The following is a 62,572-nucleotide window of genomic DNA, read 5'->3' as shown; positions in this document are numbered from 1 at the left end:
CATTACATCCCATTTCGTATTTCTATTTGCAAATAAGTTTTATCCAACTGTGCTTGATCGCTTCACATAAATATGCGAAACCTTCCTATTCATAGCTTTACAGATTGTAAATTAAAAATAAATTTTTTAAAATATTTATATTATTGATTGATTGACTTGGCCTTTTCAAATCACCCATATTGCTATCTGTGCTTAGTTCTAGGCAAAATGTTGCAATCTCAGCCATTCCTGGACCTCACCAAAAACAAAGCTACATATGGACAATACCAAAAAAATTATCTAATGACCTCTGCCTCCTCACAGGCAGAATCTGCAGAACTGGAGGAAGATTTGTATCCTCCATATCTATAACATTCTTTAGTTGCAAGAATTCTGTATAGTATTTAAATTGAAAAATTCGAAGTTTTGAATGCCGCGTTTGTTTTGCGTATCAATCAAACCATGTGCCATGAAATGGGACATCGAAAATCTCTTCCCAGACATTTTGCAATTATATTGCACAGCTGCATTTTTTGGCCTTAAATGAATTGGTATAGGTTTTTATTTTATCACCACTTTCTTTAACCATTTATGTTCCTTTAATAACCAGGCCACACACCAAGTCCATACTCTTTTTACTGCTACTTGCCTCTTTCACATTTTGATGAATGCTGCAATTAATTGTTGTAATTTTGGTTAGTGCAGAACATCATATTGTCTGTTAGCGCATGTGTGACATAACTCCACCAGTCCTATTACTGATTCCATTCACAAAATATATACTTTTTTTTTTAAATTCTTCGAAATAGTTTTTTAATCAATTAGTATATCTTGAATTAACATTTGTATTATATTTGTTCGTCCTCATGTGGAATTAAACTAAAATGACACTTTTAGGCCTTGTTTAAAATGGATGATGTTGAGAGATAGATGGGAGGGGTAAACAAACAAGATAAACAATGTAAAGCATACGGGATCTGTAAAATGTATATAGGTTCGGAACTTTTGTGAAATAGCACAGTTACAAATAGAAATCAAACTGGATGGACATCAGAAATAGAACAAACAAGAGAGAACTATTGTAAAGTAGACTGTGTCTGTAAAATGTGTATAAGATGTATAAATTGAAGGTAAAAGCAGAAGTGTTTATTAGTTTACTCCAATTGGGGGATCGGTGGTAGGGTTTGCGGGGAATAATAATAAAGGTATATTCTTTWAAAAAGTATGTATGTCTATATACAGTAGGCATGTGTATATATGTGTATATGTATGCATGCGTGTATGGATATATATACAGTATTTACCCAAAAAATATGGGGGATTGGAAATGATGCAGACAATTACATTGGAAACAACATTCTTTCCGCAATATTAAGCTGATCCACCCCTTAAAAAAAAAAAAAGATTCTGTCAAAATTAGAAATGTGTAATAACTGAAAATGTAGCTAGCTAGTCTATCTTACCCGTATAGATGGAATGGATGCTTCTCCCTGTCACGGATGCCACGGTTGCCCTTACTTAGTTTGAATATRTAATCCGGAGACAGGTGTTTTCTCCATCTCTTTAGCTATCATACTCTAATTCTACTGATTTCAAAACTCGGTCCTCCAGAAAGTGGAGAGCAACACTTATGCAGTTCTACTACACGATATACCTGCGTTAGACAGGATTACCTACACATACTGACCAGCTCAAATAGACAGAAGCTGCTACATGGCAGACCAATCCGAACTCATCTCTCGGCATGTCCAGCCCACTCATTATCTCAGCCAATCATGGCTAGTGGGAAGGTTGCCCCCCCCCCCTTTTCTGTGGCTAAACCAACTAGGCTCGTAATTGAACAATTGTATTTGTATATCAAATCAAATTGTATTAGTCACATGGGCCGAATACAGTGAAATGCTTACTTACGAGCCCCTAACTAACAATRCAGTTTTAAAAAATACGGATAAGAATAAGAAATAAAAGTAACAAGTAATTAAAGAGCAGCAGTAAAATAACAATAGCCCATTTACAGATGGCATACAAGTTTGTTATTAAGGCACATGAAAGTTCACATGTTCAAGAAGGCATTTCTGCCAAAAAACGCATTTTGATAAAAATGTAAAAGTTTATGTTCTCCTGTGAAGTAGTGACGCCCGACATACGCCTAGTTTCCTGGAACAAGTCACATATGTGTTCGTGTGTGTCTGTATGTGTGTTTGTGTGTTGAAGGCGTGGACGATATGGGCCGCAGACAGAGGACCCTCAGACTTTAGGAATGACACACACCTCCACCACCCAAAGCCTTCCCCTGCCGCCTCTCCTCRTGCTCCGCAGACACACCCTCTGCTACCGGTTACCTCGGAAACGACCCCCGGAGCACCTGAGTTGCCCCATGAAGGGCAGAGCAAAGACTTCATGAACACTCACCCTGACAGTAAAGACTACTGACTATCTTCATCATTGTCTGTGTTGCAACCTTCTTTGTGTTTAATAGATGGCAGTCCAGTGAACCGTTTCACWGGACTGCCATCCAGTGAGGGGTTGTTCAATGGAAGTTTCAATGGAAATTCAATGGAAGTTACAAAATAGTTTTGGGCTGTGGGCCTAAATCCTTAATGTGGATGTGATCTGCCTCTCTGTGTGGCTATCATGACTACAGGGTTTACTGTAAACACATGTCACTGTGCCTTTTGCTTTGTGTGTTATGTGTTGAAAATGAACACATACTGGCAGAGTGAAATGGGTCATCAGGGTCACAAACATAGACAGTAAAATCTGTCTTCATTTTGGAATGTGGAAGGTCATCATTTTCAAAGTCACCATAGTCATCATTTTGGAATGTGGAAGGTATGTGGGTACTTAGCCTACTGGACAGACCATACCTCTGCTCAGACCCGCCCTTACCTATGTTTTTTTCATACTTTCAAAAGAAGAGGTTATTTAGTTCAGTCCCCACAACACCAGTCCAGTTATGGCCGAGAAAACTGAACAGACTGACGCCCCTTCTCCAGATAAAGACCTAACCTTACCGGCCATGTTTCCCGAACTGCAAACCGAAGTTGAGGATGGTGCTACTACCTTCTCATCGTCGACATGCAACCCCAACCTGTGGAAGATGTTGCATGCAGCCGAGACCAGATGGAGCGAGCAGTCTCAACCATCCAACGGAAACGGGGCCGAGGTGTCCGTTGGGGCGGGAGAGACAGTGATCGAAGCGCTAAATATGGAGAGGGTGAGGATAAATCAATTACCTAGACTCGTGTCTTRTCCTACTTTTACTGTGGGGGGTTGGGTTTTAACTTCAGTAGGCTACTACATGTGCTAGAACGCGCATTCAACAGTTTGAGTTGGTCAATCAATGCAACTTTAGTTGGATAGTATCCTACCATCTTGACTGTGACAGCGAATCAATGTGTGATAGGCTACACGTCAAGGTTTGAAAGATGAAGGCAGTATCTGCTCAGATCTCAATTGCGACGTTTAAAAGCATTATCAAAACAAATTCGTCTGCGCCAAGACATGCGCCAACGTTAAACACCACCACGGCATATACTGTTGATCAAAAMAAATGTCGCGACCGCATGTTTCTACAATGAGGCGCGCAGATCCGAACGGAGCGTCTGTAAATCTTGATGATACTGTGACCGAAGCACATAGAACGATAAATGTAAATGAGAACCGCGTTTAATATGTAGGGGGTTAGTTAGGCTATTGCTGGGACTAGAATACAAGGCTGTATACCTGRAGTTTCTAAAGTTATGACCCAAAAGGAACCAATCCACCTTGTGAAATATAGCTTGCAACCTGGTCTCACCGAATTTAATATTTTTCTGTACAAAAATCCGAGATACTCCAGWATGATATTATACGTATCGTATTGGTATGTATTATTTTGTGGATTTTCATCACCACCATTTCGTATGATGTTTTACGAATGACAATTTGTATTATATTTTACGAATTTGCAAAACGTATAAATATGTTACAAATTAGCAAAACATACAATATGTTACACATTTTCTAAACTATATATTATGAATTCTAGCTATGCCACTAATGTTAGCTAGCTCTATAATGGAAGCTAGGCTAGGGGTTAGAGTTTGGGGTTAGGGTTAAGGTTAGGGTTACATTTAGGAGTTAGATTAAAGGGTTAGGGAAGGGTTAGCTAACATGGTAAGTAGTTGCAAAGTAACTAAAAAGTAGCAAGTAGTTGAAAAGTTGCTAATTAGCTTAAAGTTGTCTGTGATGAGATTCAAACTCACAACCTTTGGGTTGCTAGACATTTGTGTCATAAACCCATCTATCTAACCCGACCAGACCTAATTTAGTTTTTAACCATCTGTCTTATGTAACCTTATCATACTAAATGGAGAATCTCGGATTTATGTACAGAATAATATGAAATGCTCAGAGACCAGGTTGGTGTCAAGAACATTATGAATGGGGTGGCCAAGGTSGGGCACAGAACCAGTTTAGGGGGCCCATAACATTTGGAACCTTAATCGATGCAAGGTGGATTTGTTCAATATATACTGAACAAAAATATAAATACACCATGCAAATAATTTCAAAGATTTTACTGAGTTACAGTTCATATAAGGAAATCAGTCAATAGAAATAAATGAATTAGGCCCTAATCTATGGATATCACATGACTGGGAATACAGATATGCATCGGTTGGTCACAGATACCTTTAAAAAAAAAGGTAGGGGCGTGGATCAGAAAACCAGTCAATATCTGGTTTGATCACCATTTGCCTCATGCAGCGTGACACATCTCCTTCGGATGGAGTTGATCAGGCTGTTGTTTGTGGCCTGTGGAATATTGTCCAGCTCCTCTTCAATGGCTGTGKGAAGTTTCTGGATATTGGTGGRAACTGGAACACGCTGTCAAACACGTTGATCCAGAGCATCCCAAACATGCTCAATGGGTGACMTAACTAGTGAGTTTGCAGGCCATGGAAGAACTGGGACATTTTCAGCTTCCAGAAATTGTGTACAGATCCTTGCGACATGGGTCTGTGCATTACCATGCTGAAACATGAGGTGATGGCAGCGGATKAATGGCACGACAATGGGTCTCAGGATCTCGTCACGGTGTCTCTGTGCATTCAAATGGCCATCAATAAAATACAATTGTGTTTGTTGTCAATAACTTATGCCTTCCCATACCATAAGCCTACCGCAACCATGGGGCACTCTGTTCACAACGTTGACATCAGCAAACCGCTCGCCCACAAGACGGCATACACATGGTCTGTAGTTGTGAGGCCGGTTGGACGTACTGCCAAATTCTCTAAAACGATGTTGGAGGCAGCTTATGGTAGAGAAATGAACATTAAATTCTCTGGCAACTGCTCAGGTGGACATTCCTGCAGTCAGCAAACTATCCCTCAAAACCTGAAACATCTGTGGCATTGTGTTCTGTGACAAAACTGCACATTTTAGGGTGCCCTTTTATTGTCCCCAGCACATGGGGCACCCTTGTAATAATCATGCTGTTTAACCCGCTATGGTCGATGTCCGCTCCCCTGGGGAAATCTAATTTGCATAATAATAAAATCCGCATAAAAATCTGTTCATTTTAGCTAGAGATATGTCTTTTTTGCGTTGGATACATCTTAATCCACTGCATCCGCCTGTGTCGCACTTATGCATCTGTGGTGAAAGGTAACAGAATTAGAGTGGTGTTTGTCAGACCATGAGACATTCCGAAAATCGGTCTTCTCTCAAAATCGTCTGTAGCGTCAGAACAGTTTGAGCTACACACTAATATGACCCCTCTATGGAAAGGGTAGACACTCACGAACACGTACATGTCGGTTTTGCTCACATTACTCGTCTGAAGGTCCCACTGTACAAATGGAAAAAATCTATGGAAGTATATACTGTATTCTGACCCCTTCACTTTTTTCATATTTTGTTACGTTACAGCCTTATCCTAAAATTTATTAAATTGTTTTTCCCCTTGTCAGTCTACACACAATACCCCATAATGACTTAAGCAAACAGAGGTTTTTAGATTTTTTTTTACAAATGTATTAAATAGAAAAAATATATATATTATATTTACATAACTATTCAGACTACTTTGATGAAGCACCTTTGGCAGCCATTACAGCCTCGAGTCTTCTTGGGTATGATGCTACAAGCTTGGCACACCTGTATTTGGGGAGTTTCTCCCATTCTTCTTTGCAGATCCTCACAAACTCTGTCAGGTTGAATGGGGAGCGTTCTTGGGGACCTTCAATGCTGCAGAAATGTTTTGGTACCCTTCCTCAAATCTGTGCCTTACTAACACTATCCTGTCTCTGAGTTCTACGAACACTTCCTTTGACCTCATGGCTTGGTTTTTGCTCTGACATACACTGTCAACTGTGGGACCTTATATAGAAAGGTGTGTACCTTTCCAAATCATGTCCAATCAATTGAATRTACCACAAGTGGACTCCGATCAAATTGTAGAAACATCTCAAGGATGATCAATGGAAACAGGATGCACCTGAGCTCAATTTAGAGTCTCATAGCAAAGATTCTGAATAATTATGTAAAGAAGGTATTTCTGTTTTAAATTTTTAATACATTTTTAATACATGTTTTCGCTTTGTCGCTATGGGGTATTGTGTGGAGATAGCTTAGAATTGTTATTTATTTAATCCTTTTTTTAATAAGGCTGTACCGTAACAAAATGTGGAAAAAGTCAAGGKGTCTGAATACTTTCCGAAGGCACTGTATATAGAGACTGTTTAGTGCCAAAAATAAGGGGTTAAATACACGTACATAAAAAATAACAAACGTTTCCTGAGCTTTCTTATATCGCTCAGATATAGGACAGACACTTCAGGACAAACTTCCTTTACATTTTGGGGGGGGGACTATCTGTTCCATGTAGAGAATCTGTTATTCAATGCGTTTAAATGGGCTAATAGCAGTAAGGCCAAAAATACTTTTTCATCAATTCATTTTTTATATATATTTTTTATACTTCAAGGGGTCTTCAAATTCCAAATCAAATAGCAAAATATCCATCGGGGTGACCTTCTTAAAACAATTCCATATAGTTTAGTAGAACCCCCAGGTTTAGACAGGGCTTAGACTCTTATAGGTAACAGTTTATTGATATGCCACACCTGTCAGGTGGATGGATTATCTTGGCAACGGAGAAACGCTCACTAACAGGGATGTAAACAGAGGTCAAACGTTTCTGTAAGTCTTCACAAGGTTTTCACACACTGTTGCTGGTATTTTGGCCCATTCCTCCATGCAGATCTCCTCTAGAGCAGTGATGTTTTGGGGCTGTTGCTGGGCAACACGGACTTTCAACTCCCTCCAAAGATTTTCTATGGGGTTGAGACTGGAGACTGGCTAGGCCACTCCAGGACCTTGAAACGCTTCTTACGAAGCCACTCCTTTTGTGCCCGGCGGTGTGTTTGGGATCATTGTCATGCTGAAAGACCCAGCCACGTTTCATCTTCAATGCCCTTGCTGATGGAAGGAGGTTTTCACTCAAAATCTCACGATACATGGCCCCATTCATTCTTTCCTTTACACGGATCAGTCGTCCTGGTCCCTTTGCAGAAAAACAGCCCCAAAGCATGATGTTCCACCCCCATGCTTCACAGTAGGTATGGTGTTCTTTGGATGCAACTCAGCATTCTTGTCCTCCAAACACGACGAGTTGAGTTTTACCAAAAAGTTCTATTTTGGTTTCATCTGACCATATGACATTCTCCCAATCTTCTTCTGGGTCATCCAAATGCTCTCTAGCAAACTTCAGACGGGCCTGGACATGTACTGGCTTAAGCAGGGGACACGTCTGGCACTGCAGGATTTGAGTCCCTGGCGCGTAGTGTGTACTGATGGTAGGCTTTGTACTTTGGTCCCAGCTCTCTGCAGGTCATTCACTAGGTCCCCCCGTGTGGTTCTGGATTTTTGCTCACTGTTCTTGTGATCATTTTGACCCCACGGGGTGAGATCTTGCGTGGAGCCCCAGATCGAGGGAGATATATCAGTGGTCTTGTATGTCTCCATTTCCTAATAATTGCTCCCACAGTTGATTTCTTCAAACCAAGCTGCTTACCTATTGCAGATTCAGTCTTCCCAGCCTGGTGCAGGTCTACAATTTTGTTTCTGGTGTCCTTTGACAGCTCTTTGGTCTTGGCCATAGTGGAGTTTGGAGTGTCACTGTTTGAGGTTGTGGACAGGTGTCTTTTATACTGATAACAAGTTCAAACAGGTGCCATTAATACAGGTAACGAGTGGAGGACAGAGGAGCCTCTTAAAGAAGAAGTTACAGGTCTGTGAGAGCCAGAAATCTTGCTTGTGTTGAGGTGACCAAATACTTATTTTCCACCATAATTTGCAAATAAATTCATAAAAAATCCTACAATGTGATTTTCTGGATTTTTTTTCTCATTTTGTCTGTCATAGTTGAAGTGTACCTATGATGAAAATTACAGGCCTCTCTCATCTTTTTAAGTGGGAGAACTTGCACAATTGGTGGCTGACTAAATACTTTTTTGCCCCACTGTACATTTTTAAGGCTATATTCATTAAAAGCCTTCAATGAGAGGCAAGGTGATGTTGCACAGAGAATATTCATAAACTGGCATAGAAAGGTTGTTTAACGGTTGTGAACCTGTACTAGGTCCGTTTGGTGACATTCAGAGGRTGCCAGAGTGACCAACTTCATGAGGTAAACACACCACACCCACACTTCATTAGGTAAGCTATACTGAGAGTCTGGGCCTTCAGAAAAACAGGTTCACTCTGAAACCTTTGAAGGTCAGAGTGTGCAGCTATCGTCACCTACACCTTATTTATATAGGCTTTATTTGTGTGCGTGTTCAGGTCAGTTACAGTTTCTCCATCTACTAAGCTCTACCAAAATAAAGTGTGCTGCAGTTCTTCACACTGACATGAGTTTCTCAACCTGTCCTGAGCACTCTCTCTACTGGATCAGTCCCACACTGGTAGCAGGCGTGCATCTGCATTAGTGGAGGCTGCTGAGGGGAGGACGGCTCATAATAATGGCTGGAACAGAGCAAATGGAATGGCATCAAACCATAGCTGTGTTCGAATACTCATACTAACCTTACTAACCGTACTATTTGTGACGTAAATTGAGTAAATAGTATGCTTATTGGTCAAAGTATGGATATAGTTAGTATGGCAAAAGTTCCCAGATGTTGTACTGCATTAGTCAAAATACGAAGTATACGAGCAGCACTATTTCCGTGCTTTTAGGGCCCATAATGCAATTCTTCAGAAAGTGGGCGTGGCTTCATATCCATTTCAGATTTTGAAGAAAATGGCAGAAAATATGCAGCCGAAGTCCAATGAGAGTGGATACAAATTCATTGCTTTAACTAATTATGACAAATGTTAAGAAAATGTTGAGCAATGTAATAAAGTAATGACTTTTCAAGTAAGTTACCTTACAAGTTATATTGGCTGACAATTTGTTAGCTATGCTATCCTTACRAACTACATAGCATATCATTACASCAGTATGTACCAGTATGTTAGCTAGCTACCTAATGTTAGTTGGCTACTAATACATCAAACTTGCCAGTATATTAAATAYAGTGGCAAGTAAAAGTAAGGGAACCCTTTGGATTTACCTGGATTTCAGCATAAATTGGTCATCAAATTTGATCTGCTTAAACTAATGAMACAGAAATTMTTGTATTTKTCTTGTCTATATTGAATACATAATTTAAACATTCACACTGTAGGTGGGAAAAAGTATGTGAACCCCTAGGCTAATAACTTCTCCAAAAGCTCATTGGAGTCAAGAGTCAGCTAACCTGGAGTCCAATCAATGAGACAAGATTGGAGATGTTGGTTAGAGCTGCCCTGCCCTATAAAAAACTCACAAAATTTGAGTTTGCTATTCACAAGAACCATTGCCTGATGTGAACCATGCCTCAAACAAAAGAGATCTCAGAAGATGATTATGATTATGATTATATGATTAATAATTTAAGACTTGTATAAAGCTGGAATGGGTAACAAAAGTATCTCTAAAAGCCTTGATGTTCATCAGTAAGACAAATTGTCTATAAATGGAGAAGGTTCAGCACTGTTGCTACTCTCCCTAGGAGTGGCCGTCCTGCAAAGATGACTGCAAGAGCACRGTGCGGAATGCTCAATGAGGTTAAGAAGAATCCTAGTGTCAGCTAAAGACTTACAGAAATCTCTGGAACATGCTAACATCTCTGTTGATGAGTCTACGATACGTAAAACACTAAACAAGAATGGTGTTCATGGGAGGACACCACGGAAGAAGCAACTTGGCTGTCCTAAAAAACATTCGCTGCACATCTGAGTTTGCAATGACCTGGATGTTCCACAGCGCAACTGGCAAAATAATATTCGGTGGACAGATAACTACAGTTGGAGTTGTTTTGGGGAAGGGAGAACACAAATCTATGTGTTGGAGAAAAAGGCACAATCACACCCCACATTCAAAACCTCATGCAACTGTAAGAGTTATGCGGAGGAGCTGCATGTCTGGAGCTGCTGCGCCTCCAAGCCGCCTGGACGCCTGCTTCAGTCCTTGATGGAAACATTTCCACCGTTTATTCAAAAACATTCTTGCCGCGAGATCCGTAAGGCGCTCTCTGTCTGCCCAATTGAAACTCAACCAGAAGTTGGGTGATGCATCAGGACAACGACACCAAAACACAGAAGTAACATCAATCAACAGAATGTCTTTCAACAGCACGAAATACGCCTTCTGAGTCGGCCCAGTGCAGAATCCTGGACACCTCAACCTGATTTGGAGAGCAGTGGCATGACCTCAAGAGAGCAGTTCACACCAGACATCCCAAGAATATTGCTGAACTGAAACAGTTTTGTAAAGAGGAATGGTCCAAAATTCCTCCTAACTGTTGTGCAGGTCTGATCCGCAACTACAGAAAAAGTTCATTTKAAGTTATTGCTTCCGAAGGAGGGTCAACCAGTTATTAAATCCAAGGGTTCACATACTTTTCCCACCCTGCACTGTGAATGTTTACACGGTGTGTTCAATAAAGACATGAAAATGTCTAATTGTTTGTGTGTTATTTGTTTAAGCAGACTGTGTTTGTCTATTGTTGTGACCTAGATGAAGATCAGATCAAATTTTATGAMCAATCTATGCAGAAATCCAGGTATTTCCAAAGGGTTCAAATACTTTTTCTTGCCACTCTATATGCTATCTATCTAACTATCCAATGTTTATTGACCTGATTAACCCTGTAATTCTTAGTTTATCTAAGTGGWWTAGTCGTTGTGCGTTCTYAATGGACATTCTGGTGCTTTCGTAAATTCGCTMTGGCTATCTACTCCGATTTCAGAGCACTCTCGTCTGAGTGTACCAGAGCGCAGAATAACTGATGAATTTACGAACGCTCAACGCCAGTTGAATATGGCCGGTGTCAGTAATCATCAGCATAATAAAGTAATTCAATTGTTGCCAGCAGCACAGTTACAGTCACCAACGCTCTGGATAACATGAAAACAGCCTAATCATCTCTGCTAGGGCGAGTAAAATGGTCAGAGTGAGGTGTTCTCTTATTTGTGTCTGGAAGTAGCTAGGCAACGTTAGCTTGGGTGCTTGACTGCCGTTGTGAGGCCAGAATGTCCAGTGTGTGCTCTGAACGCTCCGAGAGCGAAACGCTCTGAATTTACAAACAGACAATCTGACAAAAATCTGACAATGCTCTGAATTTACGAATGCCTAGAGGGCCTTCTGGTACTCCAGATTAAGAACACACCCAAAATCATAAAATGTCTAGCTAGTAATTGGTTATTCTAAAAAGCTAGCAAGAGGTTTCATAGCAACAGCATCAACTTCTGGTAGACAGGCGAAGCTCTAGTACGCTCAACTGAAAGGATACCAGTGTTGTTTACAGTATACTAAAAGGTTAACTAATAGTATATATTATCACCTCCCTTATCTCACCTCAACTTGCTCACATTCATATAGACTTATTGTTTTTTGCACTTCGTTATCATTGACTATATGTTTGTTTTACGTCCATGTGTAACTAACATTGTGTTGTTGTATTGTGTCGAACTGCTTTGCTTTACTTGCCCCCAGTCGCATTGTAAAGAGAACTGGTTCTCCAATTTGCCTTACCCTGGTTAAATAAAGGTTTAAATAAATAAACAAAATAAAAGTAAATAAAAAAATATATGCTAGTATATTCTCATTAAGTATGTAGTATACAGAATGTTAGTATTGGTATTTGAACACAGCTCTACTGTTTGATGTATTTGATACCATTCCACTGATTCCGCTCCAGCCTTTACCACGAGCCCGTCCTCCCCAATTAAGGTGCCACCAACCTCCTGTGATCTGCATACCCTTATTCTGTTCATCATCGCCCTGTCAGTAGCCAGTGTTGTATATATACCAGGTTGTACCTTTCATACCGCCTGGCTTACTTTAGTTGTATGCACAAAACATCATGGGAGTTTTGTGTTTAAATTATCAGGTTCATATAAATGGTTGAACTGAATTCCGCTTTCCCGTCTCATCATTATTGAATTGTTATAAAGACGTGGCTATGAAACCCACAAGACATAACAAAAGATTGGCGACGAGTAAGTCTGAACCGACAGTGACTATTCTGTCCAGAAGAAGTCGGTTTTAACATGTTTAAAACTATTATTTTATGTGGTACAGTCTAGGCTAGTGGTAGCACCGTGTATCGCTAGCAGATGCAAGTTCATGCATAATCAAGCTAGCTAAGAGAGAGAGTTAGCATCGTCAGGGACGGCAGAAAATCATTTGAGACGAGCGTTGGAGCGGGAAAACAAYGTGCTTAAAAAGGGAGGAATATACAGTGGGTAAAGGAAAGGACATTTATTCAACTTTGAAGATGAACTTTGTAATTAAAAACTGCWTAACAARCAAACTTGAGGAGGAAACGTCAGTGAGTGAAGTGAATGCATATCACGTGACTGAGGAAAATGTTGCCGTGGCAGAACAGAACGTTGCCGTGGTTGAGGACAATATTAAAATGAGTGACAATCAGGAGATAGGAGCCTATTGAAAAACAAAAAATGGCTGGAATTGTTGGAAACATTGTACTGTTGGATGAAAGCATTGAACACTGGAACTTATATAAAGAACGGTTGGAATATTTTGTTCTTGCAAATKACATTGATGAGGACAAAATTGTGCCACATTTGTTTWGTGTAATGGGGTCGAAGGCATTTAATTTATTACGCAGCCTGCTACAGACAGGCCACGTAATAAGACATATGGGGACATTGTAGAAATACTGAAAGGACACTTTTCACCAAAACCACTAGTTATTGCTGAAAGGTTAAGGTTCCACAGAATAAATCAGGAAGAGGGAAAATCAGTGACAATGTTTGCTGACAGAGCACTGTGAGTTTAATGATGTTCTAAATGACACCATTAGAGACAGACTAGTATGTAGGCTACGCAGTGAAGTTACACAAAAGAGACTATTGACTGAAAGTAATCTGACCTTGGCAAAGGTCATTGAATTCAGTGTGTGCAAAGGGCATTGAATTCAGTGCCTTCAGAAAGTATTCATACCCCTTGACTTATTCCACATGTTGTTGAGTTACAGCTTGATTTCAAAATAGGTAAAAAAAGACAACAATTATCCAGCTATACACATTACCCCATAATGACAAAGTCATGTTTTTAAAATTTTAGAAAATGTATTGAAAATGAAATACAGAAATATCTAATTTACATAAGCGTTCACACCGCTGATTCAATACTTTGTAGAAGCACCTTTGGTGGTTATTACAGATTTGAGTTGTTTTGGGGATTTTCTCCCATTCTTCCTAGATTTTCTCAAACCCTGTTAAATTAGATGGGAAGTGGCGGTGAACAGCAATCTTCAAGTCTTTCCACAGATTTTCAATGGGATTCAAGTCTGGGCTTTGGCTGGGCCACTCAAGGACTTTAACATTCTTGTTCTGAAGCCATTCCAGCATTGCTTTGGCTGTATGCTTMGGGTCGTTTTCCTGTTGGAACATAAATCTTCACCCCCACTCTGAAGCAGGTTCTCATAAAGGATTTGCATGTATTTGGTTCCATTCATTGTTCCTCTATCCTTGCCAGTCTCCCAGTCCTTGCCGCTGAAAAGCATCCCCATAGCATGATGCTCCACCGCCCTGTTTCACGTTAGGGATAGTGTTAGATGGGTGATTAGCTGTGCCTGGTTTTCTCCAGACAGCGCTTTGCATTCAGGCCAAAGAGTTTAATTTTGTCTCATCAGACCACAGAATATTTTGCCTTATGTTCAGGGCCCTCGGTCTGAAACCCTCCCTGTGCAACTGGGTCCTGGACTTCCTGACAGGCCAACCCCAAGTGGTGAATRTAGGCAACAACATCTCCGCCACGCTGATCCTCGCCACGCMCCCTCCTGTACTCCCTGTTCACCCATGACTGCGTGTCCACGTACGTTTCCAACTCAATCATCAAGTTTGCTGACGACACAGCAGTGGTAGGCCTGATAACCAACAATAACGAGACAGCCTACAGGGAGGAGGTGAGAGCCGTGGCAGAGTGGTGCCAGGAAAATAGCCTCTCCCTCAATGTCAACACAATGAAGGAGCTGATCGTGGACTACAGGAGACAGCAGAGATAGCACACCCCCATCCACATTGAAGGGTCGCAGTAGAGAGGGTCAAAAGCTTCAAGTTCCTTGGCGTGCACATCACTGACGACCTGAAATGGTCCCTTCATACAGACAGTGAGGTGAAGAAGGTGCAACAGCCCCTCTTCAACCTCAGGAGGCTGAAGAAATTTGTCTTGGGTCTTAAGGCCCTCACAAACTTCTACAGATGCACCATTGAGAGCATCCTGTCGGTCTATATCACCACCTGGTACGGCAATTGCACCTTCTGCAACTGTAGGGCTCTCCAGCGAGTAGTGCGGTTAGCCCAACCCATCATCAGGGGCAGTCAGCACAACGCATCATCAGGAGCATACTGCCTGCCCTCACAGGAAGATCAGGAAGATCMTCAATGACCTCAACCACCCGAGCCATGGCCTGTTCACCCCGCTACCATCTAGAAGGAGGAGACAGTACAGGTGCATCAAAGCTGGGACCGAGAGAATGATAAACAGCTTTTATCTCCAGGCCATCAGACTGTTAAAAAGTCCCCAATAGCCAGCTTCCACCCAGTACCCTGCCCTGCACATTAGAGATGGCTTTACCCTATGTACAGAGTCATTGAACACTGGTCACTTTAATTATGTTTACATACTGCTTTACCCACTTTATATGTACTGAGTATTCGGAAAGTATTCAGATTTTGTAACGTTACAGCCTTATTCTAAAATGGATTAAATTGTTTTTTTCCTCATCAATCTACGCACAATAACCCATAATGACAAAGCAAAAAAACGTTTTTTAGAAATGTTTGCAAATGTACTAATAATAAAACTGAAATATCACATTTACATAAGTTTTCAGACACATTACTCAGTACTTTGTTGGCAGCGATTACAGCCTTGAGTCTTTTTGGGGCGGGCAGGTTTAGGGTGATTATATATGAAGGGCGGGTTGAATAAAGAGAAAACAATACTTTAAAAATCCATAAATGTAGCCTRTCATTCTTGTGCAATTTATATCGATAGGTCACATTGAAGTTTTTTGTTAAATTATTTTAGGCTATCTGGCATTAGTGTGTAAACCTAAGCTTTAGGGCCTAACTGTAAGTGTGCCAAATAGCTACACGCAAATCGCCAAATGATTTTTGGAAGGGCCAGAAAAAGTTAACGTCTATCCATGGAGCCAAAAATGCCAATGTCAGAGTTTAATTCAATAAGAGAAAAGCTGCGAAATGGAGAGTTGAAAATAAAGAGAAGGGAGGGCTAGAAAAGTAATGTTTGGGAAAGATTTGGTGAAGTGGTAAAAGAGGATGATAGCAGTGTTATGTGTGATGATTGTGAGGCGCTCTASGCCCACAAATTCGCCAGTCGCATTTCTTGCTGTAAAGGGAAATACCAAATGTAGGCAAAATTTTGACTTTGGAACAGGAGTGAAGAAATATGATTTATTTTTTTCCGCATCTTGAGAGAATTCGAATGCGCAGTTAGATACCGTCTGTAGAGGTCCTATCTTTATTAGCATCATAAAAGCTRATACTAGGCTATTTCAAMCACAAAAATATTAAATCTTATCAGAAACTTGTTGGGTCGTTTTCACAGCTTTCGTTTTCACAGCTTTCAGCAAAATGAACCTCTGCCAAGCTTATTTTTGCACAGAAAATCGTTCCTTTTTTTTTTGTTGCCCGTTCYGTAAAAGTCTTTGCTTCACGAGAGAAGCAGAGATGACAGGGAAAACTTTACCGATGTCAACTAGATGGAAGCATTAATTCTATCGATTTATGTCATTCTGATGAGCAAGGGTTTAGCCTATTTAGTCTTCTAGGGCAACATGTAGGCCTAMTGACAGAAGAGAAGCTGCTTGTATCTAATTATAGACTAGTTGACTAACAAATAGCCTACCAAAATGTCTGAAATTATATGCAGATAAATATATAAATCAGGCCAAAAAAATCTTGCACCCCCTGTCAAATCATTCTACYGTCCCCGACTAGCCTACAGCGCATTTTCTGTATTAGCGGGTTAAAGTCGAGTGCAGGCCTCAGATTTTCACTTTATCACATATAGGCATAGTAAATAGTTGTGGGTGGGTTATTAGCAATTCCGGGCGGTTGCGGGTGTACAAACAGCTGACCCACACACCACTAATCTCTTGTGTAAGACACAGTCTACAAACATAGACTGAAACACCTACTTCAGCCAGTACACATCGTGTTAAAGACTTACACAGGTGAATCTGWCACTGTGAGAGGCATCACTGATGTCAYAGTTCAGTTAAATGGACAAACTGAAAAGCTGCCACTATGTTGTGAAAGGAGACTATCCATCACTACTGGGACATTTGTGGCTGGAGAAAAATCTCACTAAACTGGCCATCAGTGCGTACAATGACATATGGAGACACAGGCCTACCCGTCAAGAAACATGGAGATGTATTTAATGGAGTGCTGGGTAGCATGAAGGACATTACAGTGAAGCAAACTAACATTTCTGAAAGCACGACTCGTACCTTATGCTATCGGACCAAAAGTCGAGGCTGACTTKGACACTTTAGTCAAGAACAAAGTCCTGGAGCCCATCAGCATGGTTGAATGGGCAACACTCATCGTACGAAGGATATCAGGATATGTGGAGACTTTAATTACACAGTTAACCCTGTGTTGTCCGCTGAGCAGTATCTTCTACCACACATCAATKACCTTTTCCCGGGTTTAGCTGGGGGTCAAAGTTCAGCAAAATCAACCTCTGTCAAATCTACTTGCAGATGTATGTGGATGAAAAGTCAAATGAGTATAATGCTACCTTAATGACATCCTCATTACTGGAAAGGACGAAGAGGACCATCTCCTGAACTTGGATGTGACCTTACAGAGACTTAAGGACTATGGACTGCGAGTTCGTAAGGACAAATGTGCATTCTTCTAATCATCGGTTGAATACCTCGGACACGGCATCGACACCACAGGCCTTCACACGGCTCTGTCCAAGGTCAAGGCTATCTTGGACGCCCCAGCTCCACAGAACATGAGCCAACTACCTTTTTTCCTGGGGTTACTGATTTTCAACGGATGCTTTATCCCAAGCTTAGCAACAAAGCTGAAGCTGCTGCATCAGTTGCTTTGTCAGAACAAAACATGGAAATCAACAGAACAATGTGAGGAAGAATTTTTGAAAACCAAGGAAACTCCTAAAATCTGAGCCACTGACGCACTTTGAACCATCATTGCCCATCCAACTACCTTGTGATRCTAGTCCATATGGTGTAGGTGCAATCGTGTGTCATATCATGCCTTCCGGTGAAGAGATACCGACCGCTTTCGCATCATGGACATTGAACAAAGGAGAAAGTATCTAAGCACAGATAGATTGGAAAGTCCTAGACATTGTTTTTGTAGTGCGTAAAATTCGCCCGTATCTGTACGGAAGGAAGTTCACCCTTTTTCCAGATCATCGTCTGCTGACGAGCATCTTTGGACTGCATACTATGATTCCGTCACTTGCTGCAAGCAGAATGCAAAGTTCCTCATGTCAGAAGGTTCCCAATGTACCTCAACTTGCACCTCTTTATCCGTGGGATTGGCCGGAGGAGGCATGGCAACGCATACACGTCAATTTTTGCAGGTCCATTCGAAGACAGAATGTTTCTTGTGGTTGTGGATGTACATAGCAAGAGTCCAGAGGTTGAGGATCGCCACTCCAACTCGTTAGTGACAACGGTCCGCAGCTTGTGCCACAAGAAATGGCCACGTTCCTAAAGGTGAAAGGCGTACAGCACATCAGGTCCCAGCAGATTTCCCCGTGGGGCCCACAGTCACCTTCTCAGGACTGTTGTTCATAATGGGGAAAATTAATGTAAGAGGAGAAGAGATGTACATTAAGGTTAAACCTTTCGCACCTCCTTACTTACCTTAGTTGTATGAGCAAAGCATCATGGAAATTATGTGTGTTGATGGTTGAATTCTTGGGAGAGAGAGTTTTGAGTTWAAAAAAACTTTATTGGGTCTGGGAACCCACAACACAATAAACACTCAAACGAACAAAAACATGGTTAAACATCAATTAAACACACAACACCAAATCTTCCTCTACAGTAACTAAACACAACAGCCTCTGAATACCCCATATACTCATAAACAACCCAATGTTATTAACCATTTTGTAATAGGCGAACTCAACCCTCAGTCTCACTGCCAACATCCCCTCCAGCATTCCCACCACATCCACAGACCCCTGTCTCCGAATACTGTTCTTTCGTGTCTTCCAAATTGCTAATTTAACTGCCCCTGACACAAAGTTAAGCAAGAGAACTATACCCCTTTGACTAAACCTGTACTTTGGCCCAAATATAAACAATTGGGAAGAGAAAACTTCTCCCAGAGCTGAGAACCAACTAGTGATCAGGTCAATCATCCCAACCAACCTGGGACACTCTAAGAATAGATGTGCCAGAGTTTCAGACTCAGCACAGAATGGACACCCCTCCCCAACAGTAGGATCCAGGTGTACCAGATGAATATTGGTGGCTATAGCTCCATGTATTATCCTCAATTGGAGGTCAGCTGTCCTCTTATCAATAGGCAGTTTATATAAAGACCGCCAACAGCCTTTTGGGGAGGCACCTGGACAAACACACTCATAGATTTTACCCCTTCCAGGGAAGAAGCACAGGACACTTTTACCCATTATGTACATGGCCTTCTTTCCCACTGCGTTGAACTCTCCCAACTCCAGGATATTGAAGGAAAGCAGCATCCCCACGTCCTCTTCTAATGCCCCCGCAGCAGCACTAACATTCAGCACAGGGAACACATAATCCAGACCCTCCGTCCACCGATCAGAATTGTAAGTATCAGTCACATAGTGCCGATGAAGTACTGGCAAGGAATTGCAGGCCTCAGCTACGACCATCCTCAGTAGCCGAGATGATTGGATCCCCGCTCTTTCTCCCAGCTCTTCCAACGATCTGCTCCTGCTCCGTATCAGACGACCCAGCTTGGTACACCCCACACCTAACAGGCATGAACGTAGGCTGGCTGAACCCATAGCACAGGACTGGATGACAGTGTTATAAAAAATAGGCTCTTCATAAAGCCACATCCCTGGTGGGGCTCGGCCTGACGAGAGCTGCATAACTGCAGTGGACAGCTCCTGCAGAGTAATGTCAGAGTCCAAAGCAGCTCTCTGCTCAGGGTCCAATTGAGGAAGTCCATGTAACAACTCTTCAGCACACAGAGGATCACAATCCTCTGACTTATAGAGGTCAGAGTAGAAATCCACGGCATGTTGCCGCATCTCACCGTTGTCCGTGGTCACCTTGCCATCAGGGAGACGAAGGCAGACCATCTGTTTGCGTTGCAATGTTGACTGTCCTAGTGGTTAAAAGAAAAGTCCTAGCAGCATCCATATCCTTGAGGGTAGCAAAGCGAGACCTAATCAAGACACCCTTCACTCTTTCATGTAAAAACGACCTCAGTTCATGTCTCTTGTCCTGTAAGTTAATGACTAGTCCGGGGTCATTCTGAGTGAGCAACTTCAATTCAGTAGATTCTATGTCCTGTTCAAGGGCCCTGGTAGTCTCTTTAACTTCARTACTAGACAGAGCAGTATACTGTTGACAAAACACACATATTTGGGCCTTCCCAACCTCCCACCATTGTCTCAAGGACTCAAAATTCAATGTAATAACCCTCCATTTTTCCCAAAACATCAAACACTTTTCACAAGACTTGGCATCATGTAATAACTTAACATGAAAATATCAATAAGGTGATGACCTTCGTGGACAGGACAATATCAACAGTAACAATATAAGGTGATCAAAAAAAMMCACAGGAGTAATGTCACACCTTACTACCCTACCACAGTACTGCTCAGATACATACAACCTGTCTAACCTTGCTGCACTGACACAACCTTCATTAACTTTTAGCCATGTGTACTGCCTAACTTTTGTATGTCTTACTCTCCACACATCAGAAAGCTCAAACTCAGTTAGTAGACCAGACAGACAAATTGCTGACCGCAGGTGAAGTTCTTCAGCAGTGCGATCAACAGTAAAATCTACAGTACAGTTCCAGTCCCCCCCTAAAACCATACACCTCTCTTGGTCACACTGKCTTAACCTCTACTTCATCACCATCCCTGATCCGGGAGCATCCTCATCAGTAAAAAAGCTGACTAGCATAGCCTAGCATAGCRCCACAAGTAAATACTAGCATATAAATATCATGAAATCACAAGTCCAATACAGCAAATGAAAGATACACATCTTGTGAATCCAGCCATCATTTCCGATTTTTAAAATGTTTTACCATGAAAACACAATATGTATTTCTATTAGCTAACCACAATAGCAAAAGACTCAACCGCATATTTTCACAATTTTTTTACCGCATAGGTAGCTATCACAAAACCGACCAAATAGATAATAATTAGTCACTAACCAAGAAACAACTTCATCAAGATGACAGTCTTATAAACATGTTATACAATAAATCTATGTTTTGTTCGAAAATGTGCATTTTTGAGGTATAAATCATAGTTTTACATTGCAGCTACAATCACAAATAGCACCGAAGCAGCAAGGATAATTACAGAGAGCAACGTCAAATACCTAAATACTCATCATAAAACATTTATGAAAAATACATGGTGTACAGCAAATGAAAGATAAACATCTTGTGAATATTTCAGATTTTTTACAGCGAAAACACAATATAGCATTATATCAGCTTACCACAATAGCCAAACACACAACCGCATTCATTCACCGCAAAGGTAGCGATCGCAAAAAAACAGCAAAAGATATAAAATGAATCACTAACCTTGAGCCAAATTCACAGATGACAGTCCTATAACACAGGTTATTACAATACACTTATGTTTTGTTCGAAAATGTGCATATTTGAGCTGAAAACCGTGGTTATACATTGTGAAAATGTAGCAACTTTTTCCCAGAATCTCCGGATATATTTCTGACACACACCTAATCTGACCAAATAACTCATCATAAACTAAAAAATACATGTTTGGACAGCAAATTGAAAGATAAACTAGTTCTTAATGCAATCGCCGTGTTAGATTTTTTAAAATAACTTTACCATAACAAACAGCTTACGTTATAGCGAGACAGCGCCCGCAAAAAGGAAGGAAAATACGACTAAACATTTTCCACAGAAATACGGAAATAGCATCATAAATGGTTCTTACTTTGGCTGAGCTTCCATCAGAATCTTGTACAAGGGTCCTTTGTCCAGAATAAATTGTTGTTTGGTTTTAGAATGTCCTCTTCTCCTGTCGAATTAGCAACCTTAGCTAACCAAGTGCGCGCGAAGATGTCCATCTTCACCTAACGCAAGAATTTGGAAAACTCCAAAACTCCTGATAAACGTTGAATAATCTGATAAAACTATATTGAAAAAACATACTTTACGATGATATTATCACATGTATCAAATAATATCAAAGCCGGAGATATTAGCCGTCTATACCGAACGTTTTTTCAGAAGCCAATGCTGATGTCCTTCCCGCGACAAAGGAAATAGTGGTCACGTCATTCCAAGAGCTCTTGTTCGACCTCAGATCAAGCTAGACACCCCATTCCACCTCCCACTGCCTGTTGACATCTAGTGGAAGGYGTATGAAGTGCATGTATATCCATAGATTTCAAGAAAATGAATAGGAAGGCCCTGGAACAGAGCCTYGATTTCAGATTTTTCACTTCCTGTCAGGAGGTTTGCTGCAAAATGAGTTCTGTTTTACTCACAAATATAATTCAAACGGTTTTAGAAACTTGAGAGTGTTTCCTATCCAATAGTAATAATAATATGCATATTGTACGATCTAGAATAGAGTACGAGGCAGTTTAATTTGGGCAGGATTTTTTACAAAGTGAAAACAGTGCCCCCATATTGACAAGAAGTTTTAAGGTTTCCTTTATTTGATCAAATACAGCAATACGCTCTGTACCCTCATTAGGAGCATAAACATAAAAAATATGAAAAATCTCTGTTGTAGATACCACAGTCACCCCTAAGCCTGAGGAAAACAAAATTGCCACCCTAGCAATGATATTAGTACCATGACTGAGTATATGCTGCCCCTCCCAACACATACCCCAGTCAACCTCATTAGCCTCATCACTATGTGTCTCCTGTAGATAAACTAAATTTAAACTTCTCTTGGATGGGGGGCAGTATTTTCACGTTTGGATGAAAAGCGTGCCCAGAGTAAACTGCCTCCTACTCAGTCCCAGATGCTAATATATGCATATTATTAGTAGTATTGGATAGAAAACACTCTGAGGTTTCTAAAACTGTTTGAATCTTGTCTGTGACTATAACAGAACTTATTTGGCAGGCAAAACCCAGAGGACAAACCATTCAGATTTTTTTTTTTTTGAGGTCACTCTCTTTTCAATGGGTATTCATTGGGAATCCAGATTTCTAAGGAACCTTCCTGCAGTTCCTATCGCTTCCACTGGATGTCAACAGTCTTTAGAAATTGGTTGAGGTTTTTCCTTTGAGAAATGAAGAAGTAGCCATGTTCAGAATGAGGCTCCAGTGAAGTGTACTGTTTGTTAGAGGCGCGTGACCAGAAAGCATGCTACACATTGTATTCCTCCGGTATTGAACACAGATCATCCCGTCTTCAATTTTATCGATTATTTACGTTAAAAAATACCTAAAGTTGTATTACAAAAGTATTTTGAAATGTTAGGACAATGCTTACAGGTAACTTTGAGATATTTTGTAGTCACGTTGTGCAAGTTGGAACCAGTGTTTTTCTGGATCAAACGCGCCAAATAAATGGACATTTGGATATATATCGACGGAATTAATCGAACAAAAGGACCATTTGTGATGTTTATGGGACATATTGGAGTGCCAACGAAGGAAGCTCGTCAAAGGTAAGGCATGAATTATATCTTTATTTCTGCGTTTGTGTCGCGCCTGGAGGGTTGAAATATGATGGTCTGTGTTTGTTTGCTGGTTTTATCCTCAAATAATAGCATTGTTTGCTTTCGCCGTAAAGCATTTTTGAAATCTGACACGTTGGCTGGATTCACAACAAGTGTAGCTTTAATTTGGTATATTGAATGTGTGATTTCACGAAAGTAAAATTTTTATAGTAATTTATTTGAATTTGGCGCTCTGCATTTTCACTGGATGTTGGCCAGGTGGGACGCTACCGTCCCACATATCCCAGAGAGGTTTTAAGCCTTTTCTGTTTTATTACTTCTAATACCCAAGCCCTCTTATTCCTGTCCCTTCCCCCATTAATATTGAGAGAACCTACCCTTAGTACCACCATATAGAAAAAAGAAAGGAAAAACAGAGAAACCACAGAGAAACCAGACAAAGAGAAATAAGCACCCTATGAGACATGATAATTATCATTGTTTTAAGTTTYTCTTAACCTTACCACATTTCCCACTACCTTTTGTTGCYGTGACAGCAGTAACAAATTCCCTCAAATGGAAACGCTTCTTCACACTCAACTGGTCTAACCACACTGTCTTCTGTAACACCACAGCTGACCTCACAAACTTATCAACAACAACAAAAAATCWGGCAATTTAACAGATTTCCCAAAAGTCTGGTCTAGGAACCCATTTACCTCATCTAGATTGTAAATTGAGTCATTGACAGCTTCTATCATATCAGCAGGGATATCAGAAATATCCATATCCTTCTCCTGATCCTCCTCAACTGAGGCCACAGACCCCTGACTCCCCTCTGCCACATCCCTCTCCATTATGAGCAATGAGGTACAGGAGGAGGTTCAGGCTAGTTTCCCAAGCAGTGGAGTAGATGCCCGGTACGTGTGATAGGGTGCAAGAAAACTAACCCCAGACACCACTCGCACTCGCTCATAAAATTCCCAGCATGCACCAAACACTCCCAGCATGCAGAGAGAGAGAGAGCGCTCCCCTTCCACAACTAGCAAGAATAAGAGTAGTCACTGGGACAAGTGAGCTCTCACAGTTTATGTGTGTGTGTAATTGTCCATGGTTTCTGTGTTTGAACATGCTTGTGTTTGTTTTTCCACACCTTTCCTTTAGACACACACAGACACAACCCAGGTAGCACATAATGTTCTGAGAACCATATTTTGAGCTTTGTAAGAGCGTGGTTGTCCTATGCTTTTTTTTCTGGGAATGGTGCAGGATAGTTGCTTGGATTTGGAACATTCTGAGAAAATCTTAGAAAATAGTCAACAACAAAAAGAAAATCTTGGTATTTCATTACTTTAACAGAACGTTGGATACATTTAATTTTACAAATTATAATGTTCTAGGAACATTCTCCAACTGGTTTGACATTGGGAATGTTCTCAAATAGTTCAGAAAATTTTAAGAAACAACATTCTTCTAGGTAATTTCAGTACTTCAGCATAACATTTCCCACAGGTTTCCTCATGGTTCTATTTAAAGTAATGTTCTCAAATTGTTCAGAGAACGTTAAGAAAACTTTCCATAAAAAGCACAAGACAGCTTTAGTAAYGTTCAGAGATCATCAAAGAATGTTWWATAAAAACATATACATTCTGTTCTCAGCATCAACAAAACTATCTCTATCCCCCAGCATGTGTTCAGGTATGTTGGCCACACCCACTAATTGGTCACACTGGATCACTGAGTGCTTATTTCCTTTGAAATGGGGTCTGTTTGAATAGACTAAAATGAACAGCTTTGTATGCGTAAAAAAACAAGGCATGTGTAGCGGACATGAGTCGGTCATGGTCACGTGATGTGGTAGCCCCACCTGAGAACTTCAAAACCAGTGTCTGCCCTCCACCCAAGAGGGAATTTCGTCTTGGTCTAATGGTTTAAGATGTTGGTTCTTCCTGTGGGAGACCTGGGTTCATATACTGTGTGTTACATATGCTAGCTCCATCCTGGTGGTGCAGTGAACTATTTCCATGGATAGACAACCTAAGATTATAAGTTAGAATCTCACTGATGCCATGTCACAATAAAAAATAAATGAATTTGCATGATTAATTCCTAAGGAAAATAATTTCCATGTGCCCTACYYCAAAAYAAGATAGCAGTGTTATTATTGAACAATTCTGTGAAAGTTTTAAGGAAGTTATTCAAAAACATCCAAATAACCTATAATTTCCATTCTCATATCGTTACAAGGAATCAGAGTACAAGGAATCAGAGTAAAACATTCTCAGAAMTTCCCTGCAACTTAAAAATAAAGGTTCACAGAAAAGGCAATATTTTACTTTCTACTCTCAGAACATTTCAAAAACGTTCAGTTTTACTGGTCTGGAAACATATGGCTTCGTTCCAACAACCAATCTGAAACCAAAAACATGCGTTCCCACAAATTCCAGGGAACTAAATGTGCTAGCTGGGAATTCTGATACACTCAGAGACACACACAAACTCACATGCACACACACTTCTGTGTTTTTTATGTTTATGCTTGGGAATCAGAGAACACTCCAAACGTTATTCATATTCATTACAGGCTTCAAGTGATCCTGTATGAACTCTCTCCCTGCCTCCATACCTCCCCTCCTTCTCTCCCTCTTTCTTTACCAGCCCTCCATCCTGGAACCGCTCCTCCCGTCTTCTCAGCTCACAAAGGCTCTTTTCTTCTTTGGCCCACTCCTTTTYCTCTCTTCTGTCTCTCCTCTCACCTGCCTCCTCTAACAGATGTAGGATCTTAATTTGAGAATTTCCCTGCACGGCAGGAAATGCAATTCATGTGTATTCGTGTATTCAGTGTATTCACAGTTTAGAAAGGCTTTTTAAGTTTGTAATTTCCACTTTGTCAAGGACAAAAGATGGACTTGATTTTCCCTAATGAAAAATGTAKCAACCCCTACAAAAAAATGTCCATTAATTATAATCCTCATAATAATTCACATTTCCTGTTGCTGCATGATTATTTTCCTGCTGTAGCAAACTGGATCAAATTAAGGTCCTACATACTGTATGTACCAGTAACCTGGGCCTGAGAGCATAGGGTGTAGCGCCTCTCAGTGTGTTAGCTTAGCAAGCCTTTATCCCTGAACCTTCAAATCAAACGCGGTCAGGTCACAGTCGAGCACGGTCAGTCCACGGTTAAATACAGTCTTTGTGTGGTGGAAGGCGTTTGTTCTGACAGCATGAAGAAGGTGTACAGCCTGGTCAACTTGAACAAAACCAAGGAACAGAAGGCAGTTCAGTCCATCTGTATCAAGGTATCTCTGTTGTAGTCTATAGTATCTGTAGTTCTGTCAGTCTTTATCAAGGTATCTCTGTTCTAGACTCTGTCGCTGGTCTCTTTATTACAGTCGATCTGTWTCAAGGCACACTAAATTACAAAAAAGTATGTGGAYACCTACTTGTCRAAAATCTCATTCCAAAATCATGGGCATTAATATGGAGTTGGTCCACCCTTTGCTGCTATAACAGCCTCCACTCTTCTGGGAAGGCTTTCCACTAGATGTTGGAACATTGCTGCGGGAACTTGCTTCGATTCAGCCACAAGAGCATTAGTGAGGTCGGGCACTGATGTTGGGCGATTAGGACTGGCTTGCAGTCGGCGTTCCAATTCATCCCAAATGTGTTCGATGTGGTTGAGGTCAGGGCTCTATGCAGGCCAGTCAAGTTCTTCCACACCGATCTCGACAGATCATTTCTGTATGGACCTTGCTTTGTGTGTCATGCTGAAACAGGAAAGGGCTTTCACCAAACTGTTGCCACAAAGTTAGAAGCACAGAATCGTCTAGAATGTCATTGTATACTGTGCGTTAAGATTTCCATTCAATGGAACTAAGGGGCCTAGCCAGAACCATAAAAAACAGMCCTAGACCATTATTCCTCCTCCACCAATCTTAACAGTTGGCACTTTACATTGTGGCAGGTAGCGTTCTCCTGGCATTTGCCAATTCCAGATTCGTCCGTCGGACTGCCAGATGGTRAAGTGTGATTCATCACTCCAGAGAACGCGTTTCCACTGCTCCAGAGTCCAATGGCGGCAAGCTTTACACCACTCCATCCGACACTTGGCATTGCGCATGTTGATCTTAGGCTTGTGTGCAGATGCTCGGCCATGGAAACSCCTTTCATTAAGCTCCCGAAGAACAGTTATTGTGCTGAAGTTGCTTCCAGAGGCAGTTTGTAACTCGATAGTGACTGTTGCAACCCAGGACAGATTATTTTTACGCGCTATGCGCTTCAGCATTCGTTGGTCCCATTCTATGAGCTTGTGTGGCCTACCACCTYGTGGCTGAGCCGTTGTTGCTCCAAGACTTTCCACTTCACAATAACAGCACTTACAGTTGACCGGGGCAGCTCTAGCAGAGCAGAAATTTGATGAACTGACTCGTTGGAAAGGCGACATGCTATGACAGTGCCACATTGAAAGTTACTGAGCTCTCCAGTAAGGCCATTCTACTTCCAATGTTTGTCTATGGAAATTGCATGACTGTGGGCTCGATGTTATACACCTGTCAGCAACAGGTGTGGCTGAARTATCCGAATCCACTAATTTGAAGGGGTGTCCACATACTTTTGTATATGCAGTACATTCGGAACGTATTCAGACRCCTTGACTTTTTCCAMATTTTGTTACGTTACAGCCTTATTCTAAAATGGATTCAATCGTTTTTTCCCCTCATCAATCTACACACGATACCCCATAATGACAATGCAAAAACTGTTTTTTAGAATTTTTTGCAAATGCATAAAAAAACAAAACGGAAATATCACATTTACACAAGTATTCAGACCCTTTACTCAGTACTTTGATGAAGCACCTTTGGCAGCAATTACAGCCTCGAGTCTTCTTTTGTATGACGCTACAAGCTTGGCACACCTGTATTTGGGGAGTTTCTCCCATTCTTCCCTGCAGATTCTCTTAAGCTCTGTCAGGTTGGATCGGGAGCGTCGCTGCACAGYTATTTTCAGGTATCTCCAGAGATGTTCAATCAGGTTCAAGTCCGGGCTCTGACTGTGCCACTCAAGGACATTCAGAGACTTGTCCCGAAGCCACTGCTGCGTTGTCTTGGCTGTGTGCTTAGGGTCGTTGTCCTGTTGGAAGSTGAACCTTCGCCCCAGTTTGAGGTCCTGAGCGCTCTGGAGCAGGTTTTCATCTCTGGTATCTCTARTTCAGTCAATCTGTATCAAGGTATCTCTGTATCCTCCCCAGGTTGAATTACTTCTACCTCTCTGTGGGGAAGGTACCAATACCTCTGCTGTATGTGATTTAGTTATTTGAGAGTGGATTAGTTGCACCCAGAGTGTGGATCCGAATTTCTCCTGGCCCATAGAGTACATTCAAGGTAAGGAAACACATAAGTAATTTCATAATTTGCGGTGAACTACACTTTTAAGTCAGAGCCTTTAATTAAATAACATGTATCTGTCCGTCCATCTTTAATCACAGTGGCTCAGATTATCCCTCTCTGGGGACTGTGTCGTCATTCAGTTAACTYGTGCTCTCTTATGATTTGAGGCCATTCAGTTCGGTATCCTTCCTTGTGTGTGAAAGATCAAACAGCAGTTTGAGTTCTGAGTATACTCAGCTATGCACCTTTTCTCAGGGGAAAGGCTACTAGTGTTATAAAAATGTGTCGGGTTGATGTACTCCTTTGAATCAGATGAGCTCATTTAAGTGCAGTCAGTATTTACCTTTCTGTTCAATGTCAATAAGTCAGTGAGTGAGTGTATTCTGCTTCAACAGCCGCAGTATCTACATAGGAAGAGAGCCTTATGGGTCTGGTTAGTACAGTCGTGGCCAAAAGTTTTGAGAATGACACAAATATTAATTTCCACAAAGTTTGTGGTCTCAGTGTCTTTAGATATTTTTGTCAGATGTTACTATGGAATACTGAAGTATAATTACAAGCATTTCATAAGTGTCAAAGGCTTTTATTGACAATTACATGAAGTTGATGCAAAGAGTCAATATTTGCAGTGTTGACCCTTCTTTTTCAAGACCTCTGCAATCCGCCCTGGCATGCTGTCAAATAACTTCTGGGCCACATCCTGACTGATGGCAGCCCATTCTTGCGTAGTCAATGCTTGGAATTTGTCAGAATTTGTGGGGTTTTGTTTGCCCACCTGCCTCTTGAGGATTGACCACAAGTTCTCAATGGGATCAAGGTCTGGGGAGTTTTCTGGCCATGGACCCAAAATATGGATGTTTTGTTCCCCAAGCAACTTAGTTGTCACATTTGCATTATGGCAAGGAGCTTTGTAGCTGTCTCTTATACACATCTAGATGTGTATAAGAGACAGGGACTGATGGTAGCGCTCACCTTGTCTTCTCCGGACAAGCTTTTTTCCAGATGCCCCAAACAATCGGAAAGGGGATTCATCAGAGAAAAATACTTTACCCCAGTCCTCAGCAGTCCAATCCCTGTACCTTTTGCAGAATATCAGTCTGTCCCTGATGTTTTTTCTGGAGAGAAGTGGCTTCTTTGCTGCCCTTCTTGACACCAGCCCATCCTCCAAAAGTCTTCGCCTCACTGTGCGTGCAGATGCACTCACACCTGCCTGCTGCCATTCCTGAGCAAGCTCTATACTGGGGGTGCCCCGGTCCCGCAGCTGAATCAACTTTAGGAGACGGTCCTGGCGCTTGCTGGACTTTCTTGGGCGCCCTGAATCCTTCTTCACAACAATTGAACCGCTCTCCTTGAAGTTCTTGATGATCCGATAAATGGTTGATTTAGGTGCAATCTTACTGGCAGCAATATCCTTGCCTGTGAAGCCATTTTTGTGCAAAGCAATGATGACGGCACGTGTTTCCTTGCAGGTAACCATGGTTGACAGAGGAAGAACAATGATTCCAAGCACCACCCTCCTTTTGAAGCTTCCAGTCTGTTATTCAAACTCAATCAGCATGACAGAGTGATMTCCAGCCTTGTCCTCGTCAACACTCACACCTGTGTTAACGAGAGAATCACTGACATGATGTCAGCTTGTCCTTTTGTGGCAGGGCTGAAATGCAGTGGAAATGTTTTTGGGGGATTCCGTTCATTTGCATGGCAAAGAGGGACTTTGCAATTAATTGCATTTCATCTGATCACTCTTCATAACATTCTGGAGTATATGCAAATTGCCATCATACAAACTGAGGCAGCAGACTTTGTGAAAATGTTAATTTGTGTCATTCTCAAAACCTTTGGCCAAGACTGTACATAGGATCAGTGAGTTCTACAGTCTTTCTACAGTTTGTACAGAGTTCTACCTCCGATATCCATCCCCTCCCTTTCCCCAGCAATGTTAACTCATCCTGTATGGTTTGTGTTCTTATCATGCTATTGCTGTTATTATTATTGTTTACTATGGGGTCTCACATGTTTCTATGTTTACACCACAGGCTGACCAGAAACAACCCCAAGCCCCTTCCCCAAGGCTCTACCTTCCTGTTGTATTCACACCTGAAGGGATCAGATATGGCAGAGCTGCTGTAGGGATCTAGTGGAAGGGAATAGGGGCGGTTCAGGGTCAGGGCTGTTTTGTCATCAAATCAAATCAAAGTTTATTTGTCACGTGCGCCGAATACAACAGGTGTAGACCTTACAGTGAAATGCTTACTTACAAGTCCTAACCAACAGTGCAATTTTTAAGTAAAAAATAGGTATTATGGAAACAATAGATAAGTAAAGAAAAAAGGAAAATAACAGTGAAAACAACAGTAGCATGGCTATATAGGGGGGTACCAGTACAGAGTCAATGTGTGGGGGCAATCGGGGTAATATGTACATGTAGGTATAGTTAAAGTGATTATGCATAGATAATAAAAAGAGAGTAGCAGCAGGCGTCACTGCGGTGTGACRCAATGCAAATAGTCCGGGTAGCCATTTGATTACCTGTTCAGGAGTCTTATGGCTTGGGGTAAAAGCTGTTAAGAAGCCTTTTGGACCTAGACTTGGTGCTCCGATACCGCTTGCCATGCGGTAGCAGAGAGAACAGTCTATGACTGGGGTGGCTGGGGTCATTGACAATTTTTAGGGCCTTCCTCTGACACCGCCTGGTGTAGAGGTCCTGGATGGCAGGCAGCTTAGCTCCAGTGATGTACTGGGCCGTACGCACTACCCTCTGTAGTGCCTTGCGGTTGGAGGCCGAGCAGTTGCCGTACCAGGCAGTGATGCAACCAGTCAGATTGCTCTCAATGTTGCAGCTTTTGAACCTTTTGAGGATCTGAGGACCCATGCCAAATCTGTTCAGTCTCCTGAAGGGAAATAGGAGAAGGTTAATGGGAAGGTGGTGCCCTGTGTGAGTTTGTGAGCTCTGTAGAAAACACTGGCCTCCTGTGGCAGCCCATATGAGCCATCCCATGGCTCAGTTCAGCTGCTCAGACAGGGCAGCAATACAGTACAAATACATGTAGGCTACAATACAGTAAATACCATACAAATGGTTTATAACTGAAATATCTCTGATTAGAGTTACACATTGGGCTTGTTTAACATTCTGTAACTCTCTATGTGCATCTCTCTCTGAGTGCTCACCATGTGCAAGGAATAGAACAGGACAGAAATGTGAGCTATTCATGTGAGAATCTCTCTTGAGGAAGTACAGCAATTTAACATGAGAAACTGCTTCTTAGCCTGCGTTTACACAGGCAGCCCAATTGTGATATTTTTTTCATGAATTGGTCTTTTGACMAATCAGGTCAGCTCTGAAAAAGATCTGATGTGAAAAGGTCTGATGTGATTGGTCAAAAGACCAATTTGTCGGAAAAAAATTAGGCTGCTTGTCTAAACGCAGCCATATTGACCCTCATTATAAACCATTAGAAACACTGTGAGGCTAATTACCCTTAATGAGGCAGCTCTTAACGAGGCAGCTCTTAACGAGGTAGTAAGTGGACAGTTTGATCCTGAGCAGCACATATGGCCTTTATGAGTCTTATGATCCACCCGTTAACCATTGGAGGGTGATTGAGGGTGATCCAGGCAGGGTATGTTTCTGATTTAAAAATAAGTAGTATTGTGCAGCCCTCACCAAACGATACATTCTGGTAAAGGGAAAGGGTCTATGGGTAGAAATGGAAAGTGTCAACAAATCAGAAACAGACCCAGATTAGATGGGAAGGATGAAAACCAGCAGTGCTGCAAACCTCAAGGTTTGATTAGCCCTGGGCTAGGGGAAGGGTGCTAACGGTAAAAATGGAATGTGTCCTTGAGTGGGGGATCTGAAGTCAGCATTGTTGTAGAGTTGGAATGTGGCCCGGTGTGGGGGATCTGAAGTCAGGAATTCAGCTCCACAGACTTCTGACTGACCTACGACCCTTATCAGCTAATCCTATTAAGAGCTGCCAACTCAGCTCCACTCGGACCGCATGAGACAAGGGGTGTACCCACGGCCTAACACGAGTGTGTGGGTGTGCATGTGTGAGGGGGGGTCAAGCCAGAAAACTATTCTGAGAGTATTAGACTGTAAAGGTGTGTGTGTGTGTGGTGGGTTGTGTGTGTGTTGTGTGTTGTTGTGTGTGTGTGTGTGTGTGTGTGTGTGTGTGTGTGTGTGTGTGTGTGTCCGCCCATGTGTGAGTGCAACCCAGGTCTCAGAGCATTTTGTATTATTCTGTATGTAAATCCGAGACACTCAATTTAGTTTGACATCTTCCGTTTCGTATGATATGTATTAATTTGTGTATGTCCATCACCCATTTTGTATGATATGTCACGAATTACAATTCATTTTATATGTTACAAATTTGAAAACGTACAATATGTTACAAATTTGTAAAATTACAATATGTTACGAATTTGCAAAACATGATATGTTACGAATTCTAGCTAGATGGCTAATGTTAGCTAGCTGGCTAACATTAGCTATGCTAGGGTTAGGAATTAGGGTTAAGTTTAGGAGTTAGGTTAAAGGGTTAAGGTTAGGGGAAGGGTTAGCTAAAAGGGTTAAGGATAGGGGAAGGGTTAGCTAAATGGGTTAAGGTTAGAGTTATGGTTTGGGGAAGGGTTAGCTAACATGCTAAGTAGCTGCAAAGTAGCAAGTAGTTGAAAAGTGCTAATTAGTTCAAATGTTGTCCGTGATGCGTTGCTAGACGTTCGCGTTATACTCCAGACCAACCGCCCTACTTAAATGGTTTCCTTAAGTAACCGTCTGTCTTATGTAACCATACCAAACGTAACATATCATACTAATTTGAGTATCCCGGAATTACATGTACTATGTTACGTCTAGKATATGAGTCCAGGCTGATGTGTGTATGTCACTTTGGAATGGAGTGTTAGGTAGAACAGAGCCCGGTGGGCGGGGAGTTTTAGGGAGAGTGGTGAACGACTTTAAAAAGAACAGTCCTAGCACCTAACCTAACCAGACTATGCTACCAGGCTGGACGAGATTGGACTGGATTGATCTAGGCTGTACCAAGTGGGAATAAGAGGCAGAGACTGGGGCAGACTGGACTGAACCTGGCTTAACTGAACTAGGCTGAGTGGGTAAAAGAAGCATAGACTGTGTCAGAGGGAGCAGACAGCAGGCATGGCTAAGTGGGAACCCTCCACCAGCCCTGCCTTCCAACCACCACATTGGATGGTGAGACGGAGAGAGGGGGAGAGTGATGGAGAGAAAAAGGGGGCTATGAAAAGAGAGARACAAGGATAAGGGAAAGAGAATGAAAGTGGGTGAGTGAGAGACGGTGAGCGTGTTATGAAGAGTGTGTTAGGGAGAGAGGGAAGGTGTGTGAGTGTGAGCTATGGTGAGAGAGTGAGAGAACTATGTGAACCTCTTGAACCTCCTGAATCATCAGTGCCTCCTTTGWGTGTTTTGTTCCTTATGTTGAGTAAAAAAAGGAGGTTTATATAATGCCTTGGACAATGCGGTGGATATAACCCTGGCGTCCTTCTAACCTTGTCTGTTTCTCTTGTCTCAAAAGTAACTCTCYCTCTCTCRCTCTCTCTCTTTCTCTCTCCCTGCAGCAAATCCAGTTTGCTGATCAGAAGCAGGAGTTTAACAAACGTCTCACTAAGACCGGTCGTCACTCCCTGTCCCGCTCCCTCTCCCATTCCTCCACAGACAGCTACAGCTCAGGTATCCACACATGCACCCACTGCTTTTAACCCTTCTACAGCATGGTGTGTTTTGTCTCTCAGTGTATAGCCCTGGCTGTGGTCACAGCGGCTGGGGAACAGAGGGCTGGTTACATATAGATTAGTCCAAGGCCTTTCTCCTTAGGAGATAAAGTCTTCAGAGGAATTACCATTTTTCATTTACTCCTAATCTGTCCCCTGGGCTGTTCTCAGCCCTTCTGATCTCTGCCTGGGTGGGGTGCCCTACAGCCTACACACTTCAGAGGCAAGGAGAGAGAGAGGAGGGCGCGATAGATAGGTGGGGGGAGAAGTAATCCAGACTGTACGTAGCATGTAGTTAAACCTCAGACCTGAAAAATCACATAGCTGTTAACTTTTTACTATTTGGTCAAATGAGAGCTTTCAGTGAGCCCTAGATGATTTATCTCGTTCATACTGTTTTTATTGTGCCTGATGTTGATTACTCTGTCACCCCCTTACCTCCCCTCACACACAAACCCTTAGCTGCGTCGTACACAGACAGTTCAGAGGATGAGATGTCTCCTAGAGACAGGCAGCAGAGGAGCTCTAAGGGACATCAAGACTTCTGCATCAAGAACATCAAACAGGCCGACTTTGGACGCAGGGAGATCGAGATTGCTGAACAAGGTGAGAGGGAATGGAGGGTGTGTGTGTGTGTGTGCATGCATGCGTGTGTGGTAAAGAGTAAGGTAAGAAAGAGGTTGGGAACATGACTCAAGGTGTGTCAGGTTCTCTCCCTCTTTCTCTCTGTCTCTCACTCTCTCTTTCTACCCTTCCTCCTATTCCTCCTTCTCACTTCTCTGTCTGTGTAGAGATGCCAGCTCTGATGGCCCTGAGAAAGAGATCAGGAGGAGAGAAACCGCTGGTTGGAGCTAAAGTAGTGGGCTGTACTCACATCACCGCTCAGACCGCTGTGAGCATGCATGCACGCACACACACACATGCACACACAAACAGACACTGAATCACGCACATACACACACACAAACTGAATTGGACTGCGTGTGTGCGTGTGTGCGTGTGTGTGTATACATGTGCATACCTGTAGGTCTTGATGGAGACTCTGTCTGCGTTGGGGGCTCAGTGTCGCTGGGCAGCCTGTAACATCTACTCCACCCAGAACGCTGTGGCTGCAGCTCTGGCTGAGGGAGGTGAGAGACACTCAGTATTACGCTCTCTCTCTCTCTCTCTCTCTCTGTGTCTCTCTCTCTCTCTCTCTGTATCTCTCATATTCTCTCCCTGTCTCTCTCAGGCTTCTCTGTGTTTGCATGGAAGGGGGAGTCGGAGGATGACTTCTGGTGGTGTATTGACCGCTGTGTCAGCCTGGAGGCCTGGCAGCCCAATATGGTACAGTACAGTATAGGCCTACCTGTCTCTCTCTCTTAATGTGGTACAGTACAGGCCTAGCTCTCACATTAGACAGCTATGATCAGGATGGATACAGTCATGGGTGTATTCTGTTTTTGTCAGATCCTGGATGACGGGGGAGACCTGACCCACTGGATCTTTAAGAAATACCCCAACATGTTCAAGATGATCAAGGGGATCGTGGARGAGAGTGTCACAGGGGTTCACAGGTGGGATTGGAGCACACGTGTCTCTGATTGTTGTGAAATACCTTTTAGATTAGAAGACACTCTTATCTAAAACAATGGATATTTCAGGTATGATAAGCCTATTGTTTGCCTGAGTCATGACAACTTGTGTGACTCATATGAGTCACCTGTGTGAATAAGGACAGCTCATTAAAGCATGGGGCAATATAAATTGAATGAAAGAAGCTAACACTTGTGACATCATTAGACTGGTATACTTTGTCTGTGTTCCAATTTACACAATATTCCCTTAAGGGCCCTGGTCAAAAGTAGTGCGCTACATAGGTAAAAGGGGACATTTGGGACACAGCCTATGTGTAGTGCTAAGGTAGCAGTGTTCCCCTTCTTCCCAAGGCTGTACCAGCTGTCCAAGGCAGGGAGACTGTGTATYCCTGCTATGAACGTCAATGACTCCATTACTAAACAGAAGTTTGACAACCTCTACTGCTGCAGGGAGTCCATACTGGATGGGTACGTATATGAAAACACACAGGTGCAGAATCAACATGCGTGTTTGTGTGTGTGACCTTTGAACTTTTGAGTGTGTAACCTTTGGCCTCCCATCCCTCCCCCAGGTTGAAACGCTCTACAGATGTGATGTTCGGGGGAAAGCAGGTGGTGGTGTGTGGCTATGGAGAGGTCAGTATTTTATTAGCACCTATTAAACATCCAAGTGGTAAAGTGTGTTTATTCCTTATTCTTGTGGTACTTGTATGTTTTCCCCTCCCCTCTCTCTCTCTGGCCAGGTTGGTAAAGGTTGCTCTGCCGCTCTGAAGGCCATGGGCTCAGTATGAACGTCACAGAGGTGGACCCCATATGTGCCCTGCAGGCCTGGTATGACGTGTGTGTGTTGGTGTTGTGTTTGTGTGTGTTGTGTGTGTGTGTGTGTGTGTTGTGTGTTGTGGTGTGTGTGTGTGTGTGTGTGTGTGTGTGTGTGTGTGTGGTTGTGTGTTTGTGTGTGTGTGGTGTGTTGTTGTGTGTGTGTGTAAATTGGAGTAAGACATGTTATGTGCAGAAGCAGGTCTTGAACTATTTGTGTATATGTCCTCTCCCTGCCCCAGCATGGATGCTTCAGACTGGTCAAGCTCAATAATGAGTCATCAGACAGGTGGACCTGGTCATCACCTGCACAGGTAAACATGATGTCATCACCCACAGAGATGTGAATGGCCAGTAAAGAGACCGTAGGCTGGGAAAGCCTTTACTCTCACACACTATAGGTCTGAAGAGTTAGCTATAGAATTACATTACAGTCCTTTTAATGGCAAAAATTTACCTGTAAATGTATACTCTCCAGTAGTGAGTGTTTCTCAGGTTACCAACCCTCTCAGTGGTCCTGTAATGCGACTTGATAAGTTATTAACAGGCAATGATAGGTTATGACCAGTGGTTAAATTGAGCCGAGCCTTCCCGGACGGGTCAAAGGGAGAGCCAGAACCTTACTGGTTCAAAGAGGAAAGTGAAAAATAAAAAGAAGAATTGATAAAAGGACACTAAACTGGAATCAGGGTTTAGCCTTATACCTTATGTACGCAATGCAACAATGCTGAAGCACAATGGCAATTCTACGAGTTATGAATTGACTGCATTGCAATGCCATTTTGCATAGCTACTTGTAGTTCTTCCATGCCTACGTAGGGTATGAATCACGTGCTTTTGTAGGGGTTAGGGTTAGGGTTGAGGCTCCGGTTTAGGTGGTAGAAACTTGAATGTGGACATGAAGCTAGGGTTAGGGTTGGGGTTGAGGCTCCGGTTAGGGTAGAACTGAATGTGGACATGAAGCTAGGGTTAGGGTTGGGGTTGGTGTTAGTGTTAGGGTAGAACCTGAATGTGGACATGAAACTACGGTTAGGGTTATGCCAAGATTAGGGTTATGGTTAGGGTTCAGAAACTAGCCCTGACCCTAGTTCCAACCCTAACACCATCTCCAACCCTAATCCTAACCCCTATATAATAACTTAGAATAAGCTATGATAGGTTATAACCAGCTATGATGACAGTTTTTTTTGTTACCTTTATTTTACCAGGCAGGTCAATAAGAACTAATTCTTATTTACAATGAAGGCTAGCTACGTTATGATAGGCTATTGTAGGTTATGATAGGCTATGATAGGTTATAACAGGCTATGACAGTTTATGACAGACTATGAAAGCCTCAGTGTTTGTCTTCAGGCAACAAGAATGTGGTAGCAAGAGAGTACCTGGACAGGATGAAGAACGGCTGCATCGTCTGTAACATGGGACACTCCAACACTGAGATAGACGTGGTGAGACGTGTGTGCGTGTGTGCGTGTACAAATGTAGGATCTTGATTTGATCACTCTTGTTGCTGAGGATTTTCCTGCACAGCATTATTCAAGGTATAAAAAGGCTTCTGAACTTTGTAATTTCCTATTTTAAATATCAGACTTAATTTGCTCCTAAGGAAAATGTATCAACCCCTACAAAAATGTAAATTAATTATAATCCATATAATAATAATTCACATTTCCTGTTGCTGCAGGATTATTTTCCTGCTGTAGAAAACTGGCTCAAATTAACATCCTACATCTGTATGTGTCTGCATTTGTGTCTGTGTGTGTTTGAGGTTGATAGACTGTGTCTTTCCTCTGTAAGGTGAGTCTGCGGACCCCAGAGTTGACCTGGGAGAAAGTGAGATCACAGGTGGACCATGTCATCTGGCCCGATGGCAAGAGAATAATCTTACTGGCTGAAGTGAGTGTCTGTGTGTGTGTATGCTTGTTGCCTGAGTGTGTGTTAGGTGTGTGATCACTGGTATGTGTATGTGTGTGTTTTCTCAGGGTCGTCTGTTGAATCTGAGCTGCTCCACGGTGCCCACCTTCGTCCTCTCCATCACCGCCACCACACAGGTCTGTCTGTCTCACACACAGCAGGGGAACTCATGGTCGCAGCAAACACACAAGCTGTACTGCTGTTTTGTGGAGTGCTACATGTATGCATTATGAAAAGGGACAGGCCTTTGTATCCACAGTCTCTTTGTAATTTACATGTTTTCTATGTATACTATTTCTATAACTTAACGTAATGCACTCAGGCACTGGCTCTGATAGAGCTTTACAACGCCCCAGAGGGACGATACAAACAAGACGTCTACCTTCTGCCCAAAAAGATGGGTAAGACACACCACCTCACCTACCTACTACCTTGTTACGTAGGTTTTGACAGGGTGTACTGTGACTGTGTGTGTGTGTGTTGTGTGATTAATGTCAGGGTGGAATCTCATAAATTCAATGTGTTGTGTTGTGCTGGTGTCGATAAGTGTGTGTGTGCATACAAGTAGTCTAGACACCTGTGATGTGTGTGTTTGTGTTGTTGTGTAAAGATACAGATTCCCTTTCATCCAACCACAGGTGTTGTGTGTGTGTGTGTGTGTGTGGTGTTGTGTGTGTGTGTGTGTGTGTGTTTTCAGATGAGTTTGTGGCCAGTCTCCACCTGCCAACGTTTGATGCCCACCTCACAGAGCTGACTGATGAGCAGGGCAAATACCTGGGCCTCAGCAAGACCGGACCCTTTAAACCTAACTACTACAGGTGGGAAAACTCTCACACACATACACTCACATCTGCATTTGCATACTCTCACGCATATAATACACATATACACACTAAAATCACGAATGAACATAAACAGTAAAGTAATTTGGAGTTACAGTATGTTCCTGTAAGTGACAGTGAGTGTGTTCATTGCAGATACTAATCTATGGTAGTGAAGACCAAAGATGTACCATAGCATCCCAAAGACATATGTGGCTCAGAGGGAGGGAGGACCAGGAGACCTGGCTCAGATTTGTGTTTGTGGGGGAACTATAGCCCAGCACTGACGGGTAACACCACAACCATGATGTCTGACTGACCTTTAACCCCTGTCCTCTGACCTCTGCTGAGCCATCTGACCTCACTGGAGGGCCGTCGTTGGTCTGAGAGAATTGATATGCTGAGAAGCTCTTTTTTTATGTACATACTGTATTATTGTGAACAGAAGCAGAAATGATCATTTCCCACCGGATTCATATCCCAAGGCCAGACTCAGTTGCCGGGTTTGAGTTTTCTATTTTCCATTATTTTTATCTGTTGTCTGAAGTGGCGGGGTTTGGGGGAGGTGTATGTTATTTAGCAGAATCTTACATATAATATCAAGTTGTAATAGAGGAGCACAGATTATCTAATAAAAATAAAAATAAATCTTATTTTCAATCTTTCCAAAGATATCTAAATAATGTTTAAACTTTCTGAATGAAAACAAAGCAGATAAGTAATAACAAATAGGTTAAAGATTAATAAAATGTTAMATTTTACCATATTTTTTTCTCGCGTCTTTTCCAAAGATAAAGTTGTGACCCACCTGCTAGTCAGTCTCATTAACTCTGCTCTCCTCAAACAGCGTGTGCCTGTCTCTATAGTTCTAACTGTAGTTCTAACTATGCCCACTAGGTGGTGCAATGAAGCTAGTCAAAGAAGTGTAGCGGCTGATCTGTGGATGTTTCTGGAGTTTGGTGACTCTCACACACACACACACACACACACATACACACACACACACACACACAGGATACAGTGGTAGATGGACCTGTGTGTTTGTTTAGGTCTTCCCTCCTGACCTGTAGATAATATGTGGGGTGAGGAGATAGACTGATCCAGAGTCAATACTTTACTGTAAGTGCCCTTCTGGATGGGAGAGGTGATAGCAGGGCCAATGTTATTGGCGGGCCTTAGAGGGCCTGTCCTGCCTTACCATACCTCCTGGCCCGTCCTAATAAAATACATAGTTGAATTAAACTTTTTTTAAACTTTTTGTTTGCTGTAACACTGATTTATGTATGACATTAAGACCATTTAAAGTTTAAATTACCTAAAAAAAATAATTGTCTTGTTAAATTAAAWATGGCTCAAGTAATTATGACTGACAGGGTTGAACACCTATCATGTGCATCATGAAGTCACGTCTCTTTTTTACCGCCATTTCGAATTAGTAGTGGGTGGAGCGTTARTTAAACACAACAGTGTGCCTCAGTGATCAGTAGGCCTGGATACCTTCAAAATAGCTATTAGAAATTGGTTTCAAAAGAATGCATCATCTGCTGCAACAAGTGCCTCTATAATTCCACTCGTCGAAACCACTGCTACGGTTGCTGGCGATCACGGCAATAGTTCATTTTATTAGTATTATAATGTTTCTTAGGACGAATTAATAATGGATTTCTTTGTGATGGTGTATATTAAATGGATTTATTAGAAAAGACGCCCACCCACGTCCCACACTCCCACTCGTCAATTGTGGTGCCGGCATTAGGGCATGGGAGGTATAAAAGACTTATGCCGGCAAGATGTAAAAATGTAGCTGTTTTTTACATGCAGCATACGGAAATTCTTCTGTGAACTAGGTAGWTATATAGAGGCAAATATTTTGGGATGCTTCCCAATCTAATTAATTACTGTCGGAATTATTCTTGCCTTGGTTTGCACATGCAATCAAAGATTTGCATTAGCCTATTATAAAGGATATGTCGATATGAACAGCTAAGAGGAGTGTTGTTAGTAAAATAATCTTAATGTATTTCGCCATTTTATGTAGTTAGGCCATGCATAATACAAATATACGGAGCTGTCCGTAGTGCTTAAGTWAGAGATCAATGTACGATTAATGAGGAAGCCTACAGATCACCAACAGGCCAAGTCAGCACGTGGAACATGGCCAGGAGTATGTAGGCCTATGTTGTGCCTTTTATTATGTTTTTGGAATGSTCTATAACAATGGGAATTAAAATTCCAACCCCACCCGTTGTATAAATTGTAGTTTTACATCTTAATAAAGAACACTGTTGGCACCTCCCTGAAAATCAAAAACACGACCGGCATGGAAATCAAATGCCCTTCCAAATRATTGTTCTGGCRGGCCTTCCCAGGAGATGCTGCAACAATTACTGTTACCATGGCACTCAACGAGTTGGTGTGTGGGGGGGGCTTTTTGAAGAGCAGTCGGCACATCCACACTCAGTAACCCCCCCTCCATCAGATCTGAGAGTTTGTCTGCCTAATCAGGTTCTGCCCCTCACTCTGTCTCTCCCCCCTCCACTCTGATCCTTTAGAACAGATGATTGTTTTACTAAAGTGTGTATGGGCTAATGTTGAAAGTAGAGGCAGTGAGTAAGCTGTGTGACTTCCATTTGAGAGCAGTGCTTTAGAACCCTCAGAGTGTTATACAGTGTTACCTGGACACATCTGGACTCCCCTGGGGTCTCCTTACCTGAGTTCACCTGAGCTCCTGTCTGCTCTGCTGCACTCTACTCTGACTCAGAGGGCATGGTTGGATTTCCACCATATTAGTTACACCCCTCCTATMTTTTCATATGTGTGTATGACAGGTGGGTAGGGTTGGGCATCTCTCATCTACGTTTCTCTAGTCTAGGCTATGTGTTCGCTGTGGTCATCCCAAGCACCAGGTGGCAGTATTCAGTAGTATATCTGGCCAATGCAATGAGATGAGAAAGCTCTCCCTCAGCAGAATTACACAGRTTAATCTCAATACATGAGCAAATTGCCTTTTTCCTTAAGCATTTATTTCATTTTTATTCTGTATGAAAAGCAACAGTGCACACACATGTTTATTCAGTTCAACCACAAAAGCAATCCAAGGCCCAACTAATTGATTTTTAGAACATTGGTGCATGTTTTCCTAGATCGGTGTTCCATGCCTATCATGAGTGTAGATCTCTGGCCGCACAAACCTAAAAATACCCTATGTCCCTGGATTACAGTAATCCTGTGTGTGTGTGTGTGTGTGTGTGTGTGTGTGTGCGCGCGCGCGCGCACACTCACTGAGACAGGTCTAGGATAAAGAACTTCGGGTGGAACCCTTCCTCTGAAACCCCAGTGCATTGTGGTATTTAAATCAGGCAAAATTGATAGCATCCAGGATGAAGAGGTGGTGATTGTGCAGGTGGTGGTGTGTGTGTGTGTGTGTGTGTTACAATGTGTAACCTGTTATTTTTATCTGTCACACCCCACACTTCATATTTCAGACCCCACCTTACCTTCTTTCTCACCTGCCAACCACCTGTCACTCTGTAGGCTCTATGTTCAGTTGTTACTATACAGTATATTGTAATATACAACAATACAATTTAACACATCTTTATTAATCCACTTTGAGACAATTTAGAAGGCATCACTAGAGCACCTAAAACCTCCACTTACTATAGGCCTACATGCAGCATAGAACTACATTCATTCAGCATTAAGACATGAATACGGTGTGATCAGCTGTACAGTCATTTCCCCTGCACTTCTATGTACTACCATCACTGAATGGCTGATAATGGGATCCATTTACACTCCAACCCATAATCCACCCTCTTTCTCCCCCCTTTCACCCTCTCCCACTCCCAAGCCCATTTATCCTCCTCTTGCCCTGCTTCCATATAACCCATGAGTGGCGGGCGGGGCGGGTTTTAGCACAACACAYGTGCACACTTCCTACCTCCCTATAAACCTCCTCTGGTCTCCCTCCAGGGGTCTGCTTTGGGACACCATATAGGTCATAGTGTGTGTGTCTCCCCCCTCTCTCTAAACAGCTTTGATCCCCTCCATCATGACTACATGGTCTAATCACCAGCAGCAGCTGTCAGCAGCACGCTGTCCATAGACATCAGTTTAACCCTGTGTTAAATTGGACCTACAGTAGTTTTCTCTGTTTAGACTATTTCTATGACAACGTAATGCACTCAGGTGCTGGCTCTGAGCTGTGCAACACCCTAGAGGAACTGTGGGTGGGTGTGAACGAAAAACATCCCAATTCCATGTTGAACCCGATGAACTACAGTGTTTTAAAGCTGATTATTAAGCTCAATATTTAAAAAATGGACATCATCAAGACCTACTTCCCTCCTCTCACCCCCCACCGATGGTGSCATAGAGAGGGAGCTGGTTTCATCATACGGTGGCTGTGGCTAACTCTAAAGCCCAGGATTTACAGCAGGCCCTTCTGCTGTTGCAGGGACAACATAGGCTCTAATCTACTGCWCATCAGTGTTACAGTGCTAAATCCACTCACGCACTGCCCAACCCAGCCCCATATTTTTTATTTATTTAACCTTTATTTAACTAGGCAAGTCAGTTAAGAACAAATTCTTATTTACAATGACAGCTAATGGTTAGGAACAGTGGGTTAACTGCCTTGTTCAGGAGCAGAATGACAGATTTTTACCTTGTCAGTACGGGGATTTGATCTTGCAACCTTTCAGTTACTAGCCAAAAGCTTTAACCACTGGGCTACCTGCCTTCCCCAGCCCCATATTCCAATCCCAGCCCCATATTCCATCCCCAGCCCTAATTCCAATCCCAGCCCTATACTCCACTATCAGTCCCATATTCCAGCCCCAAATTCCAACCTAGCCCCATATTCCATCCCCAGCCCTATATTCCAATCCAGTCCCATATCCCAGCCCTATATTCCAATCCCAGACCCATATTCCAATCCCAGCCCCATATTCCAGCCCTATACTCCAAACCCAGCCCCATATTCCAGCCCTATATTCCAATCCCAGTCCCATATCCCAGCCCTATATTCCAATCCCAGACCCATATTCCAATCCCAGCCCTATACTCCAATCCCAGACCCATATTCCAGCCCCAGCCCTATACTCCAATCCCAGGCCCATATTCCAATCCAGCCCTATACTCCAATCTCAGCCCATATATTCCACCCCAGCCCTATACTCCAACCCAGCCCCATATTCCCCACAGCCCTATATTCCAATCCCAGCCCTATACTCCAATCCCAGACCCATATTCCAGCCCCAGCCCTATATTCCAATCCCAGCTCTATTAAAAAAAGGCTTCTCAACAGTTTTTACCCCCAAGCCATAAAACTCCTGAACAGGTAATCAAATGGCTAACTGGGCTATCTGCATTGTGTCCTGCCACCCACCACCCGCCAACCCCTCTTTTACGCTACTGCTACTCTCTGTTCATCATATATGCATAATCACTTTAACCATATCTACATGTACATACCACCTCAATCAGCCTAACTAACCGGTGTCTGTATATAGCCTCGCTACTGTTATTTTCAACTGTCTTTTTACTGTTGTTTTATTTCTTTACTTACCTATTGTTCACCTAATACCTTTTTTGCACTATTGGTTAGAGCCTGTAAGTAAGCATTTCACTGTAAATAGCTGTTGTATTCAGCGCACGTGACAAATAAACTTTGATTTGATTTGACTCCAATCTCAGCCCCATATTCCAGCCCCATATTCCATCCCCAACCCAGCACTATACTCCAGCCCCAGCCAAACCCGTACCTACGACAGGGAAAGCATATAAAACAATCAAATTGATTTATTGATTAGCTGATTGGGGCAAATCTCTATAGGATGCACTTCTCTTTCCAGTGAGGATAATGGTTAACGGGGTTGAGTATGGAATGGATCTCTGTTACAACCCCTGAGGCTGAGTGTGTTACACACACTCCTCTGAGAAGTGTAAGGTTACACACACTCCTCTGTGAAGTGTAAGGTTACTCTGGGAGTGTATGTCATAATCAGCTAATTGTAGCACAGACGCCCCCAGGGGGATGACACACAGCTACTGAGCCTTAGCCCTGGGACCTGGGGGAGAGAGGATGAGAGAGAGAKGGAGGGRGKGGGGGGGGGGGGGGGGTTGTAGAGAGGAGTCAGAGCAAGTGGAAGGGGGATGCTTGTTCTTCTGCCCATCATTTGATCACCAAATGATAGGCAGAAACAAATAAAGGCTGCATTGCCTGCTGGTTTTCATTATTGCCTTTTAATTCCATCAACATGTGGTCTGAAGGGGGATGTTTACCATGTGGATCTGGCTGGCTGGGAAGCTCTCAGTCAGTTGTTGGCAAGTCTAGAACCACTGGATCCAACTAGCCCACCAGTGTGAGTTCTACCATTGCCAAACACCGGGGGAGAACAGGGGAATCAGAMACACATCGGTGGAGCACCTCAGTTGGTCAGTTTGGTTTCAACTCCTGAACATTCTCTGGATTGTTATGGTGAGAACTTGGGACTATAAGGTTTAACCTCATTTTTGTCAAAAAAGTAGTTATTGACATAGCCTCGTTCTGTTAAATTGTATCTACATATATAGTACTCTTAATACCCCAATTAATGTCAAGTTCAAAAGAATACAAGATAAAAATTGCTGACACCATTCAAACCAATGAGGGTTCGAAACTTTAAAGCCATTTATCTCAGACTCATCTTTTTACAGATAGAACCTTATAGCCCCAAGCTCTCGATTGGTCAGTAGTATTKCCCAGGAGTCACCAAGGAGAATAATGATCATCCTAGGGAGGCACTACAACTTGGCTGCTGTGGAATGGTTTGAATACATTTAGTCTGAGAGCATCATCAGGCTCTATGTGAGTCATGAGGCCTGTGCCTGAGGCTACAGCTCAGGTTCCAGGATTCAGGGCCTCTGGAACAGAGTATAGACCTCCATAGCAAGCAAGATATTGGAGAGGACCCAGACCATTGATCAGATCTATAGATCATCCTCTGCTGTCTCTCTTTCTCTCTAGAGCTCACCTCTTTATGTCTGTCTCTTTGTCCATAGGAAAGAGAAAGAAATTAGATCATTAAGTATTTATGAATCTAAAGAGACAAAGTCATTGATCCCACCCTCAGGTTTTCCGTCAAGTCAGTGACAATGCACATCTGTGACAGGACCCATCACCTACGTATCACTACTCCACGTTCTACACAACCTCCGTCCACTCAGAAAACAAACCAACAAGACAAGAGTTGAGTGTCTGTCTCCTCCTATATTGGCACTACACATGATTGCTCAAACAGATATATACAGAAGCAAAAATGTGCTAGTGCCAAAATGGGCAAAGAAGAYGAGTGGAGGCCATGTCTTAACTGACAGCACCAGCCTGAGGAAGACTACATGTAATAGTTGGATGAATAGCAAGTTGTTTGTCTGTCCACGGACATTGAAACCCAAGCATGGTCATAAACCTTCATCAACACTGAATTCTATGCAGTTGGTGTATAGAATATAMAGAGGGTAGGGCACAGTGTCAGCAATGCATGTTGGGTAATGTGGTTCTTTCTCTACTCTGTTTATGGCCCTATGGTAATTCACTGATAGTGTGCCGTCACAGTGAATTCTACCAGTGCCATACACAGAACAGGAGGAGTCATCAGCCCAGCACCAGGGCATGCTGCATGGGTAGCCTACTACATCCATGCAGGGCAGGACAGAACACATGGAAGGCTGCGTTTCAATCCAGGAACTTGTTCCCCACCTTCTGTCCTTGTTTATTCCCCTTCACAGATCTGATTGGATGGTTGAGAGAATTTTCTCAGCTCTGTGAAGGGGACTGAACAAGGGGGAGCGGAAAGGCAGAACTTGAAATGCATGACTAGAGAACTCTCTCAAACACCAGAACGTATCCCTCACCACACAGAAAACAATTATGCTCTATCTATGTGTTCCAACATAGACCTAAAACATATAATCCAACACAGTGTAAACGATGCATTCAATACACTGGGCTACTACTTAAAATCAGCCCACAATATGCCACAGTATGAATGCGTTAAGTAATGAGACACTATGGAGCAATTGGTGACAAAATGTTGGTCTATTTAAGGCGCTGCCCCATGTTTTAGTTTCTTATATCCATGTCCTCTTGCAACAATTTTCTCTCTCCCTCCTCATGCACTGCACCGCGCATCGGCCGGGTTTTAATCCGCTTGGACCATCTGCTATCCTCTTGTGTCCCTTCTGCCGGGTTAGAACAAACATCCATCCCCGGGACACCTAGAGAGACGCAGACAATCAGCCCCGTGCGGTGCCGACCCACTGACCAGCTCCAGGATTGATCCCGGCTGTGTGGAATGATGCGCTAAGTGATTTTTGAGACGCTCCAAATGGGTCCCAGAGCAGAGCTCGTCTTCCAGCTTCCGGGAAAAATCGATAGTGCTAAAGAGCAAAGTTTTTTGAGTGAGAGATAGAGAGAAGAGACAGAGCGAGAAAGAAAGAGACATCTGACATTATGCGAGTTGAGTGAGCTCTTTGCAATGGTTAGAAGAATGCCCCTGAAATTGGTTAGCAATTTTTATTAGGCGAGTACAGGCGTTTCACTCGTATTATAGGCATATTTCGATTAGAAAAATAACATGTTCATTTATAACGTTGTAGGCCTAACAGTTAACTCGAGCCTTTTCACATCGGGTATAGGGTAATCAAAATGCCTATATTTAACGAATAAATATAAATAAATATTATTTCTACAGAAAACACTCAGATACTTTTTGTTATTATTCAGTAGACTTCAGGCCCAATTCCCCCCCAAAATGCAGGTATAGGCTATGAAGAGTATCCGCAGGCCTAGCTGCGTGTCTAGGGGAGCGGCTGAGTTCACCTTTCTTTAGAATGCACTCGATGCTGGAGGTAATCGCATTTGTCTGATGATGACGCAGTCTACTCTCCTCCACCTCCTGTTATTTTAAGAACGATTTGGAAATACTAACCCTGGAAGGAGGGCACGAGAGGGTTCACCAAGAGGGTAGTTTACTGTAGGCCTGTAATCATCCACGAACGACCTTGATCATTTTTTACAAATATAGTTTAATCAGTCAGTCACCGCTTTATAGCCTACATATGGACTAAAAAGTGATTATATGGTTTTTGTTGGCCTATAAATAATTTCTGTAAAGCACGAGAAGCCAACTTAAAATAATTAACTGTAGCTCTAGCTACTTAGAATGCTGTGTAATTTTATTTGATCAAACTGAATTGTAGGCCTCACTCATATTTTCCGAGAAGTGATCTAGCTTTTCTGATATAGAGTATATAGCCTACAATTACAATTAGATTAAAATACATTTTTCAAAAGACTAGGCGACCACTTTTAATTCAATGTTTGAAGTAACACAGCATACAACACGTAAATTGTAAAAGGTTTATTCTATGTGAAATGAAAAAATAGTTTTCTCTTTTAAGATGCGGGGACTACTGTTAATAAAATGACATGCCCTAATGCGAACTGCGAAATAAAATAAAATAATCCAAGCGTACTTTACGCACGCAAAAATAATACACTGTAGAAGGGTCATACATCTTTATACTCAATGACTGTTTTCTCCCCCTTACTTATTCCCTCCTTCGCTCTTCGAGGAATAGCTACATACCTGAACGAAGGCCACATCACCTAAATGACGGCATCCTCATCCTGACCTGAAAAACAGACAAACACCCCATGCTCTCTTCTCTCCACCGCCGGCCTCCCGGTCCCTCTATCTCTCCATCTCTCCCGGTGCTCCGTCTGTTTGGGCTGCCTGGCCGGAGATTTTCAGGTGGAAAGGTAACTCGTTGGTAAGCATCTTAACCCAGTGGAGAGGGATTACTCCATGCTGCCATCCTCCCTCTCCTCCTGCTGCTAATCAACGTCTTGCGCAGTTCGTCAGTGTCACAGACCTCTTTAGTGCGTGGAGATGCACAGCTGTCCCGTGCTGTGTGCCACTTGACGGATTTGGCGAACATATTAAGATAGCTGATGGTAACAACACTAATCATTTTAGATTCTATTACGTTTTTTWAAGCCTATTGGCAATACTGATACGAGCATTACATTTATTTATAGCCTACTACAAAAACAATCGCATTAGGCGTTTAAAGCTTTCGCATACATTTCTCAAGTTTTTGATGGCTTGACATATTGCATATTGTTGAGTGCGCGTGCAGTTCGTGCGCTAATACACTGCCCCAGGATGGAAGGACGTTCCCCGGATGGCGGATATAGTGAACCCAAGCAATAGTTCTAGCTCGAGAATGAGGAGAAATCTCTAGCGTAACCCGTGCCATGAAGCACSCGTTTGCCTTTTCCAGTTTTAAAATAGGCCTAGCCTAGTTAGTCTAAAAGGTTATTTCTAATAATCAACAAGTCAAATCAACACAAAACCTTTCATTAAGCCAAGCAAAAGCTTAATGCTTTCCTTTTTAACCAAGCCATTTCAGCTCAGAGACATATTTTATTTTATACAACCTGTGCCGTCCATCGAGTGTGGCTGTCTCTTCCTCCATAACCATATTCCCTGAAATGGCGCTCGTCGAAATGGCGCTCTGTCCCTGAAAAGTCCCGCTTGAACTGTACATTGCGGCTCACATCTCCTCAATATATAGGCCTACAGGTGAGCACCTCTAATACTCCCCTCTTCTCCCACTGACCTGCTGTTGATAATTAGATAGACATACAGAGAGACCTTGGTGAAAAAAGAGACTTTATCCTTTCATCTGATCTTCGGTTTGGATTTCAGACTCTAAAGTCGCGCTGAAATCCATCCACGCGCACCCATTGTCCAAACCATACATTATATAATAGAAACAGCCTGTCCAGCCTAACCCAACTCAGCTCAATCCCCCAAACCAGGAAGCCGTAGCTATAGGACAGCCAAATTAAACTCCACAAAAGTTGAAATTAGAGACCCCAAAGACTGAAACAGGAATAAAAGGATGTGAATAAATATTTCACGTCTTCATTATGAGTCTGTCCCATCGCGAATGATTCGTGTGACGCGGTGGATTTGGCGTTTCTCCCAGTCAGCATCTGTCCTCGCGGTCTCTGGTGGAGGGATGCTGAGCAGAGCGCACCTGACATTAGGGCGTCGTGCTACAGGGTCGGGCTGTGCACAGAACATTGCGGGGAGAAGTGCAAGCGGGCCATAATAATGTGGATGTGGAGTATTGTCCTCTGAATACAGCATCCCCGAGTTTACCAATAGGCCAAAAATAAACATATTTTTTATAATTAAAAAAKACGACTATTTAATTATATACCTGCCTCGGGCCTGCGGGTTCAAATACGTGTGTATTTGAGTATTTCTTATTAAAATACTTTTTTCTGTGTRTTTTAGTATTTTCAAATAAACAGCCGCAAACATGTWGGCCTACTTTTATTTGATTATTTGAATAGTTACTTGTAAATACTTATTTCAAACACTATTTTCACATGGCAGGGTTAAATGAATCATTGTATTTGATTATTTTCAAATACTTTCCAAGTGTATTCCCAAATACATTCCAATATTCAACTACTTGTTTTTTCATATAAAGGCAATCTGAATACTTGTTTTGAAATGTATTGAAAAGTAATTTAAATACCTGAAATAGTATTTGAACCCAGGTCTGATCTGCCTAGGCTACCCCATTACATGTTGTGCAATCACTCTGTAAATATGATTCATTTTTAGCGTGGCCCTAAACAACAGACAAGCCTACATGTGATATAGACACATTGATCTATAAAGACTATTTTCCTACTATACTTATGATACAATTATTTCAGTGCCAATAACACTTAGCCACAGAGACGCATCCCGTTTGGACCACCTGCTCTTTATCCATTCAAGTTAAACTAAACTGTGTTTAATGGTCATATAAGCATATAGGCTAGTAGACTAGCCTTTATGAACGAATGTGTTCAATCAAAATGTATACTAAGGAAAACATTTCTGTAAAAAGCTGAGGGATGGGGCTGGAGAAATGTAAGCACTCTCAAATTCATAGACAGTGCTATGAATCTGCGACCATTTACCAGATTTATCCACATCCTTTATTTATCGGCTCTTAACTTCTTTGTGATAGGGGGCAGCATTTTCACTTTTGGATGAATTGCGTGCCCATAGTGAACTGCCTCCTACTCTGTCCCAGATGCTAATATATKCATAATATTATTACTATTGGATATAAAACACTCTGAAGTTTCTAAAACTGTTTGAATGATGTCTGTGAGTATAACAGAACTCATATGGCAGGCAAAAACCTGAGAAAAWATCCAAACAGGAAGTGAGAATTCTGAGGCTGGTCGATGTTCAACTAATCGCCTATTCAATTCCCTGTAAGATATGGATCTGTTTGCACTTCCTACGCCTTCCACTAGATGTCAACAGTCTGTAGAACGTGGAATGAAGCCTCTACTGTGATGTTGAGCCGGATGGGAGGTGTTTCAGTCATTGGTCTGGCAGAATGCAGTTCCTGGTCATGCGCGTTCCAAACGATATCGTCTTGCATTCCATAACTTCTAGAGACACAAAGGAATTCTCCGGTTGGAACGTTATTGGATAGTTATGATAACAACATCCTGAAGATTGATTCTCTACTTAGTTTGACCAGTTTATTCGACCTGTTATATAACTTTTTGAAGTTTTCGTCCGAGTTCGCCTGCATCTGCGCGAGCGTTTGGACATGTGCACTAAACATGCTAGCAAAGTAGCTACTTAGACATAAGTAATGGACATTATCGAACAAAACAACGATTTATTGTGGAACTAGGATTCCTGGGAGTGCATTCTGATGAAGATCATCAAAGGTAAGGGAATATTTATGATGTAATTTCTGTTGACTCCAACATGGCGGAGAAATGTTGTTATTTTTGAGCGCCGTCTCAGATCATTGCATGGTGTGCTTTTTACGTAAAGTTTTTTTTAAATCTGACACAGCGGTTGCATTAAGAACAAGTGTATCTTTAATTCTATGTAAAACATGTATCTTTCATCAAAGTTTATGATGAGTATTTCTGTTATTTGACGTGGCTCTCTGCAATTTCTCTGGATATTTTGGAGACATTTCTGAACAGGCGCCAATGTAAACCGAGATTTGTGGATATAAATATGCACATTATCGAACAAAACATAAATGTATTGCGTAAACATGATGTCCTATGAGTGTCATCTGTGGAAGATCATCAAAGGTTAGTGATTAATTTTATCTCTATTTCTGCTTTTTGTGACTACTATCTTTTGCTGGGAAAATGGCTGTGTTTTTCTGTGGCTATGTACTGAGCTAACATAATTGTTTGGTGTGCTTTCCCCCTAAATCCTTTTTGAAATCAGACATRTTGGCTGGATTCACAACATGTGTAGCTTTAATTTGGTGTCTTTCATGTGTGATTTCATGAAAGATTGATTTTTATAGTAATATATTTGAATTTGGTGCGCTACATTTTTTCTGGCATTTGGCCAAGTGGGACGCTACCCACATATCCCAGAGAAGTTAACCAACCATGTCATTTTTTTTTTTTTTTTTCGCGTTGTTCATAACCTGTTTTGTACATAATGTTGCGGCTACCGTCTCTTATGACCGAAAATAGCTTTTGGACATCAGAACTGTGATTACTCATCTCAGATTAGACAAAGAGTTTTTCTTCAATGAGTCGGATGGGAGGGAAATACTACAGACACCCAACCAACCAGGCCCAGATCCCCATTCATTCGCAGGAGAAGGAAACTGAGATTTCGCAGAAAAAGATCAGGGTGCCTTGTGAGGATCAGGCGACGAGTAGCTAATATGCCTATCCATATATATATAAACAACAGCTGGTCCACGATATCTAAGGAAGTCTCAAGGTCTCAAGGTCTTGCTCCCCTGAGGTAGAGTATCTCATGATAAGCTGTAGACCACAGTATCTTACTAGAGTGTTTTCATCTGTATTTTTCRTAGCTGTCTACCTACCACCACAGAACGATGCTGGCACCAAAACCGCACTCAATGAGCTATATTCCGCCATAAGCAAACAGGAAAACGCTCATCCAAAGGTGGCACTCCTAGTGGCCGGGGACTTTAACGCAGGGAAACTTAAATCMGTTTTATCTMATTTCTATCAGCATGTTAAATGTGCAATCAGAGGGGAAAACATTATAGGTCACCTTTACTCCACACACAGAGACGCGTACAAAGCTCTTCCTCGCCCTCCATTTGGCAAATCTGAYCATAATTCTATCCTCCTTTTATAGACCGAGTCACTGGTGCAGGAAGCACCAGTGACTCGGTCTATAAAAAATTGGTCAGRTGAAGCAGATACTAAACTACAGGACTGTTTTGCTAGAACAGACTGGAATATGTTCCAGGATTCTTCCGATGGCATTAGGAGTACACCACATCAGTCACTGRCATTATCAATAAGTGCATCGAGGACGTCGTACCAACAGTGTCTGTATGTACATACCCCAACCAGAAGCCATGGATTACAGGCAACAAGAAATTCCGCTATGCCCTCCGACGAACCATCAAACAGTCAAAGCGTCAGTACAGGACTAAGATCGAATCATACTACACCGGCTCCGACGCTCCTCAGATGTGGCAGGGCYTGCAAACCATTACAGACTACAAARGGAAGCACAGCCGAGAGCTGCCCAGTGACACAAGCCTACCAGACGAGCTAAATAACAGTCAAACTAAGCTGATGAGTTGTATTCTTCAAGAAACAATTGGTCCAAAACGTTTTWAAAAATGTAGCAACTGCTGATTGCCACTTTAACTGAAATGTAAGCTATTTCYTGGGACCACCCATACAAAAACATGTATGCACGCATGACTCGCTATATTATATTATTATTAGTAGCCTATGATAACTGTAGGCCTATTGTAATAAAATTGCTAACAATAATATAATTCATTAATTATTCAGACAAAGTCGTTGAGTCAGTTAATGTTACCCATACATAATTTCATTGATTTTATAAGTCATTTTTATTCATTTCAATCTCTACTGTTTTTCCTCTATTTCTGAGCATATATTTTTCTCACATATTATCCCTTCTTCACTGAGGTRAGAGAATGAATGACCATAGGAAAGAGAATACTGTTGAATGAATTCTGTATTCTTCCTGTACTTTCCTTGAGTTGATTTTCCACAGTAAATGTCCTGCAATAAGAGCTATGACGCTAATATTTGTGTAAAATCTTCAGAGTAATGTCTTGTGTGCGTCACTGAGTAGACTGATACCCCATTTCATGTATCCACAATCCATATTTAATGCTTTACAGTGCAAAATGTATGTTCAATACTTAAATAGGCTTACTAGAGAGGTGATTTCCCACAGACATAGTACTGCAATAGGACCTATGASTGTTTTATTTGAGTTGTGTTCTGTGGGTGTCACTGGGAAAGCTGATACCCCAGTTCAGGGATCCATATGTAATGCTTTAAGGTGCATCTACAGTACCAGTCAAAAGTTTGGACACACCTACTCATTCTGATTTTTTATTTATTTGTACTATTTTCTACATTGTAGAATAATAATAGTGAAGACATCAAAACTATGAAATAACACATATGGAATCATGTAGTAAGCAAAAAAGTGTTAAACAAAGCTAAATATACTTTCAAATCAAATGTATTTATATAGCCCTTCTTACATCAGCTGATATATCAAAGTGCTGTACAGAAACCCAGCGTAAAACCCCAAACAGCAAGCAATGCAGGTGTAGAATCCCGGTGGCTAGGAAAAACTCCCTAGAACGGCAGGAACCTAGGAAGAAACCTAGAGAGGAACCAGGCTATGAGGGGTGGCCAGTCCTCTTCTGGCTGTGCCGGGTGGAGATTATAAAATTGAGATTTATGGAGATTTATATTTGAGATGCTTCAAAGTAGCCACCCTTTGCCTTTGCACAGTCTTGGCATTCTCTCGACCAGCTTCATGAGGTGGACCTGGAATGCATTTCAATTAACAGGTTTGCCTTGTTAAAAGTTAATTTGTGGAATTTCTTTCCTTCTTAATGCGTTTGAGCCAATCAGTTGTGTTGTGACAAGATAGGGGTGTGTAGTGGAAATTTCAGTACTGAGAGAGACTTGGACAATTATTCAAACAATCATCTTTTTCAACATCGATTAATTATTGCAATAATTAAACTGTCGACCGCACACTCTAAGTTGTGTTGCCGAGAGCTTAACTGATAATGAAAAAACAGAGATCTTATATAGGCCCTAAATGCTCAGTCAGTCATTTCTACCGTTCCCATAAGCCATCTTGGTCCATCTCCTAGTTATTATCTACACGGGATGTTGTTTTACTTCCAACCCAGCATAGTTTCCCAGATGCCAGGAAGATGAAACAACAAGGCATTGTTCTAAACTCTTCCAGGCTATCTCAGGTCACACACATCTTGTCTATAGAATGCCAGCTTTTAAACACCAAGTCATTGTCAGCTCAAGCTATCCCTAGCTAAACCCATTTCCTTAACCAGACACCCAGACTAACTGCAGGAATCTATTTAGATTTTACTAGGCAAGTCAGTTAAGAAAATATTCTTATTTACAATGACAGCCTAGGAACAGTGGGGTTAACTGCCTTGTTCAGGGGCAGAACAACAGATTTTTACCTTGTCAGCTCAGGGATTCAATCTAGCAACCTTTCAGTTACTGGCCCAACGCTCTAACCACTAGGCTACCCACCACCCCTAGAGCTGACACCATAAAAACTCAGCATTAACAGGCCAGTCTTACTCTTAGTTAAATATGTAACCGTTTACTATTAATATCAAACAAATCAGGTAAGTATGTCATTTTTCCCTGACAAGTGGTATACAGAAGATAGCCCTATTTGGTAAAAGACTAAGTCCATATTATGACAAGAACAGCTCAAATAAGCAAAGAGAAACGACAGGCCATCATTACTTTAAGACATGACAGTCAGTCAATCTGGAACATTTCAAGAACTTTGAAAGTTTCTTCAAGTGCAGTCGCAAAAACCATCAAGCGCTATGATGAACCTGCCTCACATGAGGACCGCCACAGGAAAGGAAAGGAAGACAAGGAAGACTCAGAGTTACCTCTGCTGCAGAGGATAAGTTCAATAGCGTCAACTGCACCTCAGATTGCAGCCCGAACAAATGCTTCACAGAGTTCGAATAACATATACATCTCAACATMAACTGTTCAGAGGACACTGTGTGAATCAGGCCTTCATGGTTGAATTGCTGCAAAGAAACCACTACTAAAGGACACCAATAAGAAGATACTTATTTTGGGCCAAGAAACACGAGCAATGGACATTAGGCCGGTGGAAATCTGTCCTTTGGTCTGATGAGTCCAAATTTGAGATTTTTGGTACCAACCGCTGTGTCTTTGTGAGACGCAGAGTAGGTGAATGGATGATCTCTGCATGTGTGGTTCCCACCATGAAGCATGGAGGAGGAGGTGTGATGATGTGGGGGTGCTATGCTGGTGACACTGTCAGGGATTTATTTAGAATTCAAGGCCCACTTAACCAGCATGGCTACCACAGCGATACACCATCCCATCTGGTTAGCGTTTAGTGGGACTATCATTTGTTTTTCAACAGGACAATGACCCAACACACCTCTAGGTTGTGTAAGGGCTATTTGACCTAGAAGGAGAGTGATGGAGTGCTGCATCAGATGACCTGGCCTCCACAATCACCCGACCTCAACCCAATTGAGATGATGAGTTGGACCGCGGAGTGATATCTTCACTATTATTCTACAATGTATAAAATAGTAAAAATAAAGAAAAACCCTTGAATGAGTAGGTGTGTCCAAACTTTTGACAGGTACTGTGTGTTTGCATCAATTTTAATGCGGGATGAACCGCCAATTCTACTATTGTGGCTAATCGTTATTGTGGCTCATTTTAGAGAGGTCTTTACTTTGAAAATACATTCAATTCTTATCTCTAACCTATAACTTTGCTTCCAYCTACTGGATGAAAATAATAAAACTGAAGTATTAGATTTGTTGTAGAGTGCTCTCAATCTAGTCTGTTGTTTCCCAATGCTTCTATACATGTTTSTATTATTTAACCTTTATTTAAATAGGCAAGTCAGTTAAGAACAAATTCTTATTTACAATGACCCCCCCCCCCTCCTTAATTGAATATCTCAGTATGGAATACCATAATTTCATAAATATGGAATACTATAATTTTCATGTTTTATATGTTTTAATAGTCTCCTTCCTTCAGTACTATCTGTGACCATATTTTGGCCATTAGCCAAACTCTCAATGTGGTTCAACTAGCAGAACCAGCAAGTTACTCAGCTCTGTCAAACAAACATTTCCAGAGAAATGAAACTTAACAGGCAGACCACACCCTAAACTCTTGCCATTGTTCAGTGGTTAGTCTGTGTATCAACATGGCAGAGGAAAYTTTAGAAGATAARGATTTGATTACCTGTTCAATCTGTCTGGACCTACTGAAGGATCCAGTGACTACTGCCTGTGGACACAGTTACTGTATGGACTGTATTAAGGACTGCTGGGATCAGGATGATCTGAAACGTGTCTACAGCTGTCCCTTGTGCATGGAAAGATTCACCCCAAAACCTGTCCTGAAGAAAAACATATTACTGGCTGAATTAGTGGAGAAACAGAAGAAGACAGGACTCAGAGCTTCTCCTCCTGGTCTCTGTTATGCTGRACCTGGAGATGTGGAGTGTGACGTCTGCACTGGGAGAAAACTCAAAGCAATCAAGTCCTGTCTGGTATGTCTAGCCTCTTACTGTAAGACTCACCTCCAGCCTCACTATGAATCCCCTGCCTTTAAGAAGCACAAAAAGAAGCTTGTCGAAGCCTCCACACAACTACAGGAGAAGATCTTCCCTCATCATGACAGTCTACTGGATGATCACTGCTGTACTCATCAACAGTGTATCTTTCTGCTGTTCGTGATGGATGAACATAAAGRCCATGATACAGTTGCAGCAGAAAGGAGAAAGAAACAGGTACCAAACCACTTCTATGCAAGCTATTCCAAAACGTATATTTAACACATTATTAATAAATTATGTCTTTCAAAACATACATTTAAAAAAAGTTATAATGATTTCATCTGAGTTCCATGGTAATGAAGCACTGGGTAAAACTGTACCTAGTTAACACTCGGTGCCATCAAAGACACACACACCACACACACACACACACACACACACACACAGTTATTTTCAAGATAATGGTAGGAGTAGTTACAAAATCTTGTCATTATTCTCTAAAGCAGCAGAGGAGACCCGGCCATCGCTATGCAACCCAAGTCATGAGGCCACAACATTTTCAGTACATGCAACTGACCATGAAGCCCACCTTCCAGGCTGCAGCGCCTTGCATGTTTTGCACTCAGCACACGGCCGGTCAGACCATGGGCCCCTGCAGAGCTGGCCTGACTGCAATGCGACAAAAGCTGCTGCTAAGGGTCCCCCAACTAAGTTTCAGTTTATTTATTAGTATTTTTTTGTTTGTTTGGTTGTTTTTACTGTGRAGAGTTGGAATAGTAGAATACATAAGGCACCATTTTGAAATGTTGTAGTGTGCAGCAGTTTTCCTCGTTGTGTCAGTCACTGTCAGACCTACGTAAGCTATTTACTAGGCCTACCTGTCAGAAATGTCCAGTTGATCAATTCAGTGACAGAGGCAGGACAAGCAGGGCCTGTGTGCAAAATATTTATCACGGTGGGGGCCCAACCAAATCTCGCCAGGGTCCMCCAAGAAGCTGGCCAGTGGAACAGAAGCAAATGCTGGGTGAGAGCCTCTTCCCGCTCAACCAGAATATGCACTCCAGCCTGACTGGCTGGAATGATTAACATGTTGCTGGAGAGTCTCCAGAGTCTCTCCACGCCAAGTTGGATGAAGCCATGGCAGTGCTGCAGGCTTACCAGAGATTATGACCAACTCATCTGGTGTTGAGCCACTGAATTGGAACCTTGAATCTCACTTGACTGAGGAAAAACATAACATTGAAAAATAACTAAAACATAAAACAATGCAAGTAAAATAAAACAATATTTTAAAGAAAAGAAAAGGAAATGCCTTGATTGAGATTCGGCAAAAAAAGGATACAAAAAAAGGCAAAAAAAGGAAAATGGTTATAAAATAAAAAATCTAAAAAGTATTGGATTTTAAGAATGATGACAGAAAATGAAATTACTGAAGTAATGCCTGGGATATCAAAGCCATGGCATTGTTAAATGCACATTTACTTTGCTTTCATAAATACCATTTTTTAATATATTATTTTGTATAAAGTGGCGTTGATGTAGGATTAGGGGGCACTCCTCCCTGGTCTATAAAGCCAGGGTGAAGTTGCCTCTAGACACTGGTCTATGGTCAGTTGGTCATTTGTCAGCAAAAGGCAGTAGGATGACGTGTACCATTACACAGACCACAGACCCAGAGTATACTGAGACCTATTTAGTGATCAAGAAATTGTGAGCTTCTGCTGGTGGGCCTTTTCTATATCCAGGACAAGTTAAGGGTTGTGGTCGAAGTATGGTTTAAGACTGAATGTTAAATTGTTTGGACTGTTGTTCTCTCTTCTCTCTCCCTCCCTCTCCCCACCCCCTCACGTAAACTATGAAAATGTAATATTATTTAAACAAACTCTACCATTTTATTCATTGTATATGATATGTCATCATTGTGTAAAATAAATACATKAAGTATTGTATGAGTCATGTAAAGTGAATCAATCATCTGTGTTTATACTCAAGCTTTATTGGGRAAAAAGGCATTCCGATCTGCTCAGTAGGCTACATTCAAACTTTATATACCATTCTAACCTATAGGCATACATATGAACCCTACTACATCCGCTGTTGTACAGTGTTGATTTTTATAACAAATACTCACAACAGTTGTATACAGTATGTCAGACTGTCTAATAAATGCACAAGATATAGAATTCTCTCTCTATAGCAAAACGCAGCCTCTCTAACAAGATGAGATCATCCAACTGAAGTTGTTATAGAGAGCAACCACCTAGTATTCTTCCCAGTGTTCACTCTAGCTCTTCTTGCCACAGTCTACGATGTGTGCGTTCGCTRGGACACAGTCCCTTCATGAAAGGAGATGAGACTCACCGGTTGCAAGATAGCYGCCCCCGGGGAGAGAGAGAGAGCGAGAGAGCGAGAGAGCGAATTAATTAATAACAGGCTTGTTCTAGCAATGGGAAATGTTGTATGAGGAATATGGCTTTTGTTCTACCATTTGTGCTGCGAGATACACAGATATTATGTTCACACCAATCATCAGTCAATATTAATCAAATCAAATGTATTTATATAGCCCTTCTTACATCAGCTGATATCTCAAAGTGCTGTACAGAAACCCAGCCTAAAACCCCAAACAGCAAGCAATGCAGGTGGCAGGCAGCACGGTGGCTAGGAAAAACTCCCTAGAAAGGCCAAAACCTAGGAAGAAACCTAGAGAGGAACCAGGCTATGAGGGGTGGCCAGTCCTCTTCTGGCTGTGCCGGGTGGAGATTATAACAGAACATGGCCAAGATGTTCATAAATCACCAGCATGGTCAAATAATAATAATCACAGTAGTTGTCGAGGGTGCAGCAAGTCAGCACCTCAGGAGTAAATGTCAGTTGGCTTTTCATAGCCGATCATTAAGAGTATCTCTACCGCTCCTGCAGTCTCTAGAGAGTTGAAAACAGCAGGTCTGGGACAGGTAGCACGTCCCGTGAACAGGTCAGGGTTCCATAGCCGCAGGCAGAACAGTTGGGTWGTATTACACACTAAAAAAGCAATATGATCTCTCTCGCTCTCTCTCGCTGATGCTTGTGGTGGCTCTGATGCTTGTGGTGGCTTGTGGTGGCTGCCGAGTGGCGCAGCGGTCTAAGGCACTGATGCAGTGCAAGTGCAAGAGGTGGCAAGAGGTGGCACTGCAATCCCAGATTCAAATCCAGGCTGTGTCACATCTGGCTGCGATTGGGAGTCCCATAGGGTGATCCACAATTGGTTTGGCCAAGGTAGGCTGTCATTGTTAATAAGAATTTGTTTTTAACTGACTTGCCTAGTTAAACTTTAAAAAAGGTATTTGTCTTGAAGCAGACTTTCAATTCTATATCTAAATCTTTGCTCCCACCTACTGGATGAAAATAAACTGACGCTTAGATTTGTGATTGTGCTCTCAATCTTTGTCATGTTTCCATTTGCTTATCCCCAAGTACTCTAAAGCATGTGTAGTTTGCTATTCGAATCGCTTTATGGAAAACTATGATTTCATTAGTCTSCTTCCATTCAGTACTAGATTCAGCCAACACCACACCCCCTGCTTGTGCTAAGCGCACACAGAACCAGGAAGTAACTCCCACTGCAGCGCAAGCATTTCCAGAGAAATGAAAACAAGCAGGCAGATAACACCCTAACCCTACCCTAGTGTATCTACATGGCAGAGGCAATTTTAGAAGATCAKGATCCTTTCTGCTGTTCAATCTGTCTGGATCTACTGAAGGATCCAGTGACTACTGCCTGTGGACACAGTTACTGTATGGACTGTATTAATGACTGCTGGGATCAGGATGATCTGAAAGGTGTCTACMGCTGTCCCCAGTGCAAGGAAAGATTTGTTCTGAACAGAAACATTATTTTTGTTGGACTTGTTTAATAATTMATTAATTAATTAAACATGAAAAGCTGAAATGTCTTGAGTCAATAAGTATTCAACCCCTTTGTCATGGCAATCCTAAATAAGTTCAGGAGTAAARATTTGCATTAAACGTCACATAAGTTGCATGGACTCATTGTGCAATAATAGTGTTTAACCAGATTTTTGAATGACTACCTTTTCTCTTTACCCCACTGTAAGGTCCCTCAGTCGAGCA

At 42.0% G+C, this 62,572-nt stretch overlaps 1 protein-coding gene and 1 pseudogene across 1 annotated transcript in view; both read left to right on the top strand.

Annotated features, from left to right (window-relative positions):
* The first annotated feature begins 2,872 nt into the window (after positions 1-2,872).
* On the top strand, positions 2,873-40,497 carry LOC111962574 (putative adenosylhomocysteinase 3; annotated as a pseudogene).
* Positions 40,498-58,097: 17,600 nt separating this feature from the next.
* LOC111962573 (uncharacterized) overlaps positions 58,098-62,572 on the top strand; it is a 15,014-nt gene continuing 10,539 nt past the window's right edge. Inside the window, 2 exon segments of the mRNA XM_023985734.2 lie at positions 58,098-58,693; positions 58,963-59,270. Of these exon segments, the coding sequence (XP_023841502.2) occupies positions 58,106-58,693; positions 58,963-59,270 (896 nt within the window). The 5' untranslated portion in view covers positions 58,098-58,105.

The sequence above is a fragment of the Salvelinus sp. IW2-2015 genome, linkage group LG4q.1:29 (assembly GCF_002910315.2).
Source record: "Salvelinus sp. IW2-2015 linkage group LG4q.1:29, ASM291031v2, whole genome shotgun sequence".
NCBI lineage: Eukaryota > Metazoa > Chordata > Actinopteri > Salmoniformes > Salmonidae > Salvelinus > Salvelinus sp. IW2-2015.
This window is presented reverse-complemented; position numbering and strand designations above follow the sequence as displayed.